The sequence below is a fragment of the Lactuca sativa genome, chromosome 1, assembly GCF_002870075.4.
Source record: "Lactuca sativa cultivar Salinas chromosome 1, Lsat_Salinas_v11, whole genome shotgun sequence".
In the NCBI taxonomy this organism is placed as follows: Eukaryota; Viridiplantae; Streptophyta; class Magnoliopsida; order Asterales; family Asteraceae; genus Lactuca; species Lactuca sativa.
In genome coordinates, this window is record NC_056623.2 from 160,938,732 (window position 1) to 161,010,820 (window position 72,089).

The 72,089-nt window shown below is 41.3% G+C and overlaps 2 protein-coding genes across 12 annotated transcripts; one reads left to right on the top strand and one right to left on the bottom strand.

The window, feature by feature from the left end:
* Positions 1-34,152: 34,152 nt before the first annotated feature.
* On the bottom strand, positions 34,153-43,655 carry LOC111892795 (uncharacterized). The gene is made up of 10 exons (XM_042897439.1): positions 43,226-43,655; positions 42,727-43,118; positions 37,130-37,240; positions 36,938-37,042; positions 36,677-36,832; positions 35,216-35,379; positions 34,994-35,141; positions 34,726-34,848; positions 34,543-34,630; positions 34,153-34,438 (listed from the first exon to the last, which is right to left on the bottom strand). The coding sequence occupies exons 1-10, from the start codon at positions 43,653-43,655 to the stop codon at positions 34,272-34,274; spliced, it is 1,884 nt and encodes a 627-aa protein (XP_042753373.1). The 3' UTR covers positions 34,153-34,271.
* LOC111892797 (uncharacterized) lies at positions 37,817-42,090 on the top strand. 11 transcript variants are annotated; one of them, XR_008224440.1, is made up of 8 exons: positions 37,817-38,775; positions 38,900-38,959; positions 39,134-39,180; positions 39,650-39,764; positions 39,907-39,984; positions 40,830-41,005; positions 41,561-41,784; positions 41,877-42,090. XR_008224440.1 is itself a non-coding variant. In XM_052764378.1 (7 exons), the coding sequence occupies exons 2-6, from the start codon at positions 39,165-39,167 to the stop codon at positions 41,569-41,571; spliced, it is 345 nt and encodes a 114-aa protein (XP_052620338.1). In that variant the 5' UTR covers positions 37,817-38,775; positions 39,134-39,164; the 3' UTR covers positions 41,572-41,784; positions 41,877-42,090. The 11 variants fall into 11 exon arrangements, 2 of the variants coding, with proteins under 2 accessions (XP_052620338.1, XP_052620339.1); XR_008224436.1 differs by having other exon boundaries at positions 37,817-38,959; XR_008224446.1 differs by lacking the exon at positions 38,900-38,959 and having other exon boundaries at positions 39,055-39,180.
* Positions 43,656-72,089: the final 28,434 nt, after the last annotated feature.

Sequence of the window (72,089 nt, forward strand, 5' to 3'; positions counted from 1 at the left end):
TCAAGTAAGTTTTCCCCAAGATACCCATACATGTTATGTTATGATATGATATGATGATGAGAACTGCATGCTAGATTAGGGCTAAGGATCTAGGAAGATGCCTTATATGTCTGTTGTATGTGCTTGTTAAGCTGTATGATAGTAATGATCAGTTAGTGATAGGATAGCCTGTTTAGGTTATGCCTGACTGTGTGAGCCTTAGAATCGCATGCTAGTATAGATCCCTGGTAAGAGGATAGACTGATTTGATTGGAATATGTTGGTTAGATTTTCCACTGTCTGAATGCTGCTTGCTTTGTGCTTTGAGGTACTCTTAGTAATGCAAGCTAGCTACTAAGTGAATATGCTAAGTCGTGAGTGGCTATATTCATGAGGTAGCTAGTTGACATTAGTGGGAAGTCCTTTAGCAGCTGAGGACTAGGTGAGTACGGGAACCTAGGAAAGCCTAGGATATGTTCAATGGGTTAATAGTGAGGTTCAGTGAGACTTGCGTGTACCAGTTAAGGAAGTGACTGGAGGATTCAGGAGGATTGCTGAGGAAAGTATGGATAGGTGTGGAAGGTAGTATTGGGCCCGTACTACTGAAAGCACAAGATTCATACTCGAATCAGTGAGTCTTGGAGAGTTTGAGAAGCTTTAGGGAAGGGTTTGTGACCCAATTTGGGGACAGAAGATGTTCCAGTTTTTGCATTTTAGCCATTGGCAAGAGAGTTAGTGAGCGTGGAAGGGTGTCAGACCCTGAAGGATATGATTTCCAAGAAGTTGTAGATGCGAGATCGATTGGGAGCACCCTGGATAGAGAGGGTTGTGCCAGGTGCGTTTAGTAGAGGGTCTTGGGTAGAGACCCATGACTTCTAATCATCGGGTGAAAGGCCAACAAGGCCTGAGTCAGTGCAACGCGTATGAGAAAGTACACGAGGGAGTTTGTCACTCCAAGGGTTTAGGCTGCTACAGGTGTGGCAAGGTTGATAATGTCAGCTGGAGGTGACTAGGATTCCTCCAGATGTGCGGGTATGTCATCTTTTACTGCTACTAGATAGATGTGGGAATACGTATCGTTTTGGAATTGTGAGCGAGTTTGGAAAAGTCGGATCTCGGGTCGGTTTTCTGCTAGTGTTTGGGTTATCAAGGATCATATATGCCATCCTGCATGCCGAAAGGTCCTTGATGAACCCACTGAGGGACGCATCTTGCGGAGTGGGTTCTGCGCATACCATTATCATTTCGGGTCCTTGTCGGGATCTATGCAGGAGTATTATTTAGAGGATACTCGATCAGTGTTGGAATGATTGTTCTCCAGTGAAGTCAGCATTCAGAGGTTCTATCATGGTTCAGATATGGTCGACAATTGTCTATGGATGAACTTTGGAGTTCAAGGCACTACCATTGATAGGACAGAACTGGTGATAGGAAAAGGGTAGTGTCAGTCGCGGGTGTTAGATGCATAAGTGGTTGGCCATTAGATGTTCAAGAGAATTGTGTTTTTGCACGGGCTGTGTTCGGTTAGAGTTCAGTAGTACTTGAAGATTGGGAGTGGGAACAAGGATTCGTTGGCTAGAGTGAAGATTAAGGTCTTCAAATGACAACATGTTAGATGGATCGAGGTGTTAGACTGGATCAGATCTCAAGAGTACTCGTCGAGGTTTTCGAGGATGGGAGATCTCAAGGTTTAATCGGTGATTAAATGCTAGCTTTGGCAGGCACAGGTTGTCATCAGTGGGATATTAGAAATCTAGGAAGATTGGGAATCCTTCAATTCTCATGTAATGTGAAGAATTAGTTGAATCTAAGTGGGGGAGAGACTTTTTATAATGTTCTCCAAATTTGAGTTTTGGTTGCGCGGGGTGCAATCTCTTGGGCACCTTGTCAACCAGAAGGGTATACTGGTCGATATAACCAAGATAAAGGCCTTGAGGCAGTGGGAGATTCCATGGTCTCCATCTGAGATTCGAAGTTTCCTGGGTCTAGATGGTTATTACCGGATATTTTTACGGGACTTCTCCGAGATTGCAGTTCCTTTGACCCGACTGAGTAAGAAGTCGGTGTCCTTTCGCTAGGGGCCCGATCAGCAGGTAGCCTTCGAGACTCTCAGACAGTGGTTGAGCGGGGCATCGATTCTCACCCTGCCAGAGGGTGTAGATGATTTCACGGGCATGGGTACGGTACTGATACAATGGGGTCATGTGATAGCAGGTTTCGGGAACCAGGTTAGAGTTCCGGTTAGGACTCAAGTTTAGTTGTATGTTAGGTCGAATGCATGTTCAACCTAGTTAGAAAGTGTTGTAAGACTATGCACTAGCAGTGAGATAGTTTGGAAAGTGTTGTAAGACTACGGGGGTAGCCGTAGCATCCACTTGCAGTGAGATAGTTTGGAAAGTGTTGTAAGACTACGGGGGTAGCCATAGCATTCACTAGTGGCCGGATAGTTTGGAAGGTGTTGTAAGACTACGGGGGTAGCCGTAGCATTCACTAGTGGTCAAATAGTTTGGAAGGTGTTGTAAGACTATGGGGGTAACCATAGCATTCACTAGTGGTCAGTTAGTTTGGGAGAGTGGTGTAAGTCTGCGGGTGTAGCCGTAGCATTCACTAGGTTGGTAGATAGCATGAGTGCGTTGTTAGGACGCGGAAGGAGCAATAGTATCCACCAGTTCGGGTGCAACAGTGAGGATATGGAAATCCACAGATTGGATTTCAGATTTACTCAAATGGATTAGATCTGGTTAAGTTAGTAATGAAACTGTAGGGACGTTACTACAGTTATGGGATCAGGAAAGCAATGAACTGTATGAGATTGCTTGTGATTTAAGGCTACCATCGATTAGTTGGAAATCACTGTTAGCCTTGGATTCAATGATGATAGGATTCGATGCATGGACCTGATCAGTTAGATCAGAAAGTTGTTAATGCCTTAATGGAATGATAACTAGTGGCAACTAGTTCCAGAGAAGGATTTCGTTCGAAAGTCGTGTGAGGCGACTAAGTGGGGGTCCATTGGCTCCACTGTCGAGCTGAAACCTGGTATTTTAGATGGTTGGTGAACAAATTGAGACCAGGCAGGTCTCGTTAGATTTTGGAAAGCAGCCATGTGGCAACACACTGCTTCAGGCAGTTTAGTGTTCGGGCAGTTGCAGTGTTTGGGTAGTCTTAGAATTTGTGTTTCAGGTTGCAAGTATGGACGGAATAGATGGTTGACTGGGAAGTGACAAGTCACTCCCAGTGGGATTAGCAGAGCCTTGACCAAGAATAAGTGATCTGCAGGGATAATAAGGTCTGTGAACCTGTTTTATAGTGGGAACCTTTAACTATCAGAAGTTGAGTAGACAGTTGAGGGACAAACAGACTGGAATCGTCGATAATGATTCAGTATGAGTGGTCTGTCAGGGAATCAGACCACCTCGAGATAGTAGATTCAGACGAAATAGATGTGATCCTGTTACGTGGAATTCGTTCATATGAGCATATTAGGGCTTTGCGAAGATTGGTCACAGCTACCCTGGGAAGGCTAGGGTGTGCCCAAGATGGTGATCATGTTACTAGAAGTGGTTTGGCATGTAAGAAATAGTAAGGAGTGATTTCGAGGACGAAATCTAATTTAAGTGGGGGAGAGTTGTAACACCTGTTTATTTATTAGTTAAATAAATAAATTAATGAACGAATAGTAGCCTAAAATAAATAATTATATATGCAGGGTGTTGAGGAGTTACCGCTCCTTCCCTAGCAACGATAGTGATTTGGACCCTCAACTGGCGACTGCCACCTTCATTATTATGAACTTCCCTTGGCACATATAATGACCAAACAACCCATGCGACTGCCACCTTCATTTCCTTGTTACCGCTCCTTCCCTAGCAACGATAGTGATTTGGACCCAGAGGTCCTGCCATACACGACTACCAATCCTACCAGAACAAATGCTAATACCCCTTAACTCTGACTCCACTAATGAACTAATCCAACTAATTCAACCATAGACTTCCAAACAATACCCCTCAACTGGCGCCAAAAAAGAACCTGAATAACAACCAAACAACTACATCCCGCTCTGCAAGATACGCCCTTCAAATAATTCTTGGCACACAAAATGAAATATAAACATTCTTGGTGATATAACCCAGGAAATATCAGGGAACTAAACAAAAGATAATGCTCACCTATACCAATGAAAGATCCCAAGGTAAATATAAATACTGATAACAAGCATGACGAAAGCAAAAGATAACATATCCGCAACAACACTTGACGAAACTCTGGCATCCACAGACTAACACTGCAATGCTCGACTCTTTGCTGTTGAGCTCCCGCCCTACCCTCATGACCGCAAATGATCCTCAAAGTAATGGGAGCAGGTGCACTCTGTAACGAACCAATTTTACGAAGAAAATTTTCATTTTTGATTATCCAAACACATTTCCATACACTAAGAAATCCAGCTATAATTGTTTTGAAAACATAAGTCAAATACAACTTTTATTCCAACATTAGAGTGTCCTATAAATCGCCTGTGAGAGAGTTCATACCGCGCCATCAAGCCTTGCCCTTGCCTTTAGGATTTGATGTACATGAAACAAATCCACAACCTGTAAGCTAATGCTCAGTGAGTCCCCCCATAGCATACCCCACACATAATCCACATATCACGATAACTATAAAAGCTACCTCTACCACATAGCACATATCGATTAGCTATAAAAGCTACCTCGACCACATATCACATAACGATTAACTATAAAAGCTACATCTACCACATATGACATATCAATTAGCTATCAAAGCTATCTCTACCCTTCGCCATGAAGGCTATCTCTACCATTAGCCATAAAGGCTATCTCTACCATTAGCCCTGAAGGCTATCTCTATCATCAACTGGAAAAGCTAACTCTACCACATAACATTGCATAAATATGCCACACACCTCTACACAACAAATAAACCAACTATCATAAAATGGGCCAGCCTTGGTGCCTTAGACCCATTGGTATGGTCGAAGACTCACCTCTCGAATGCTGAACTGGAAAGCTGAAATCAAATATACCCCACATGCTGCTCCTTCTCAACTACCTATAATCACCAAGTGATTATCTTAACACGATCCCATAAATATTCTCAGATCAACCCTGGTCAAAGTCAAAGTCAATAGTCAAGGTCAACAGTCCATGTTGACCTCGACTCATCGAGTATCACCATCCACTCGTTGAGTTCCTTGCTTAACTCGTCAACTCGCCGAGTCACTTGAGTGACTCGTCGATTTCCTTAATATTCGTGGCTTTAAACTCTCAAACGCAAACCCCTGGACGTAAACTCTTTGGCCATAAACTCTTTGGTCGAAAACTCTTTGGCCGACTCTTCGAGTCGATTAAAGGGCTCGGCGAGTTCCTTTAGTCCTTCTCGTTTGCGACCTTTCCAGTGGAATCCAGAGTTCTAAACTTCAGATCTAGCCTTCCCTAGTGTAGATGTCACGTAAAGTTGCAGACTTTAAGTGCATGCAAAGCCTCACATGGCCATATCACCAAAACTAGTCTTCATACAAGGTTCTTGTGCATGGAAAGGGGCTGAATTGCATAAAGGGAGCAACTTTATGCCATTGGGGACTTAAAGAGGTCCAGTTCTGGGACCTTAGTGATGGTTATTAGCATTCTAACACTTCCTAAGTGTACATGCAACCCTAATAACCTTGGATCTATGTTTGTCTACTAATCATGCAAAGTTGTTTTCTAAGGTTATGAACCTATCTAGCATACACGAGGTACAATTTTTCTTTGATAAAAGATAGAACTACATACCTTGATGTTGACAGTGTTCCTTGAAACCTTGTGAGCCTAGCACCTCAAATGTGATGCCTCAAATGCTTCACACAACACCAAATGTAAAGAATAAACTTGAGATAATACTCTAACACATGCAAAATTGGCCAAGCCCTCTTATTTCTTAGTGTAGCCGATTTTGGGGAGAGTTACATTGCTTATATATTGTGTTGCATTAGGTAAACCCTAATGTTCCATGACTCTTCATTTTTTGATCCATGGGTTAACTCCATGGAGCATCCTATGGGTGGAACCCAACTTGACAATCCATGGAGCCTATTAGCCCACTATATAAGATATGGAAGATTTACATAATCTACCCATATATCTAATTAGTTATCTTTTGATCACTTAATTAATTCTTGATCAAAACTAATTAAATAATATTATTAATATATTAGAACTTATAATATATTAATAAACCATATGTGTTATTTCTCTCATTTAGTTTGTCCAATTGCATGGTGCCATGCAACCCAAATGGACCATGCCGGGTCGGGTCAAGTACTTACCAGAAATAGTTATGGACATAGACACCTTATCCAACACTTAGGTCCAGATTCAAGTTTGACTCCATTTTCCCAAAAATGGTCATTCATTTCCAAGAAATGAGATCTAAACAACTAGAGGTCAAGGGCATGATTTTTTACCTTAAAATGGTGACCAATACAGTGTAGATGCCTGATCCACTGCTTCCCTTCTTGTTCCTTCTTCTAAATCCCTTCTTCAACACTCCAAGTTTGCTAAACCAAGCTCTTCTTCTCACTTAATGAGTGTTCATGGCTGCAAACTGCTTTCTGTAGGGAGATATGGTGCTAGGGGAGGCCACAAGGGCAGCTAATGATCTTTATATATGGGGAAAACCCTGAAATTAGGGTTTCTTCTCTACAAATCCAACTCATTGAGTCGGGACTTTCGACTCCCCGAATTGGTCCTGATCCGCATCCAAGCTTAAATGCCCCTACTTGACGAGTTGAACTCCCAACTCGTCGAGTCCACTCATCAGAACCTTAAAACTTCAAATAAAATAAGTAATACCTGGAACATGTGTTACACACTCACTACTCCACCCCTCAGCATCGGACAATCGGCCTTCTTGTGGCCCATCTGATTGTAGTGCAACCACATTGGAGCCAACCCACGGGGCAATTTCTACTAGATGACCCATATGAGCACGATTGAAACATCCTCGACCTGACTCCTGACCTCCTCCCACTTAGGTCCTCCCATACTTGGCAGAACAGTCCCGGCCCTGATGGCCTCCTAAAAATGAATCCTGAGTCCTGGGCCTCATCACCTGGCCCACCTAAATATGAGTCTACTCTGGCTTTCTCCTCGCAAAGTGCTCCAAATCAATCTCACGCTCTCAAGATCTAGCAATCATATCATTCAGGGTCTCGTACCCGATAACCCACAAACTCCATGAAGTCATCTATCATCATGTCATGATACCTTACCTTTATCATCTCCTAGTCCGCTGACCATCTCCTAATGGAAATGGGGTCCTCTTTCCCAAAGGACTCGGGAGCTCCATGAGCTCAGAACCCACGAAGGAAAAGAGAGCGAGCTCCAAAAATAACCATAATCTCAATGTGGAATGCACCCATATGCTCATCAAAAATCTCTATAATCCATTCCTTGACTGTACCAAAGATCATAGGAGTTTGCTCCAAAATGCCGCAAATGATCTCCGATGAGATAAACTCCCGCATCCGCTCATCAATCGACTTAGTACCCGCACTTGAGCCAGAACTAGAAACTAAATCTCCTCCTAGTGTGCTGATCGCCATACCGAGACAAACAACCATACCAATAATCAGAACATACCCAAGAATCCACATTCACAAGTTTCTTAGATTCTCCAAGACTCTCCTCAATTCGAGTATGAATCTTGTGCTTTCAGTAGTACGGGCCCAATACTACCTTCCACACCTATCCAAAATTTCCTCAAGAATCCTCCTGAATCCTGTAAATAACCTTATCAACTGATACTATAGATACCTGCTAAGCAGTGCAAACGAACCACTACAACACACCCTAGCCTCTTCCAGATTTTCGACCTCACCTTGCCATTAACTGTTGAAGAACCCCCAACAGTGTCAATTAAACACCTTATGAAGACAATCACATGCAACAAAGCTTAAATACTCTTTCGAGTAAAAGACTCATCCCTACAACGGTTAGACTCAGACAAGGGTTACGCAATAGGGTCAAATCCATCACTCTGAGATTATTTAACCTACGCAACATGTGACTTGACATATTCACATAGTAGGTAACCCACATCACTAGGAGTCCCACAAAGCATAAAGCAAGGATAATTCAGGCATAAAAAATCTAATCAGCATACCAACTAATCAAGCCATTCTATTCAATTATCTGAAAACCATACTAACATGCAACTCTAAGAGCTCAAACAATCAGGCATAAAAGGCACCTCTCCTAGCATGAAATCATGAGCAGTTCCTTAGCCCTAATCTAGCATGCAATTCTCATGCATATAACATAATAAACATGTATGGGTATTCTGGGAATGACTTACTTGGGCTTGACCGATTGCACGCATCACACCCCTCTTTTTTATTAGAAAGTCCTAAAATAAAACTTTTAGTTTTATGAAAATTTACCAAACCCTCAGTTTGCGTTCAGACACACCCAAGAGTATGCCCGAATCCCTCAAACTAAGGCTCTGATACCAACTTGTAATGTCTCCAAATGTATGAGGTAAAAATTTCATTTTTAATTCATCCAAGAAATTAATTATCTTTAAGCCAACACTCAATATCCTTCTTCCAAATATTCAAAAATGATTTATAAGAAAATTGTTATCAGGGTACAATCCCAAAATCATCATAATGTGGAAACGTTGGTGGATGTGCGGCGATCAAGCTGGGCCCTTCCTGTCCAAACCGGAAGTACCTGAAACCATAATCACAAAAACCATATGTGCAAATCTTAGTGAGTTCCCCAACATACCACATACCATACATAATAATCACATGATGGGCCCCCACCCTACATTAGGCCTCGCCCCACATCAAGTCGCACTCAGATTCAGGCCTCGCCTGGCATCGAGCCCTGCTCAAATTGCAGATCTATCATTCATTAGGCCCTGCCTGACATCGGGCCCTGCCTAGTATGTATATAAACATATAAACATACAATCATTCTAACAAATGTGATAATCACAAAGACAAAAGCATAATAACATACAATATAGTCGTCCGTCCTCACCTGACATCGAGGCCCGCTCGGCATACCAACACATAACACATGCAAGAGTCATGCATACATCTAGGATCCTAACATATAATCGTGGGCCAACATTGGTTCCTTCGACCTGCTAAACCCGGTGAAGAAACTCACCTTGACTATTGAACCGCTTAGATAAATCCCTTCCTTGTGGCCCGACTAATCCCCATGCTATCAACATAAAATAATACCAAATAAATGATTGCTCCTCAACCCATAGCTGAAAACTCAATCAACTGTCCAATACTCAGGGTAAAAGTCTATTTTACCATTTCCTCACTTGGCCTAAAATCCAAAACCCAAACCAAAAGCAACAAAAGCGTAATATGGCCCAATATCAAAATTGGGCCCAAAACCCATCATAGGCCTAATCCAAGAGGCCCAATCTCCTAAAAGGCCCAAAATATCCATTGGTCAACCCTGGTAAAACTTCTGGCAAAGGTCCAAGAGTCAACAAAGCCCAAACGGATTGCGTACGCCCTGCGTACTCAGTTGGTATGCCTAGCATACACCCGCTATATTTAGTACACACTGCGTACCAAGATATACACCCCGCGTACGCTACATGTTCCTAACCCATCGAGAAAAGGCCTTAAACCTTTAAGGCAAAACGTCTAATGATCAAAACTAGTTCCAAATCATGTCTCAACACATAAAGTTGTTAACTTTGAGCTTTTGCATGGCTCATTGGGTCCCAAATCCAAGCCCTAACTTCATAACTTCCTCAAAAGAGCTAAATACACATGCATGGGTAGATATTAACCATCAAGATTGCATTTTTATGCATTTGGGACCCCTAAAATGTCCAGATCTAGTGAACAAACTCACGGAGCAAACTTATTCTCGTAAAGGGAATCCAAAGAGACCAAAATGTGCCATAAACCACCCCAAAGTAGATTTACCTAAAGAGATGTCAGGATAAGAGATTTTTTTACCTTCGATAGGTTGCAAAAAATGAGTAACTTATGGATCTCCAAGCTCCACTGCAAGTGATGATTCCTTCAACAAACATCAATCTCTTCAAAAGGCTCAGTAACACACCAAGATTCTTCACAAGAGCTTAAGAACTCAAAGCTGGTGGCTAGCGGTCGAGACTAGGGTTTAGTAGATATAGAGGCTAATAAGAGGCGAATCCCCATGAATATAACGAGCTTAAATATGGGTTAGAACCTAAAAATTAGGGTTGCAAGTTGAAAGGAGTACGCCCCGCATACTCAGATGCCACCCGCGATCACTTCATCCTCTACGCGATGCGTACTCAATGAGTACGCCCTGTGTATTCGACCAAGCTCTAAAACGCTTCATCTTTAATCAACCACAACTCCTTCATTCTAAGTCAATTTTAGTTGTTCTTTATATCAAAGGAAAGGGAAATACAAGCTCCACCATTCTATTAACTCTCCTTTGCGTGAAAAATTCCCGAACTAAACCCAAAACTCATAAAGGCCGAAACTGCCAAATTTACGGTTATACCCTTGGGCTCAAAAACACAATCGTATAGTTGAATCACCTAGTTTATGATACCCACATGAAAAAGGGCTAATTCTATCTTCCCCCAAGGCCCAAAACCTTATGATAACTGATAAACGAGCCACGACCCCGAATAATGAAGTGATTCGAAACCCGTTGTTACGATGTATAAGACAAGTCAGTGAAATAAATCATAAGACAAGTGGGTATAAGGAACGACCTATAAAATGAATGTCACTGGGAGTCCACTCTCACCCACCGCTTCCTTATATGGTGGATGGTCGTTAGGCGAACAAATTTGATAGGACATAACCTCATTAAAAGTATGATACTATAAAGTACTTGAACTCACTTTAAAATCCCACTCTAGATAGTTTAGGAAAAATGTGAAGTGTATGCTAATGCATGAAAACGCAGATCACTCTTTATATGTCATTAGTGGAGTGTGTATGGTTAACCGACACACTAATTTGGGACTATTAAGTTGAGTGATGGACAGATAGAAAATTATCTTTATTGATGGAGCGTATGTGGTTTATCGGCACATCAATTTGAGATGATAAATGACCTTGAGGTTGCCGAGCGGGTTTGCAGGGTTATTCACATCTCATCTGTGATCCTCGGCATCCCAGTCATAAAAGGTGAGAGCATAATCCTAGATTAAACATGTCATTGATAAGATTCAATGAATCTCAAAAGATCTAGGAGTTTCATAAGATTGAAATTGGTAAATGACTTACCTACCTAAAATAGATTTGCATTTGATTACGACATCCCTCTTCAAAGATTGAATCTTAAATATGGATCCTAGCCTTAATTTAAATTTTGGGTTAATAAATAAGTACTAAAATCAACTAACTTGAATTCTCCCTTCTCCTAATATTATACGTCAAATTTAGAGAATGATGGTCTTCTTTGTTCTTTGGGAAATGTTTTTCCTCAATTATCTAGAGATGGTCTTCCATATTCTGATCAAGGTGCAAATTTCTTCCCTTTTTTGGCTAATGGTGGAATTAGACATAGACCTTTTTCAAATCGTCCATATCCTCCTGTGACTCTCCCAACATCACGAGTTGAAAGATATGAGAAAAATAAGCCCTTTTGGCATGTAAATAATAACATGGAAATTATGTGTGTGCGCATGTTTTGAAAATGAAATCACACATTGACAAATTAGAGAGAATGGGTGTCATATTCCCAAACAAGCAAGCCAATGATCTGGTTCTTCTTTCTTTTCCTGAGTCATATTGTCAGTTCGTTAAGAACTTTCATATGACGAATCTTGATGTAACCCTAATTGATCTGACCCATATTTTGATGGTTATTGAAGAAGAAATGCTTAAGAACACAACTAAAGTGGAAATCCTTATCAGGTCTAATCCTAAGGTTTCCATGGACATTGAGAAAAATAACATTTGTGCTCAAGAAAATATTTCTCTTCCCAATCGAAAGGGATCATCCAAGGTCAAACTGTTTGATCGTATGGTAAAGAGAAAGGCTCATTGTGAGATCATTCCACATTTTGACCCCAATGAGTCCATTTTTTTCTACTACTAATTGAAGGGACATTGGAAGCAAAGCTACCCAAAGTATCTGAAAGATCTTAATGATAGTAAAGTCAAGTCATGTGACTCTACTTTAGGTATATCCATTATCTAACTCCATAAGTTCCTATTCTTAGACATTAATACATAATGTGATGATCACATTTTGATGGTATTACATGATCTAAAAGAAAGAACGAAGCTTAAGCGTAGTGACCTAAATCTGATCGTGGGAAATGGACTTTGGTCACATGGTTCGATGGTCAGAATTTGGAGCTACTTCTTGGGAGTTAGTATAATTTAATATATTGATATTACTCTTTTCGAAGATATTTAGAAATATAATTTTCATTTCATGCATTGTAAGGACAGGTTCCAAATTTTAAGTTATTTCAATAAAAGCGAAGTTTTGGTTTAGTGAGTTACCTTATCTTATTTCCTTGCAATGGGATTAATGAAAGTGTTGGTTATGTTTCTAACAATAGCAATATTAATTGTGGATTTGATTCTTATGATATCACTTGTGATATTGTCATAATTGACGAAGTGAAAAGAAATCTCATCATCAATTGGCAGATACTTGGTGTTGTATAATTCGAATTGTATATTATGTAGGAATCTTTTTCATTGAAAAAATGTGACTTAATTCATTTTTCACACATTCATGTGAGGAAAATGAAGGACTAATGGATCTAGTACATATTTATATGGACTTTTTAGATCCACCATAAGGGACGATAACTCTATTCTTCATGATTTACTGTTATTTTAGTAAATATGGTTTTGTTTATAAGATTAAACAGAATTATAATACTTTTGAAAAGTTCATGAATAACAGAACGAATGGAAGAATCTTTTAGGCAGAAAGATAAAACATTCTCCAATCTGAAAAGAAAGGAGAGTGCTTTACTATTATGTTTTTATGATCATCTTAGTAATTGTGGAATTGTATCATAAATAATCCTCAAAGAACATCTTAATGCAATTGTATGATTAAGAAGAGGAATCGAACATTATTCAAAACGGTTCGATCATAGATGAGTCATGCTTCATTCCAAATCTAGTTTTAGAGCTATGCTCTAGTAACTATGAATTGTTTCTTGAATTTCATTCCAAAATAAGAAGGATGATAACACCTCATAATATGTGGAGTAAAGAATGATTTCCTTACTCTAGTACATTTAAAGTTGGAGTTTTAATGTTTTTGTTGATCAAGAAACAAAAGATAAACTGAGACCTATTCTATGAAGTGTTTTCTTGTCGGAAATCTGCACGATCTTTTGAATATTGGTTTTAGCACGTCAAGGAATGTTTCTTGAGAGAAAAATTATATATAAGGAAGTCAGTGGGAGTCGTATTGATCTTGAATGTTTCACGAATCAATTGACAATGATCCTTTTAGTTATCATAGCACGCGACCTGAGGTTGATAACCTATTGTGTTTATTGACACAATCTAATTTTTGTGCACTTGTAGTTGAGTTGGCAACACCTATGAGTTTTATGTTCTTCACTTAACTCCAAAAGGCTAAGCACGTTGGTCAGTGAAAGTAAAATGATCAATATGGGTGAGCTGCTAACAACATGGAAGCATTGGTACGCCTTTTGAGGTTCCATATGGCAAGAAATTTTGATTAAACGACGTTCGATCCACGAAGGAGAACTAAATATGATTTTGTTTTTTCCTAAACATTGTCTTATGATTGTAGGTTGGAATTTAAATATTCACATGGATAGGAATGTATGCACCTTGAAATCTAAATGGCAAAAGGTTTCGCTATAATTCATGAATATGGTTATAAGAAAATACTTTTGCTAATAGATTTTGAAGATCTGATCTGTATGGAATTTAGTTGTGTAAATTGCATTGTCAAATTCACAATATCATTACATCATCCCTCTTCATATTTCAAATTGTGAGGAATGACAAGGAATTGTTTAAGCTTTCAAGAGATATGTTTATCATGTCTTGAAAGAGTTTCAACATATACACTATCCGGATAATGTGCATAAGCTTAAGAAGCCTAATTAGAGGCTTGACGAAGCATCACAAAATAGGAATTTGCACTTCCATGAGAAAGTGAAAGGGTATTGATTTCTAGAAGTCCATTTGATTTCTGGGTACATGTTAAAGCTAATGGGAGCAAAATTGTTATGATGTTATTACATGTTTCAAATTGAAAAGTTTAAAAAAAGTTTCACTAAAATGGACTTAAGGGAGAGGGCACTCATATTTCGTTACGAATCTAAAGATTTAGATTGTATAGTTTAATAAAACTTAGTCAAAGGCATATATGAATTGCATGTTGAATTGTTTCAACATTGGATATTCTATCTATAGAAATATTATAGCAAGGAATTGGACAGATATTGGACCCTTGTAATATTGAGTCGAGTCCAATATGCTTAAGATATAGGATTGCTTACATATGCTATAATATTCGATTATTCTATTTTTTAAATGCTTTTAGCATTATGTGAAATGGACTATAATTTCATGTGACTAGAGTTATTAAACAAACTGTTAAGAGCATTATGAGGTTTTAGAAAAGATTGGTTGCTTGTGGATAGTTAGAAGTATGACATTATTTGGAAAGGACCATAGTGTCACGTTTTTGATTGAGATGATTCTTGTTCCGAATCAATGGTCATATGATAATATTGAAATGTTTCCATAATGGGAGATGTTTGCGAAATCTACATCTGAGTTGGAAAATTTAATGCAAAGAAGTGTTCAAAGAGTGTAACTTGAATTTGAGACTTCATAACAATTGGAATTGTTCTGAGTAACAATTTTCAGTGGAACATTCTTTAATATCGAAGGCTCAATATCTATGACTTTAGAACCTTGATATTACAGGAGGATAGTGCATGTAAAGATGAAATTCGACTACATCTCAAATAAGGAGAAAAATTTGGAATTATTAAATGAGCATCATTGGAGTAATGTCCAGTTGATATGTTCACAAAGGAAGGACCATCGAGATGCATAATATGCATGTTTAGAACATAGGCATGCCTAATGTTATTTAGTTCAAGTGGATTAGTTGATTACTCGAAGCATCTTACAATGAATAAATTTGTAATTTTTATGGTGATTAAATAATAAGCATTTATGTATAATCAATAGTTATGATGCCATAGTTAATTAATTTATTATTATGTTTCACTTTGCATCTTTTACTTCACTGAGTAATTTAAATATTATTTAAAATTTCCACATTCGTTCATACTTTTCGAAGTAAGTAGTGAATTAAGATTGTTATGAATTGATTGTAGTTTGTCGATTGAGGTTAAATGTAACGTCCCATTTCACAACCAAAAATTTTCATTTTTATTTTGAGTAAATCTTCCCAATTATAAATCCATTATGAAGAAAACATTTAATTCAGATACATTTAGTAAAATCAGAGTAATTATTTAAAACACAGAGTCTTCATTGATGTTGATGAATGTGTATAGTCACACCTTCGCCTTTCCGATAACCGATGATACCTAAAACAATAAACAACTGGGTAAGCACGAAGCTTAGTGAGTTTCCCCCAAAATACCTCATACTGAAACATCCCAAAAATTATGACCAAAAATTTCATTTTAAATCATTAAATAAAACCATAGTTATCAAAACATCCGTTAAAAACATAAGTCATAATATCTCAAAACATCATGATCAGAGTATCCATATCAAAATACATATGTCAATATATCAGAGTAAACATCCTAGGCTAAAACTCCGTGGTGTGTGCACTGCAGTCATTCCGAGCTCTTCCCTTTGCTACCAAAAGTACTTGAAACCAAAAATGAAAACTGTAATCACGAAGCTTAGTGAGTCTCCCCAAACTACCACATACCATATACATAAGCACGTAATCACACTTAAACATATCGTGGGCCCCGCCCGACATCAGACATAGTCCGGCATTGGGCCCCGCCCGACATCAAGCAAAGCTCGGTATACATAATAGCATAACAACAAATACACATAAAATATTATCATAACATAAACATATAAACATTCCTCGGGCCCCACCCGACATCGGACCGAAATCCGGAAGCATACTAACATTCCTCGGGCATTGCCCGACGTCGGACCATAATCCAAAAACATACAAATATAGACACATGCAAGAATCACGAAGACATCAAACATACAAAAATTCCTCAGGAATCACCCAACATCCGACCGTAGTCCAGAAATGATAGAAAGCATGAATTGGGGTTTTACTGGACAGAGGGAACGATGATGGAGGCCACAATGAAACATTAAGGCCTTTAAATAGGGTACAAAACCCTGAAAGTTAGGGTTTCATTTCTGCCAGCCTACTCATCAAGTTGAGGCCTCCCAACTCGTCGAGTAGGATTTTTAACCCGCGTCCCAAATCATCTCTATTCGAAGAGTCTGGGGCTCCCAACTCGTCGATTTTCTCATCAAAAGTGAATAAATTATGATTTTAAATACATACCAGGAACCAGCTGTTACAATTCTCCTCTACTTGTCTCAAACTTCGTCCTCGTAGTATTATGTCTCGAATAATCTTGGATAATGCTCCCTCATCTCCTCCTCGGGCTCCCATGTCCACTCTGACCCCTTGCGGTGTAGCCACTGCACCTTCACTAATTGCACAACCTTGTTCCTCAAGGTTTTCGTCTTTCGGTCTAAGATTGCCACTGGTTTCTCAATGTAGTTATGGCAGTCATCCACCTGAACATCCTCTAAAGGCACAACTGCGGAATCGTCCACTAAGCACTTCCACAGCTGAGAGACATGAATGGTGTTGTGGATCTGACTAAGCTCGACTGGCGGATCCAGTCGATATGCAACCAGGACCACCCGAGCCATAACCTTGAACGGACCGATTTACCTGGGAAACGGCTTGCCCCGCTTCCTGAACCAGATGACACCTTTCCAAGGTGACACCTTTAGGAGAACCATATCTCCCACTTGGGACTCTAAATCCGATCGGCGCTTGTTGGCTTAACTCTTCTGTCGACTCTGTGTTGTCTGGAGCCTGCTCCGAACCTGTTGTATCATCTCAGTAGTCTTGAGTACCACCTCAGTACTCCCCATGACTCTTTGACTGACCTCACCCCCACCAAATTGGGGTCCTACACTTCCTCCCATAGAGCATCTCGAAGGGAGGTAGATCTATGATAGCGTGATAACTGTGTTTATACGAAAATTCCGCTAACGAAATATACATATGCCAACTCCCACCAAAATCCAACACGCATGCACGTAGCATATCCTCCAGATTATGAATTGTCCTCTCACTCTGCCCATCCATCTGACGGTGAAAAGTTATACTGAAGTGAAGACGAGTACCCATCTCTTCATGGAACCGCTTCCAAATCTGGAAGTGAAGCGGACATCTCAGTCTGACACAACTGAAACCGGCACTCCATGGCATGCCACTACCTCGCGGACATAGATCTCGGTTAGCTTCTCAGCTGATATACTCTCCTGGATCGGGATGAAATCTTCACTCTTGGTCAACCGATCCACGATGACCCAAATAGAATCCACTCCACGTGCGGTCCTGGGAAGCTTTGTGATGGAATCCATAGTGATGTCTTTCCATTTCCACACGGGGATATCCAATGGTTGCATCTTGAAGTGAGGTCGCTGGAGCTCGGCCTTGACTTTCCTGCAAGTCAAGCACCGCTCCACATACCAGGCTATGTCCCGCTTCATGTAGGGCGACTAATAATCAGGGCGAAGATCCCGATACATCTTCGTCGCCTCGGGATGAATGGAGAATCTTGACTTATGAGCCTCATTCATCAGAACTTGGCGTACACCGCCCCAGTAAGGAACCCATACCCTATGATGCAGGGTCAACAACCCACGACTATCATAATCGAATGAAGCCACCTGCCCTATCATCCGCTCACACTTCCGACACTCCTCCTTCATACCGTCGACCTGAGCCTCCTGAATCCGTTAAGAAAATGGAGTAATCACTGTCATCCTCAGGCATATATCCCAAATCATAGCTGCAACCGCCTTACGGCTAAGAGCATCGGCCACTACATTGGCCTTCCCCGGGTGGTAGAGGATCTCACAATCATAGTCATTCACCACATCTAACCAACGAAACTGCCTAATGTTCAGATTCGACTGGTCCATCAAATACCTCAGGCTCTTGTGGTCTGTGTAAATGGTACAACGAACCCCATATAGGTAGTGTCTCCAAATCTTGAGGGCGAAAACCACAACCCCTAACTCCAGATCATGCGTCAGATAGTTCGCCTCATGAAGCTTCAGCTTCCTCGACGTGTACGCAATCACGCGGCCCAGCTGCCCATGATCAAAGCGTCATAGTAAACCATGAAATTTTCGACGCCGTCCGGCAAAGTTAGAATTGGTGCCTCGCACAACCACTGTCTGAGAGTCTCGAAAGTTGTCTTCTGCTCAGGTCCCCAGTGGAAAGTCACCGACTGCTTGGTCAGTCGGGTCAATGGAACAACAATCTTGGAGAAATCCTGGATGAATCTCCGATAGTAACCTGCCAGACTAAGAAAACTTTGAATCTCGGATGAAGACCTCGGAACCTCCCACTGCATCACAACCTCTACATTGGCCAGATCGACCAGAATACCCTTCTGGTTGACAAGGCGCCCTAGAAACAGCTCCTCGTGAAAAGTCTCTCCCTCCTTAGTTTCTCCAGCACCTCCCTCGGGTACTCCTCATGCTGCTCTTGAGTCTTGGTGTAAACCAAGATATCATCGATGAAGACTATCACAGACCGGTCCAACATGAGTATGCACATGCGGTTCATGAGATCCATGAATACTGTAGGAACATTGGTGAGCCCGAAAGGCATCACCATGAACTCATAGTGACCATAACGAGTCCAAAAGGTTGTGTTATGCACATCGTCGTCCCTGACTCACATCTGGTGATAACCCGATCGCAGATCAATCTAGGAGAACCAAGATGCACCTTGAAGATGGTGATATAATTCGTTAATCCTCGGGAGGGGATAACGGTTCTTCCTCATTACCGTATTCAACTCCCGGTAAGCTATACATATCCAATGTGACCCGCCCTTCTTCTTCACAAACAGAATCGGGGCTCCCCATGGCAAACAGCTCGGCCTGATGAATCCCTTGTCTAACAACTCCTGCAGTAGTGTAGACAAATCCTGCATCTCGGGAGGACCCAACATGGATATGGTGCCTTGGCTATTGGAGCCGCACCAGGAACTAGGTCAATCCTGAACTCTACCTGTCTCTCCGGAGGTATCCCAGGAAAATCCTCTTGGAACACGTCCGTATACTCCCGTACAATCTGTACATCATCCACGGTCGCCTTACCCGTATCCCGGGTGTCCATAACATAGGCGACATAACCTGTGCAACCTTGATGAAGGTAGCGCCTAGCTCTCGCTGCTGAACACAAAGTCGACCCTTGTTGCGGCCTCTCGCCCTGAATCAGCAACCCTCCTCCACTTGGGGTCCGAACTCGCACTAGCTGCTGCTCACAGTCAATCACTGCCCCGTTGGGGCTCAACCAATCCATACCCACAATAACCTTATTCCCTCACAGGGGAATAGGGACTAAACCATGGAAAACTGATCATCGAACAACCGCAGTGTCATCCCCGATGAAACCTCGCAACCCTAAGAGTCCTATTATCCGCTATCTCTACATCAAGTGGACAGTCCAACTCTCCTGGAGCTCCCATAAATTGCTTGCTGAGCACGAGTGATACAAAGGATCGGGTAGCCCCTAAATCGAATAATACCAGAGCAGATATACTATTCACATTGAACGATCCTATAATTAAACACATAAACTTAAGCAATAAATCAATATAAATGAAGACATAAGGAGAAGATACATACCCGTCACAACATCGGGAGCTGCACATGCCTAATCTGTTGTCAGCTGGAAGGCCCAGCTCTTACCCATAGGCGCCTCCACCCGACCCTGACGGTTTTCGATAATCCTCAATGTCGTAGGAGCGGGTGCCGCCACCTGTCCTACTGCTGCTAAACTCGGACACTGGGACCTCTTGTGGCCCCTTAGATTGCACTAAAAGAAAATCAGATCATATATTGTCGTGGTGGTGGTGGTAGCAGTACAGTCCCTACTGACATGACCAGTTCGGCCGCACTTAAAGCAGCCCAAACTACCCGCCCTACATGCCGCCCTCGTGCATCTTGCCGCACTTGGCACAGTGGTTGCGGGCCTGCTGGCTCCTCGATCTGTGATACGATACCTTAGGCTTTTTTCCCGAACTCCCTGTCTGAACCCCCTCTAGTTTCCTCTTCCTCTCCATCTCTAAATCTAGCTCCCTCTCTGCATCCCTAACAATCATATCTTCCAACATCTTGCAGTTGGATCGGCTCACAAACTGGTGGATATTACTCCGCAACATCTCATGGTATCTGGCCTTTTTCATCTCCTCACCCTCCACGTACCGCGGAACAAGAACGACCCTCTCCCTAAACATAGTGGTGATCTCGGCCACCATCTCAGTAGTCTGTTGGAGATCCTGGAACTCCCTCGCAAGCTATTGCACCTCGATCACCGGTGCAAAACCTGGCCGAGAAATCACTCCAAGTCACCGCATCAATAGCGGCATCATCTCCAATAGTTCGTCCAACCTCCTCCCACTAATCACGCACCCTGTCCTGCAGAAGGTAGGAAGCATGTCGGGCCTTGTCCCCCTCGGGACAATGAATGGTGCGAAAGGCATTGGGGACATCTACCCACCACCCGCTGCTAGCAATCGGGTCCCGTGCCCCGTGATGAAGAATCGTCATCCGATTCCGATGATTGATGATTTGTTTGACCATCTTCATGGTGCATCTTGGTTTTCCAAGAGTGATCTACGTTCGGGTTAACATTATATGAGTGTCAGAGAGGATGATGTGTAGAAGACGGCCTTACAGACTTGTTATGGTCATTACGAGTTCGTGGGGATGCCCTTTGGGCTCACCAATGCTCCAGCCGCTTTCATGGACCTCATGAACAGCGTATGCAAGCCGACGTTGGATCAGTATGTCATTGTATTCATTGATGACATCCTGTTTTATTCCAAGACCGAGGAGCTGCATGAAGAGGACTTGGGGGAGGTATTAGAGACTCTGAGGAGGGAGAGACTATATGCAGAGTTCTCCAAGTGTGAGTTTTGGTTGCGTGAGGTGTAGTTTCTGGGGGACCTTTTCAACCAGAACAATATTCCCGTTGATCCAGCCAAAGACGAGGCCATGATGAGATGGTAGGTTCTAAGGTTTCCATCTAAGATTCGGAGTTTCCTTGAGTTGGCAGGCTACTACCGGAGGCTCATTCAGGATCTCTCCAAGATAGCGGTTCCTCTAACTCCATTATATGATTTACACGGATCACAAGAGCCTGAGGTATTTGATGGATCATCCGAATAAGAACATGAGTCAGCGTCGGTGGTTGGATGTGGTGAATGATTATGATTATGAGATTCTTTACCATCTGGGAAAGGCCAATGTGGTGGTCGATGCTCTGAGTCGCAAGACGGTCACAACTTTGATTAGAGATATTTGTTTGAGGATGACAGTGATTATTCCACTCTTAGAGCAGATTAGAGAGGCTTATGTTGAGGCTAAGAAGGAAGAGCACCGGAGGAGTGAGTGCATAGTCGGTCAGGTGGCTGCCTTCGATTATGATAGCCGGGGGTTCATGAATCTCCATCGAAGGGTATGGGTTCCTTATTGGGGCGGTGCACGTCGGTTTTTGACAGAAGAGGCACACAAATCAAGTTTCTCCATTCATCCTGGGGCGACAAAGATGTATAGAGATCTCCGTCCTAATTATTGGTGGCCATGTATGAATCGGGATGTAGTTTGGTATGTACAAAGGTTCTTAACTTGTAGGAAAGTCAAGGTCGGGCATCAACGAGCTCACAACAAGATGCAACCGTTAGACATTCCCGTGTGGCAATGGGAAGAGATCACCATGGATTTCATTACGAAGTTGCCTCGTACAATGCACATAGTAGATTCGATTTGGGTCATCGTGGATCGTTTGACCAAGAGCGCGTATTTTATTCCGATTCAGGAGAGTATCTCTACAGAGAAGTTGGCCGACATTTACATTAGGGAGGTTGTGGAATGGCATGGGTGCCAGTTTCAGTGGTTTTAGACAGGGATGTCCCGTTTACTTCCAGGTTTTGGTAGTGCTTCCATCAGGAGTTGGGTACTTATCTGCACTTTAACACGAATTTCCACCCACAGACTGACGAACAGAGTGATCGGACTATCCAGACCTTAGAGGATATGTTTTGGGCATGTCTATTGGATTTTGGTGGGAGTTGGGATACGTATCTCCCTTTGCCGGAGTTTTCGTATAACAATTGTTATCACGCCAACATCGATTGACCTCCTTTTGAGATGCTCTATGGGAGGAAATGCAAGAACCCGATATGTTGGGGTGATTTCGTGGTCAGCAGTTCGTAGGGAGTACTGAGGTGGTACTCAAGACTACTGATTTGACTCAACAGGTTCAGGGTAGGCTTCAGATAGCACAAAGTTGGCAGAAAAGCTATGCTGACAAGCGCCGATCAGATCTAGAGTTCCAGGTTGGGGATATGGTTCTCCTGAACGTGTTACCTTGGAAAGGTGTCATCCGATTCATAAAGAAGGGCAAGTTGGGCCCAAGGTATATCGGTCCATTCAGGTTTTTGGCATGGGTGGTCCCTGTTGCTTATCGCTTGGATCTTCCCGAGGAGCTTAGTCAGATCCATAACACGTTTCACGTCTCTTAGTTACGAAAGTGTTTGGTGGGTGATTCTGCAGTGGTTCCATTGGAGGATATTCAGGTGGATGATCGCCTGAACTATATCGAGAGACCAGTGGTGATTCATGACAGGAAGACGAAAACCTTTAGGAAAAAGGTTTTTGAGTTTCTGAAAGTTCAGTGGCAGAACCATAAGGGATCTGAATAGATGTGGGAGCCAGAAGATGAGATGAGAAAGCACTACCCTGAGTTACTTGTGGAAGCAGACTTCGAGGACGAAGTCTGATTCAATTGGGGGATAATTGTAACATTCGAGATTTAGTTGTATGTTCCTTCTTAACCCTTATTGTGAGTTCTTTTCTGTGACAACCTGAAACTTTTTCCGTTATCTTTACCCGATTTTCATTAATAAAATTTGGATTTTATTAAATTCCGTCAAATTTCTTGGTTGGAGAAAGACTTTACGTTTTTAAATCATTAATATGTACTTTATACAAGTTGGAATAAACCGGAAATCACGCGAAAAACTCAAAACTTCACTCGAAAACACCGAGTTCACAGCCAGGACGAGTTTATGGCCGTAAACTCGTGTACGACCGTAAACTCGTTTACCGTCGGTGCCAAGTGGACCCCACCACCGACCACACCCCTAGCTTATAAATATAGGACCCTCACCCTCATTTGAACCTTCTTGGCCGAAAATAACCTCTTTCTCTCTCTACCGCCTCAGTTCGATCATGCTATGTTCCAGGAAACAGTTACTGCCGATGTGGCTGCCACGATGTCACAGATTAATCCTGGCGGATCTAGCAGGCCGGGATGTGGTACTCATCCCCAAAATCATGAAGGTAGTCAGGGACACCAGAAGGAGTGCTCCTATAAAGACTTCATGATCGCAAAACCCACATCTTTCGACGACAATGGAGGTGTTATTGCCCTAACTCGATGGTTCGAAAAGATCGAATCCATCTTCGAAATTTGTTCACGTTCCGAAACCAACAAAGTGAAATTCGCCGCTTGCACTTTCACCAACAGGGCACTGACCTGGTGGAATGGTCGTGTCAAATACCTAACTCTACCAGTAGCAAATGCTATGGGTTGCGAGAGCATGAAAGAGCTCATGCTTGCTGAATACTTCCGAAGGGGCGAGATTGAGAAACTAGAGCACGAGCTATGGCAATTGAAAATGAAGGGTTCCGACATTGCTTCCTACACAGCTAGATGATGTGATCTGTCACTTCTCTGTCTAGGAATGGTCACCCCGGAAAACACGAAAATAGAAAGGTACATTTCGGGATTGACGCCCCTAACGCAAGGAAAGGTCTTGGCCGCTAGGCCAACCACTTTTGACAGCGCCAAGTGCCTAGCGTAGACTCTCATAGATCACAGAGTTGATCTCGATGCAGCAGTAGCTGCTCTCGAACCAAAAAAGGTGAGTGGTGGGAAAAGAAAGTTGTGGAAGCAGCGAAAGGTCCAGCCTTCACAAGAGCCCTCAAAGAAACAACAAACGGTGGCAGTTCACGCTGCTACTACTCCTGCCACTCAAGCATCTACCAGTGGATATGCTGGTACCCTTACTCATTGTGACAAGTGCAATTACCATCATAATCCCGGCCCATGCTGCGAAATGCTCTGCAACAACTGTGGCAAGAAGGGTCACACAGCTCGAGGTTGCAAGACACAAGTCCAGCCAACCAATCAGGCGTCTGGGGCGGGTCTCGGTCTAGCCTGCTATGGTTGTGGAGAAGTCGGGCACTACAAGAGAAATTGCCCCAAGGCAACAAACGTTTGCAACACTGGGAGAGTATTAGCAATGGGTCAGGAGGAAGCAGTTGCAGACCCCACAGTTTTTATGGGTACGTTCCTCCTTGACAACTCTTACGCATGCATTCTTTTTGATTCTGGTGCAGAGAGAAGTTTTGTTAGTCATGCATTCAAGCATCTTCTTAAACATAAACCCCAACCTTTAACCGAAACATTTACTGTCAAGATGGCTAATGGAAAGAAAGAGGGCACTAACGACATATTCATCGGCTGTACTCTTAGCTTGAACAACCATTCCTTTTCCATCGACCTTATGCCTGTTTCCATAAAGAGTTTCGATGTTATCATCGACATGGATTGGTTGATCCCCAATCGTGCTGATATCCTTTGCTACGAAAAAGCTATTAGTCTCAATCTTTCCTCAGGTGAAACCCTCATGATCTATGGTGATAAGCTCAGCTCAAACCTCTGTATCATTTCATGCACCAAAGCCCAAAAATTTCTACAAAAGGAGTGCCATACATTCCTAACCCATGTGATTAACGAGAAATAGGAAATTAAAGACCTCGAGAGTATCCCCAAAGTCTGTAGTTTTCCTGATGTCTTTCCCAAAGAGCTCCCGGGAATCCCTCCCAAGTGCTAAGTCGAATTTTGCATTGAATTAATCCCTAGAGCTACCCCCGTAGCTAAATCCCCATATCATATAGCGCCGGCTAAAATGCAGGAGTCATCCAGCCAGCTCAATGAACTGCTCGGCAAAGTATTCATAAGACCGAGTTCCTCGCCCTGGGGAGCCCCGATCTTGTTCGTGAAAAAGAAGGATGGATCCTTTCGGATGTGCATTGATTATCGAGAACCGAACAAGCTCACTATAAAAAATCGTTATCGCATTCCCCAAATCGACGACCTCTTCGATAACTTTAAGGAGCCAACTACTTTTCAAAGATAGACCTAAGATCAGGGTACCATCAACTAAGAGTCCACGAGAGTGATGTTCCCAAGACAACATTTCGGACCCGATATGGTCACTACGAATTCGTAGTAATGCCCTTTGGTCTAACCAATGCACCGGGGGTATTCATGGATCTGATGAATCGGGTGTGCCGTTCTTTCCTAGACAAGTTTGTAATCGTGTTCATCGATGATATACTTGTCTATTCCAGGAGCGGGGAAGATCACAGACAACACTTGAGGTTTGTACTGGAAACTCTAAGGGCGGAGAAGTTGTACGCAAAATTCTCCAAGTGTGAATTCTGGATTCGAAAAGTAACTTTCCTAGGTCACGTGGTAAGCGATGAAGGCATACACGTGGACCCTTCCAAGATTAAGGCGATTGAGAATTGGTTAGCACCGAAGACGCCTACAGAAATCCATCGATTCCTGGGTCTCGCTAGCTATTATCGCAGGTTTATTCAAAATTTCTCCAGAATTGCTAGACCCTTAACCACTCTGAGTCAAAAAGGTGCACCCTTTTGTTGGAGTGAAAGACAAGACACGGTGTTCCAAACAGTGAAGTAGGCCCTATGCAGCGCACCTATCCTGTCTCTGCCCAAAGGGACGGAGGACTTCGTTGTCTACTGTGACGCATCCAATCAGGGCCTAGGCTGTGTGCTCATGCAGTGAGGAAGAGTTATTGCTTATGCCTCGAGACAGTTGAAAGCACACGAAGTCAACTATACAACTCACGATCTGGAATTGGGAGCAGTGGTCTTCTCTTTGAAGATATGGAGACTTTATCTCTATGGAACCAAGTGCACTATCTTCACTGACCATAAAAGCCTGCAGCACATCTTCGATTAGAAGGAGCTGAACATGAGACAATGGCGATGGGTAGAGCTACTCAGCGATTACGAGTGCGAAAAATGCTACCATCCCGGTAAGGCCAATGTGGTGGCAGATGCCCTTAGCCAGAGGGAATGCTCAGGTCGTAGAGTGAAGGCACTAACAATGACCATCCATTCCCACTTATCCGCACAAATCAGAGAGGCTCAGCTAGAAGCCTTAAAACTAGAAAACATGCCGGATGAAGCCTCGAGGGGAATGGAAAAGAACTTAGAGGTCAAGGGAGACGGAGTTTACTATTTCATGAACCGAATCTGGAACCGAGGTACGGCGGTTTCAGGGAGGTTGTCATGAACGAAGCTCACAAAACCAGATACTCCATTCATCCAGGATCGGACAAGATGTACCTTAATCTCAAGAAACTATACTGGTGGCCAAACATGAAAGCGGAGATTGCTACCTTCGTGAGCAAGTGTGTTACTTGCGCCAAGATGAAGGTCGAATATCAGAAGCCCTCAGGTTTGCTTCAGCAGCCAGAGATACCTGAATGGAAGTGGGAGAGGATTACTATGGATTTCATCACAATGTTACCCAAATCTCCTAGTGGGTACGATACCATCTGGGTAATAGTCGACCGATTGACAAAATCCGCTCACTTCCTACCAATCAAAGAAACATTCAAGATGGAACAGCTCATGCGGATCTACATTCACAAAATAGTTCGACTGCACGGTGTGCCTGTGTCCATTATCTCCGATCGAGATAGCAGGTTGACCTCGAGATTGTGGTAGTCCCTGCAGAAAGCTCTTGGAACAAAGCTGGACATGAGTACAGCTTGCCATCCTCAGACAGATGGGCAGAGTGAGAGAACCAATCAGACCTTGGAAGACATGCTGAGAGCATGTGTCATAGACTTTGGTAAGTCATGGGACACCTATTTACCTTTGGTTGAGTTTTCCTACAACAAAAATTATCATACCAGCATCAAGGCCGCACCGTTCGAAGCTCTCTATGACCGCAAGTGTAGATCCCCTCTGTGTTGGGCTGAGGTGGGCGACACACAGCTAGCCAAAGGGCAAGTCCCTGACAACACTCTAACTGGTCTAGAGATTATCTGTGAAACCACTAAAAAGATCGTACGAATCTGAGAACGAATGAAAGCCTCACAGGACAGACAAAAGAGCTATGCCGATAAACGACGAAAACCTTTGGAGTTCCAGGTTGGACACCGTGTTCTGCTGAAGGTCTCACCCTGGAAAGGCTTGGTATGCTTTGGAAAGCGTGGAAAGCTGAATCCGAGATACATAGGATCATTCGAGATCCTTGCTAGGATCGGTCCCGTAGCATACAAACTTCCTCTACCACAAGAGCTTAGAAACATTTATCCCGTCTTCCACGTCTCGAACCTTAAAAAGTGTTTATCTGAGGAGACCCTTATAATCCCTCCGGATGTGATTGAAATCAATGAGAATCTCAACATCGTGGAAGAACCGGTCGAAATCATGGACAGAGAGATCAAACGAACGAAACACAGTCGCATCCTGATAGTGAAGGTTCGCTGGAATGCCAAGCGGGGACCTGAATTCACTTGGGATCGAGAAGATTAGATGAAACAGAAGTATCCGCATCTCTTTCCAAACCCATGATTTGTGTTCTACACTCGAATTTCAGGAAGAAATTCCCTCTAACGGGGGGATGATGTGACAACCCGAAACTTTTTTCGTTATCTTTACCCGATTTCCGTTAATAAAATTTGGGTTTTATTAAATTCCGTCAAATTTCTTGGTTTGAGAAAGGCTTTACGTTTTTAAATGAATAATATGTACTTTATACAAGTCGGAATAAATCGGAAATCATGCGAAAAACTCGAAACTTCACTCAAAAACACTGAGTTCATGGCCAGGACGAGTTTACGGCCGTAAACTTGTGTACGACCGTAAACTCGTTTACGGTCGGTGCCATGTGGACCCCACCACCGACCAAACGTCCAACCTATAAATAAAGGACCCCCACCCTCATTTGAAACTTCTTGGCCGAAAACACCCTCTTTCTCTCTCTAACTTTCTTGACCGTAAACACCCAAACCCCTTCCTTTCTTCTGAAAAACACCTAAAATCGTCATTTGGGGCCGTTTGAAAGCATCCGAAGCACGTTTTCGTCAAAATCGAGCAAATTTGTTCATGAGTTTATGGCCATAAACCCTTCAAATCTTCAAAGGCTGTAAACCCTTCAAATCTTCAAAGGCCGTAAACTCACCATATCTTCAAAGGCCGTGAACTCAGTTTACGTCCGTAAACCCTATTCATGGCCGTAAACTGCCTGTCGTCCATAAACCCCTCTTCACGGCCGTAAACCCTTTCGAAGTGCTATAAACCATTCTCCTCGATACAATCAAGTCCCGGTAACATTCCTCAACCGAACACAAGTGTTTTTCTAACACTTTATCTAATGAAATCGCTAATTTAGATACATATATTTATTTATTTGATATTATGATTTCGTTAAGTGCCACGTACAAGAACACGAGGATCTTTGTTTCCAGTCGACGTTTTCATACATCAACAGTGAGTTCATACCCTACACATTTATGATTTTTAAACGGTTTTTTTTTTTTGTGGGAGGGGGGGATACAAGTCAAATACAAAGGTTTTTAAACAAGTCAAACTTATGCAATTTGTACAATCAACGGGTTTCACAAATCATTTAGATACTTGATCCCTCTTGTATTATGCGGAGCATAAGGGACGTTTTTCTAAACTAAATTGCATAATTTCTTAATAATTCACGAACTTAATATTGCAATCAAACTATAATAGGTATAGTTTGGGGATTTGATTATCAATTTTACAGATAGCAGCTATGTATACGAATGAATACGTGAACTATGACCAATTTAGTTTATGCCGTACATTTCTACAAGAGTACAACAAGAAATAATTATATTAGTATAATTATTTTACCTTACAAAATATACACCGGACTTTCATTTGGACGATCAGTAAACTTAAATATATTATTACTCGTAATGTCATCAACTTAATTGGGAGACACGTCCTTGGGCGCTTACAACATAACCTAAGTGGAGGACTATCCTTATGAACCAGAATTTCCTGGAGGGAAAGCGTGGCCTTTGTGTATAGCTCTATACGGGACTGACTACCCCGCACCTGGCTGCTAGCTACAGTCGGACCGGCAGGTCTATAGGTGACAAATGTCATAAAGGATTTCGGCGTCCGTTTCACGTCGTGTCAAGTTTAAGTATGGTCATACAACTCGCCAAATGTACGACTCTTTTACGGAATAATATACCTTTCATAAATAATTGCTTTAATAACATAAGTATGCTACTTATGCCTTACGATTTAGAAACCATCAAAGATACTATCGCCTATATCAAGGGAAAATAAGGGATTTTACCAGCCAAACAGAACGTACTTTACCTACTGGTGGTAGCCAGGGTTTTCAAACGAATTACATTTTTCATACTGGTGGTAACCAGGTTTTCGATACATACGATGTTTTACATATAATGAAAATGAATTAATTATGCAAATTCAGTGACTAGTTTTCATTATAAAAATATGCTTATGAACTCACCAGCTGTACGCTGATACGTTTTCAAAACCGCTTGTATTCTCAGGACAACGATAGACAGGTACCCTTGCCAGTTTTTGGAGAAGACGAAGCATTTTGGAGTCTTGTCTTTTACTTTTGTTTCATTTCGATGTATACAACTATGTTTTCAAACAGATGTAAATATTCAAATGCAATGTAGTGGTTGTGTTTACTTAGATTACTATGATGCAATTGTTATGATACTACGAATGACGTCACCAATCCCCGGACGTTTCCGCTGTTTTTTCCACGGTTCAGGGGTGTGACATTTTCATTTTAGTATCTATCCAAGTATGTTGGGCGTACTGGCTCGATAGATGGTCGCGTAGGCGCCCACGTACGTTACGCATCCATGGGAGTACGTAGGGTGTACGCTAAGCGCGCGTGCCGAAAGGGGAGGGGGTAGGGGTGGGGGTTCGGGGGGAGCCCTATTTTTTAGGGTTTGTGTTGTATTTAAACAACTTATGTTTCCTTGGTGGTATCTTTTGGTCAGCCTCCACTCCTTTAAAACCTAAGAACGAAACCCTAATTGCCATTTGTGAGTTTTGAGTTTGGAAGTGAGTTTTGGTGTTGTTCTTGGTGATTTGAAGGAAGAAGAACACTTGGAGGTTATTTTAGTATGGCTTGAGCTTGTAGATCCAGAACCATCATCAACTTTGCAATCCATTTGAGGTATAAAGGTCTCAACTTGATGACTTCTTATGCTAGATCTAGTATAGGACCATGTTTATGCATTTTTGGGTCCTTCAAGCCTTGTTTAGGAGTATCGGCTACTCCAACAACTTGAGATGATATATCTAGGATTTTCAGAGTCCCCTTGTACAAAAAATGATAACTTGATGGGTTTTGTTCGACCATGCAAGGTTGATCTTCCTCTTCATGGTGTTCAGATGCTAGAATTGGACCTTGGTGTGTTTTTAGCCATGAAAAGACTTAAGGTCTTCGACTTTATGGGTTAGGGGCATAATATGGTTTTATTTGGTCAGTTTTCTGATAAGTTCTTAAGTGGTTAAGTCGTTTGGCAAATAATTTGAAATCAGACCAGTACGTGGGGCATACACCTAGGTATGCTGAGTATACTGGGTGCGAGCCCCGTTTCCGGATCGATCGCGTATGCATGGCGTACGAGCCTGGTACGCCGAGCGTACACTGGTAAGTAGGTCCAAGGAGTGTGGTCTTGGTTTATTTTGGGTTATTTTTTGATTGGGCTTGGACCCTTAACTTTTATGGATCGTTTTTGTACTTTAGGCTATTGTTGGACATTGGGCCTTCTTGGATTGGCCCATAATGGGCTTTGGGTACCATTTTGGATTTTAGGCTGTATTAGTCTTTGGAGTTTTTGGGTTGGGCCTTGGTTATTGGGCCAAGTAAGGAAAGGGTAAAATGCTCTTTTACCATGGGAGTTGGACTAACGAATAAGATTCATAGCTTTGGTTTATGGCCCAACTTATTGATTCTTTTTTATTTGATTGGTTAGCGTGGGCTTTTTCCTGATCAACAGTCCGAGCTTTTATCTGAGATATTCAGCAGCTTAAGGTGAGTTTCCTAATTGTGTTTATCGGGTCGTAGGCACCAATGCTGCCTCATGGTTTATTATGATTAGGATGCTAGTTGTCTGCATGACTCTGGATGTACGATTTTTGATATGTATACCAGGCGGGGCCTGATGACTATCTTGTATGCTATTTAACTTTTTGATTCTTGCATGTGTTTATGTTTTTGTATGTATACCGGGTGGGGTTCATTATTTATTGACATATTTGTTCCGAGTAGGGCTCGATGTCGGGCGGGGACCATTATGTGTTCATATGTATGGTATGTGGTATTTTAGGGAACTCGCTAAGCTTTGTGCTTACGATTTTTAGTTTATGTTTCAGGTACTTCTAGATCCAAAGGGAAGAGCTCGGGGTGATCGCATCGTAGACACCACATTGTTCTGCATTTTCTTTGACTTTGATGTATATTGATGTTTTGATTACACTTTGATTCTATTATGGTTATGTGAAGATGTTTGAAAAATGGTTTTATTAGTCTAAAAATTAAAATTTTTGGTCTTAATTTTTGGGACGTTGCAGAAAAACTGAAGCACAATAATGGAGATGATAATAACAAGTATACAAGAACATAAGGAAATTTAAGGTGATTTAGTTGATTAGATTAAGAAAGCTAAACACACAAATAAATAAAAAAGATTCCATATTGATAATCAATGCTATATATAGTATATACAATCTATGTATTTGCTATACTAACAATTCCGTCTCACTATCACTTATTACATTCGGGTTATTATAAATGAGATGTATTTATAGTGTTGCCAGCCTAAATATTTGGGTTCCGCCAATAGGACTATGGATAGCATAAATGAAACTTGTTCTCCAAGGTTGAAAGATCAACACCGAAGTCTAATCCAAACCGTAGGGATCCCCCACACCCTTACTAGGTTCGTCGTGCCTCAGAAGGATCTTTGTGATTAATTCTCTTTTGTGCTTCTCACTTCAGTCCTTACTTCTACCTTTACATGGACTTAAACCACCAAACATAGGATGTAAAAGCTCAATTAGAATTCGGGTGTTTATGGTCTCAAGAAGTACCTCCTGCATGGTATCAATGTGTTGATGTCTATATGTCATCTCTTAGATTTCTTAACAGTAAATTTGATAGCTCTCACTTCACTTTTCATTGTAGGTCGAATACTATGTACATGATTTCTATATGTCGATCATATTATCCTTAATACATTTTCCTTATCTCTCATATCTACAATTATGTCTCATCTATTGTCTGATTGTCCCATATTTTATCTAGGGTCTCTATCTTTCTTTTTACGGGTGTTGCTGCCTCTTACATTGCCTCAAATATTTTACTCTCTCAAACTGCTTTTGCATTTGAGATTTTGTACGTGCTAATATGGTTACATGCAATCCTTGCCACACTAGGGCTGAAACTAAAACGAAGATCCCTACTGATGGTGAGCCTGAATATAATCCGACTCTCTAGCGAATCCTTGAAGGAGCCCTCCAATATCTTACTTTTACTTGTCAAGATATATTTTATTCCATCAACAAGCCTTCCTTTTTATGAATAACCTATATAAACCGCATTTCTTGGCTCTCAAACTTATTCTTCATCTTCTCAAAGGTACCTTTTGCATGGTATTCACTTTCATCTGTCAGTCGTTGATCGCTTGATCTCATATTCATATGTTGATTAGGCATGTAGTCCTACTAGTTGTCGGTCTACGTCTCGATTTTATGTTTATCTTGGCGATAATCTCGTCTCCAGGTCCTCAAAACGACAACATGTTGTGTCTTGATCTAGTGTCGAAGTTGACTACTGAGGGTGGCTAATATAGTTGTTGAAGTTGTTTGATTTCAAAATCTCCTTCTAGAGTTATCTTTCCTGCTATCAAGTGCCTATGTTGTCTTTTGTGATAACGGCAGTGCCATGAATCAAGCATCTAACCCAGTTCATCAGCAGAGGACCAAGAATGTGGAAATAGACTTAAATTTTTAGGGAGAGTGATGCATTTGGTCATGTGCATGTTTTGCATGTTCTATCTATGTATCAGTATGCATATATGTTCACGAAGGGTCTACCTATACACAAATGTTCCTTGATTTCATATATAGTTTGAACATTCGAGAACCCCTACTCAATCTACGGAGGTGTGTGTGTTAGATACTTTATATATTCTTGATTGTTTATATTATATTTATACAATATAGGGACCCTACTATAACATATATATGTATATAATGCAATCTATACAAGCAACCCTAATTGAGGGTTTTGCACACATTCCAACAAAATGAAAACAATTGAACACTTAATTGTCTCTTTAACTGTCTACTGGCACTTTGCTTAATCTGTATGGGACGAGATCTCCTCTTCTTGTCAAATGAACCACATCACAACAAATAGGTAAAACACATCTTAGCTTTCCTCAACAGATCTTTCGTGACGAAAAAATTAATTAAGGCAGTTTTAATATCCGTATGTTGATTTATTTAGAAAGGTACGGATGACAAAGTTTTTAACAATGTCACCCCAATGCACCACAAAATTATAGAGAAAATAAATGTGAATACATTTCATTGGATCATAAAGAGGGTGAAGCTTCTTAGTTTAGATTGGTGTACTTTGTGCATTTCACCTTTCTAATAGTTTATGTTTCTTTTTTTCACTACAATGCTCTTTGGGGCTTAGTCAAGGCAATTGCTAGTTTCCCATTTAATTAATACATATTCCTCGTTCAAAAAATAACATGACCCTTTGGCACGCATAAAAGAAGTGAAGAAGGGTTCATTTATGGAATAGAATATCATTTGACATTCATTGCTACAACCATCGTTCTTAGTTTTTGAGCAATTTCTGAAAATGGCAGTCTCTCTTGCGGATCAGAAGACCAACAACTCTCCATTAATGACTTCCATTCAGCATCACACCAAGTTGGTATTGCTGGTCGTAATGTGTTCTTAATGATTCCTTCTATCGAACCAAATACACCATAAAAATGTAAACATTTCATTTTATCATTGACAAAAAAATCATTTTTCAAAAATGTATTGTGATAAAATAACTAATGAACATACCAATAATGGACTTATGATGCATATTGTTGTAAGGTTCATCTCCGGTAAGCAATTCCCACATGACAAACCCAAACGAATAAACATCAACCTAAATTTTGGAAATAAAATGCCAAAGATAAACGATATTACGATAAATATGTACAAAGAAAAGTAATGATCATAAAGGTTATTATTGCAATATACCTTTTCTGTTACCAAGTGACTTTCATTATTAAGAAGCTCAGGTGCCATCCATTGCACGGTTCCACGATTATCACCATTCACTAAATTGTGTCGTTTTATCTTGGATAGGCGAAGATCTCCAATCTAGAACGCTCACAAAAGAAACATATGTAAGAATGAATGCACCCCTTTTAGTTCTGAAATAAGTACTGCAAAGTGCAAAAAATTTCATTTTTGGATGTAACAAAATGAATGTATTGTCTCTATAGTTGATAGTCCACATGTATACCTTGCAAATTGGTCTATGTGGATCTCTCATATTTACAAGAAGATTCTCACACCTTAGGTCGAAATGCACGACATTTTTTCCATGCAAATAATCCATTCCAGAAGCCGTATCCATGGCTATGATAAGTCTTTCACGTTGATCTATTGTTCTGTTCGTAAGAGTTTTTTAATCATTCAAAATATATAATTTAAATTTTCACAAAGCATTTGACAAAATAGGTACCTGTCTTTTTTCTTTAAAAATTGCTTTAAAGATCCATCAACCATGTACTCTGTTATAGTTGTCAAAGAGTCATCTGGCTCATCACGAACTATACCATAGAAGGTAACAACATTTGGGTGGTGCAAAGAACTTAAAACCAAGGCCTCCTTCCAGAAATCTTTAATCTATTTACTCAAAATAGAAGTATGGTCAAGGTTAGAGGACAACAAGTGGAGCAACCATCAAATAATGGAACAGTTAATTTTAAGCAAATTGCAAAACAAATGAATAAATGACATCTATGTTTACAATATTGGTACCTCTCTTTTTGTTATGATTACCCAAATCATCTAAACAAATATATGCTTAATTGGGTTATGTGATAAAAGAGCATTTTGTTATGAACAATCATTTGCTTGGAAAAATACACAAGTGAGAAACATGAGAAGAAAAAATAGAGTTATATTTGGCTTTATATCAATATAATTTACAGAAAAGAAAGAAAATCTAATATGAAAATAAGATAAATGTTTGAATCATATATTTAATTTAACACAAAACTAAAGATCAGACGCATATTTGATATATTGGGGCAGTGAGAGCATTTTCTAACATTGTGTCATGAATTTCTTGATATTTGTTGGTGATTTGTATTACAGATATATATTTAAGTGTAATGGATTAATGTGTTGACCAAATATAATCTTGATAAACATTAAACAAAATAAGGAAGGTAGGAAGTGCACACTTGTTTGACTTTGGTCAAGATTCAAAGTACACTGTCATTTAGGGGCAAAACCCCTGAATGAATGGGGGTCCAGGGGCAGCGCCCCTGGAAGCAGGGTCCAAGGGGAGGGGGGGCATCCCCTGGTGGGGTCGAGCTTTGGGTAATGTTGCTTTGTTAAAAATGCATAAGAGATTCGAAAATTAGAAAATTGATCCATATTTGACTTTTGTGTTGACCCTTGTCTAAAACCGGTTCTGTGACAGTTTAGAGACAGTTTGAAAATGCCTTGTGTCAGTTTCATGTCAGTATTCAAACATAAAATTGTCTTGTGACAGGTTTTAGATAAAAGATATATTTAACCAATTTTGGTCATAATGTACTAGCGAAATATTCTTAATAATCTCATTCTTTGTTCTTTCATTTCTTCTAAGTGTTATCCAATTGAAATTTCATAAGTACCACCCAACTAATTCAATTTAAAAGTGTTATCAGCATTCTCAAATTTCTAAAGTGCTTTTATATCCAAAAATCTAGCAATAACGATGTCACACTTACACAAAGAATCATTCTGTCGTCAGAATTAGGCATTTGTTTTGTAAAGATGGACGTATTATTATCACTCAAAGTTGCAGCAAGAAAAAAGATATCAAATATGACCACATAGCAATTTGACCATACCAAACATGGTAAAAAGAACAATTTGACCTTACAATATCAAAAGGAAAGAAACGAAAGAGGAAAAAGAACATCCATACCATACGCTCCGTTTCTGATGACTTCCTAGCAAAGCAACTGCCTTTAATTCTCTTAATTGCAAAATCCGTACCCTTCCACATTCCATGATAAACAACTCTATATGTACTACCGGATTCTAATTGGCTTATCTCCTCCAAATCATCCTTCTTTATGGTCTAAAGGCAAATAAACATTGAAATTACTAAAGACCATAAATCACAGATATTAAACATAATTCATTTTCCCACATTTTTGAAACTGACATCAACATAGAAACAAACCTGTAATCCCATCGCAATAGCCTCCCCCTCAATTGTTGTTGATTCCATTTTGGTATTGCTTTCGGTGCTAGTAGTAGAGTCCAATTCCAAATCCTCATGCGTATCCTACAAAAACGACAAGGATTTAATATTGACCACAAAGATAAGTTGCACTAAAAACTCAAAAGGTTAAAGAGTTATGAATTTACTTACCAAAATATGGAACTCATGTGTGGGTTCCTCTCTGACCTCGTCCGTTTTCTCAATGACATCATTAAAACTTTCTTGTGCTTCACCTTTAACCTCCTCAGCATATTCTAAAGACTGATTTCCATATATCAAAAGAGTATGTCGCTTTAATTGTCATTAATAATATTCATGACATGGTATATATGAGGACGCAACTATATATTGTTTCTAAATATGGAAGGCATTGTAAGACAAGGTTTAAGATAGTCTGCCTATTTATTTATGTATACTGTGTACATACATATACACAAACACATGTACTGATGTACATAAACATTTGTGTATATGCATGCAACTTACATATGGAGTAACGAATACATGCATATATACATACATACCGGAAAGACATGAATGATTATTAAAATTATGGTTACGCATATAAGAATATGCATTATTTTTTTGTAGATGAATTCTGATAATTATGAATGGATATTACAAATACGAATGTGATGTATGCATATGCATGAAATTTTTGAATATGAATGGATAATTATTAAAATGTGATCTATGGATAATTATACTATAGATTAAAATTATCTTCCGTTAGCTACAGTATACTTCCTAAGAGATTAGCAAATTTGGTCCTCTGATTATATATGTGTGTTCAAACGTTTCTATTTATTGAATTTTTGAAGACGTGTTGTATGTTGGTCCATCACCGCACCCTCAACCAATCTTTTTCTTCCAAATATCATCAATTTTGGACGTGATTCATGGCTCTTCTGCTACGTGTTCTTCTCCGCCTCTTCGAGAACACCACCACCGCCTCTGCTATCTCCACCTGTTTGCCTCTCGATTGAATCCTTTATCGTCTCTCTCTTTCGACTTTTTCTACCATTCTTCCAAAGGATCCCGCTTCCAACGATGCCCTTTACTACCTGTTCTTCATCGGGTTACCGTAACTCTACTTTGGTCACTGCCTCCGGATCCTTCCCCACGGTCGGCTCCGCCGCTTCTGACCATTCCATTCGTAATCGGTGGAGCAAAAACAGATCAGACAGGAAAACGAAGAAATCGCCAAGGCCTTTGTCGTGCAGTTGTGGCTTCTCGACTCTCATCCACGACCTGTAACAACCCTCCCTTATTTATTGTGTATCCAGTGGTCTTTGATTAAGCAGGAGACAACCAATGAACGATTATTTGTAATTACTGATGAAGTTATCGATTGGTGCCCTACCCCTCTAATCAGATAAGTTGCTATTATAGATTCTTCTTCAGTTTCAGTTTTTAGATGTACACAAATATGGCTGAACACGATGGCAAAGAAAGCGGACGGACGCCCATATGGGCTCTCTCTCACCGTTATTCTCTCTCCCACCGCCATTATCCTATTTCACTGCTTCTTACCGGAAAAGAACGACCTATAAAGCCGATTTTGACAAGGAACCAACAACAACCAGCAACACATATCAACACTATGCTGGTGGTGGTGCGACGACGTTGGCTGCCGATCGCAGTGGCTGGAGGTGATGTTCGGTTGAACTTTCCTTACCGGTTGAAAGGCTGCTGTGGCGACCCTTCAAGATGAGTCGTAAGAAATTGAGAGGATGAAACAAAACATCATTGTTCCTCAATTTCCTGACTACTTTCGACATTGAAATAATCAACAGGTATCCTCGCCTAATTTCTGGATGATTTCAAGATTTGGATCGAACTAAGTCTTTTCTTTCTCAGCGCTCATAGGAAATTGTTGGGTTTTCTAATTTGTGTTCCATTTTTTTACGAAAATCATAGGAGAGAGTTCTGAAGTGGAATTGTGGCTATGGTTAATTCTTCTGTTCAGAAATCTGAATAGTGTGTAAAAAAATACATTTGATTTCCTTTTCTGTATGTTCTTCAATAGATTTGTCAAGTGTTTAGCATCCTATATTCCTATATATTTCGTTCAGCTGTTTTCAGATGTTGGTGACTTAAAAAGGTACTTACTTAAAGAAGGATTGGATTGTTTTTGTTGTTCAAACTTTGCAGATTTGAGGATGCACATCAACTGTTTGATGAAATGCTTCAAAGAACCGGTAAGATTAGTTATATTCTATCATCCATTGCACTAGCTTCAGTCAATAACAACTACTTTTAAAACTGCATAAAAATAAAATTTACACTGTTGATATGATTTCATTCTCATCTATAGTTTTCTGGATTAAGTGTAGTATGACCATGCTATTTAACACCTTATCATTTTAGTATGACCATGCTATTTAACACCTTATCATTTTGTTTTGTTCAGGTAAACTTTAATGAATAAAGATTAAACAGTTATACACATCTATTATGCCATTTTTTTCTTATTGTTAAGTTCTATATGGCAAAGTGATATCCGTCCATTCTGACTTTTGACATGTTAAGATTTTTTACTTTTCACCTGAACCCAACATTGTTGAATTGTTTTTTAGAAACATACACATTTATTATTGTCAACTTTTGTTTGTTCCATGTAAATTTAATGCATTAAAATGTGAAAATAACAACATTTTTTTTTCATAGGTGAGGGCATTTTATATGAACAATATTCCAGAGAACACATCAATAGAGCATCTCAGGGCATTATTTCAATGGCAGTTGGCAAACAGAAGTTTAGATTTGTTCATTTTGCAAAAAGGTCAACTGCTTTAAAAGTTGTCAAAGATGGTGACAAATACTTTTTTAATTATTCTTTAATATTTATTGTTTAAAATCTTAAATCCAAACATGTTTCAGAGGTTTAAATTAACACTGAACACCATTTTCTTATACATATGCAGGTCTATTATTCTTCATTATATTGGATCTCATCTGAACCGCATCTCTCAAAATGTTTATGGTGGTTTTTCAGCAAATTCGTATGTATATTTTTGTTCTTTTTCATTAATGAATTTTAAACTATAAAATGTTATTACGAACCTGTACAATGAATCTTTGGGTATTTGGAGTTTACATAAAGTTCTTAAATTAGAAAGTGCTAATTTTGATAGTAATGACAATCTGATAATGTAAAATGGATAGTTTTGGTAATTTGTTGGATAAATTACGAACTATGTGTAATCAAACTTTTCACAGTTTCTTGAATTCATTCCTTCTTTCAATTTTTTCAAATCACAAACTTATTGTTGGTCAAATTTCTTTAAGATTTTGTATCATAAAGTGAAGTGGTTGATCGTTTTAATGACTAATTTATGTCATTTAACGGGTGTAATTTTTCAAGATTTGTAACTTTTGGCAATTCTTCATTTTGGAATTTACGAAAACATTATACTTTTATGTTTTTCAAGTGACATTCATGGTTATTTGATGAATGTAATGGATGTTGTAAGAAAAATTATAGTCGAATTTCGTCAACTACTGAAAGTCGTATTATCATATTCTCCCTTTTTTAAAAGCATCACAAATATCTCAAATAATTACCCCTTTCTGTTTTGTTATAAATAAAAGGGTAATATAGTCATTTTGCATAAAACATGAAAAAAAATATCACATATATCTCAAATAACGACCAAAACTGGAAAAATAATACTATTAATTTAAGCGCAACTTATATAATGATCCTATAACATTTTCTACCTTAAAATATTCTTATTTGCTGTTATTACTCTTTTGTTTTTAGGCATATTAAAGTTTTTTTATTTTTGAAATTTAAATTGCGTTGTTTATTATAATAATTGAAAAATATGTGATTTTTGGATGGCAGGTCTTCAAAAGAGTTTTCAGAGGCTATGCTACAAAGCTTTTCATGAAGATGCATTGCATATTAATATCATACAACCACATACAATTAACACAACACAAACCTCTCCAAGCCATAATCCGCAGTAAAACCTAATTCTTTGTGTGTCCCTATTAGGCATCCAATCACTGAGCAAAAAAGTAGGTTGCTATTAAACAAATTAAGAAAATTTAGTTACAATCAAGATTCAGCTATTTTTTCTTCTACTTTCTTTCACCAACAGTTCCATTCCAGATTTCTAAAAACCGAAATGCAATGTTGAATTTCACGTTGTAGTTGAACTTGTGGCTGACAAATATCAACTTTCTTATTGCGAGAGTGATTGTTTTAAATTGCATCAAAAACAAATTAAGGGCAGGTTAAACAACGATTGCAGCAGCTTACCCAATTCCACACTTTTTTTTTTAATATTATCTACGTCTTTTGCATCTTTTGCTTATTATCTACGAACGTATGTAATATTTATTTTTAAATGCAATCCATTTGCGCATATAACTGTAATTGATGTTGGTCGAATGTGTTTGTTGTAGTAAACTGAAGGGTAATTGCAACTATAAATATATCACTACTAGGGACATCCTTTTGAAATAGTTTTGCAGTGCTTTATTGTTTTTCTATTATCTGTCAGAAATTATGGAAGATCTTAATTTGTAAATTATTAACTATTTTAACAGGGCTGCAATTTAATTGTGCAGGGGGAGAATAAAAGATTGATATTCTTTAACATGCTTATGTTGGATTGTTGAGGTCAGATTATCACTTAAAATTCCGTTTTCTGCATGCTAATATTGTGATTGCAGTTCAAAATTTGGACTAGGTTTCACCTAATTCGAATAAGAATATATCCGGAACAAAATCTGCCTTTTACAACACACCTGCTCTTATTACATTCTGTTTCCCCACAAAGGCTGCACTACAGGTTAGAGTCACGAAAATATGAAGTTATTTAGTGTTATAAGAATAGTAATTTTTTTTTTTTTTTTAATTTTACAATCTTTTTGACTGTTGCAGGAGGTGTATTAAACCCCACTTATGTCCTTTGAAATCCTATCAGATAAGCCACACAAAAGTACACTTGGTCTTCTAAGTTATTAACCATAGAAAAGAACTTGATAAATCAACTTTTGGCTAAATGCAATACATACCATTGTACTTTTATTTATTGGTGTATTATAGCATCCTACTTTCATTTATTTTCCTTATTAAGGCATTTTACGTTAACAAATCTCTACCCAAATGCAACATTTTACCTTTTTTTTCTTATTACCTTTTTGTTTTTTTTCTTATTACTTAATTGCATTTTACCTTTTTTTCCTTATCACTTTATCTTATACGTTTTTGGAATAATACCACAAATTTTGTTTATTTCATTTTGGAAAAAATATAACATTAATGGGTATTAAATGACTATTTTCCAGGAAAAAACCACAAGGCCTTTCAGTTTCTAAGTTGCACTATAAGCTAGAGTATCCCAAAACAGAAAGCATTTGAAGAGTCAATCTCCAAATATCCGCGTGACTGATTCGATTATGAAAAAACGAAAGCTATGCTCAAAACTGAACCCCGCGGAGCGGGGTTTATCACCTAGTTACAATTATGAATGGATAATTATTAAAATGTGATCTATGCATATGCATTAGAAATAAATGAAAGCAATTGGTCATCTAAAAAAATTCACCGCCTTAGTTTTGTACTCTAAAAATGGAATCGAGATATGCTACTCGACCTTCCGAAAAAGGAATGTTGTAGAAAAACGCAATGGACAAAATTTATTCTGATGTTATCTCGACATAAAATGATTAATAATTTGCATATAACTAATTAAAGAACATTCATCACATAATTAAATGAAAATACTTACTTGAATGGCCAATGCTTCTTCAATTCTCGCAATGACTGTGTCCATCCCAGGGCGTTCCTTTAAATTGAAACTAATGCACTGATATGCAATTTCTTTAAACATATCCAAAGAACGACTACTAATCTGATCTCTCATATGGGGATCAATTAACTTATGTAGTTGGTTGTCATCATATCGCCTAACCAAATTCATTAGAAACTTTGGCCCATTGTCTTCAATGCTCCTTTCACTATAAACCAGCATCCCACTAAGCATTTCAAATAGTACTACACCAAATGAGTATGTATCTGATTCTTTTCGAAGGATGTGACTTTCATGGTAAGTGGGATCCAAGTAAAACTGGGTACCCGCAACCTTTGTGTCGAGGTGGGTATTTGGCAGATTTTTGGGACCTAATTTTGACAAACCAAAATCACAAATTTTTGCAACAAAATTATATCTAACAATATATTAGCACTCTTCACGTCTCTATGTATTACTCTGTTGTGCTCCCCAAGACCTGAGTGAAGGTAATTAAGTCCTCTTGCTGCCCCAATGCAAATCTTTAGGCGATGTGTCCATGTTATGTCGCGCCTCTTATTGGGGTCTTGAAGATGATGATCTAGGCTTCCATTGATAGCATACTCATAGACTACAATCATCTCGTTGACTTCATCACAATAACCAATAAAAGAGACAATGTTTTCATGGTGGAATCTGGATATTATACTAATCTCATTACGGAACTCGTGCTCTCCTTGGTAGCTATTCTGAGCTAGGCGTTTGAAAGCGGCTGTGCGGTTTTGCCATCTTTCAGAAAGTTCTCCTTTGTAGACCTTGCCAAATCCACCACCTCCAATATATCTTTCCGGACTGAAATTTTTGGTTGCAAGATTGACCTCCTCCAGTGGAATTAGATAAGTTTCGAGGTTTACTTCTGAAGAAGACATTGCCTTTTGATTTTTCTGATGATGTATGTTAATGTAGAAGCACCAAATTGGCTGTGAATAGACGCAGAACGAAGTTTGCTTAGGCACCTACCTCATTTGACCATGGCCTAAAAGATATATAAACTCATTTAAAATTATGGTCCAATTATTTACATTAAACTATTATATATACACGTTTTTCAGTAATGTATTTTATATATACTTCGAAAAGTTACACTTCAATTATTAAACTATCATGCAAGTTGTTTGGTTAATGTTCATACTGCCGTCTGATCTTCATTTTTGTTATTTATTATTAATTTTTTATAAATAGTTTTCCGTCATTCACGTGGACATGTTCTCTCTGGCCAATTTATTGAACAAAATATACATGATTTGTTAATGTTTGATATTATTGATTTTTTCTTGAATTATTGATTAACAGACAAGCAATAGATGTGAGCTAGCTGTAAACACTATGACATGCATGACTCCAAAACACTATGTCATGCATGATTCCAAACCGCTTCAAGATCTCATAAGCCACCGCCTGCAAGCGTTGTACATGCATGTTTAACCGGAAGCACATCAACGAGATAGATCAAGTAACGTTTAACTCATCTCAAACCGTTATAAAAAAATATTATTCTACCTTTAAATGTTGGCACAAAGGATGCTGAATAAAATTACATCCAAGTCATAACTGATTTTTAAACCACTCTCACTAGTACAAAAATCATTAATTGATGTAGTTAAAATGATTAATTGATGAGTATTGAACAACACCAACAAACATCGCAGAAAAAAACACCCCTATTTAATATATAATGCGGTTATATAACCGCTCCAAAAAATGATGAAAACCACTTAAAAAAATACCCACATTTAATGTTGAAAACCGCACCAAAAGATTATAAGCACACCAATTCATGAAGTCACAATTAATTTCTTGGTTGTTTTTAATAGTACAGATATATTATGGTATGGCCTCTATGTTAATATATTAGGGTATGGCCTCAATATTAGTTTATGATTGTAATGAGATTCATATTTAAATATTATTTGCCCCAACCTATCTAATGCCATGTTGATCCTTAAAACACAGCCTTCTCTTTTTTATATTTCTTCTTGGTTCGATAGTGGTGTAAGTATCATGTGGCGATGGTTGTCGAAAGTGGCAGCTCACTACAAGAAATATACCCTTTACCGGCGATACTATATTACCGACGACATTATCACCGGCAATCAAAATCATTAATTAAAAAAAATAAAAAAAATTGAAAAAAAATTACCGGCGACAGAAGTTATTACCGGCGACACTTTTACCGGCGAACAGAAGTCATTACGGGCGACTAGCTTATTAGCGGCGTCAATACTCATTAGCGGCGATAGAGTCAATAGCGGCAAACTGATCAATAGCGACGAAGCAGTAGCGGCGACTCGGTGACGCGTCGCCGCTATTAGTATTACCGGTGACTTTTGGGACTTTTACCGGCGACTTTTGTCGCCGGTAATGGTCTTTTTCCTTGTAGTGGCTGGGGTGTAGTTTGTTCGAAGCTGGAACAAGTAAGAGGGTGGAGGTTCCGATGGTTAGAGGTTGTTTACGGTGATGGGTTTGAGTTTAGAAGGTGTGAGGATGAAACTAATGGTGCGTGAGGCTGTGATGGGTGACTTGAAGGTTAACCGGTTCAGTCGGTTTTGAGACAAAGGTTGGTGGTTCGTGGAGGGTGTGATGGGTGCCATCTGTGGTTGGATATCTTCGGCTGTAACATGTGGCGATGGAGGGTGATGGCAGGTGGTTTGTAGTGGTGAAGGTCTCCGGTTCTGTCAGTGATGGTTGAGAGTGGTCTCGGTGGTGCATGTGGTTGACTGATGGTTCGAGATGAAGATGATGTAGGGAAGGTTTACAAAAAAATCCTATCTACTACTCTACATAAATAAAAATGCCAATGAGTTATGGTTTTCATGGGTGTGTGCTTAGATTTATATTAAAAACAGAGGGAATATTTGGGAGGGATATTGTAAATTTGAAGGATCCAACGCGAAATGAAAATTTTGAATAAAAGGAAAATTTTGAACGAAATTTTCAAAAGGAAGATCAAATGAGGCGGTTCCACATGATTAAATGTGGCGGTTTCTATTGATTTAATGGTACGGTTTTAAAAATCGCACCAATAAATACGTTTTTAATGCCATTTAGGGAAACCGCACCAACAAATACCTTAAATGATACAGTTCATTGATTTATTGATGCGGACGTGTTTTAATGATGCAGTTTTAGGCTACCACCGCTCCAAAAATATAAAAATCAATCGCACCAAAAAAATAGGTTCTATACTAGTGTCCTACTCTAATCCTAAACTACAAGCGAACCTAAACCCTAAAGTCTTTGGGGAAGAAACATATTTTCCAACTACTATTATGCAATAAGCCATTTTGTGAGTCTAATTACTTAACAATCCATTTGGTGTGTCTATTTAGTTATGATTATATGAATACAATAATAAAAGGAAGTCGTATAACATCTCTTTTTATTAGATATGAAGCCATAATCCCACACACAAATTCGATGAAGCCAAATTAATTCTTTTTCGGCTGGGGCATTTTACTTTGATTAAATATGTTCCTGGTTCCATGCCTTCTTATTTTATGTCGCTCTTTAAGGCTCCAGTTGGCATTCTTTATAGACTTGAGTCCTTGAGAAGTGCGTTTTTTAGAGGAGTGGATATTCATGACAAAAAAATTGTTTGGACTTATTGGAATAAGGTGCTAGCGGGGAATGAAAATAGGGGTTTGGGTGGTGGTAGTTTCTTTGCCCTAAACAGAGCGCTTCTATTTAAGTGGATTCAGAGGTTTTTGTCTAATCTAGATGCGTTATGGGTTCGTGTTATTCAGGCAATTTATGGAAATATTGGATGTTTAGGCCATATGATTCTTCCTAAACAATCCTCTGTTTGGGTTGTTATTTTATATGCTATGCTTGATTTGCAGAAAAAAGGGATAGATTTATTTGCAAATTGTAAGAAGTTTATTGGAAATGGTGTTGATTATTTGTTTTGGACGGATGTGTGGATTGGTGATAGTACTCTTAAGGATCGGTTCCCTCGTTTATATGCTTTAGAGCTAAACAAGAATGATTCGGTAGTTGTCAAGTTTGGTGTTATCTTGTGCTTTGATTCTTTCCGTCGTCCTTGCTTGGGTGGCGCTGAAATTGAGCAAGCTGCTAGTCTTAGTTCTTTCTTGGAGTTAATTAACCTTAACTCTTTTCGTGATAGATGGGTTTGGGATCTTGAAGTTTCAGGTGGGTTCATAGTCTATTCAACTAGTCACTGGATAGACTTGATTTATCTTGGATCACTTCTTCGGCTTCTATATGGGTGGGTGGTTCCTATTAAAGTTAACATGTTTTGTTGGAGAATGTTTTTGGATAGTTACCTACTTGGGTAAACTTGACTAAAAAGGGTATGGATATTCCTTCGATTTTGTGTCTCATTTCTGATCTTATGGTTGAAGATGTCAATCATCTTTTCTTCTCTTGCCCTTTCGCTAAGGTAGTGATCGAAAAGATTTTGGCTTGGTGAGATTAGAAGGCTTATTTTTTTCAATCCATTGAAGACTGAAAAGGTGTGGTTTGATTTTGTCAAATTGAAGAAGTTGAGGAGGTTCTTGAAGGTGTTTTTTAGTTACTTGGTGGTACATCTGGATGTTTAGAAATAAAACCATTTTTGGTAATGAGGTTCCAGAAAGAAGTCTTATTTTTTGATGACATAGTTTCTAATTCATTTATTTGGTGTTCTAGTAGGTCTAAGTTTCATCTCAATTGGGTGTTGTGGCTTAAAAACTCAATTTTAACCTTATTGTAATGTTGGTTGAACCTTCATCTCTAACTTCTTGCTAGTTTTTTTTTTTTTTTTTTTTTTTTTTTTTTTTTTTTTTTTTTTGTGTGTGTGTGTGTTTATATATTTCTACCGTTCTAAAAAAAACTAAAAAATTAGACGAAGCCAATACGTGGACATAATATTTTTTAATATGTGTACATAATATTTTAATACGTGGATATAATATTTTAATATATTTTTACATACAAATTGACTTAACATTTTAATTCCATTCTATGTTATATTCCGATTAATAACAAACTAATATATATATATATATATATATATATATATATATATATATATATATATATATATATATATATATATATATATAACATATTTCGTCAGATGATGAATTTTAAGTCGTACAAACCATATTGCGATATTTACAATCAGTTTATTCATTGGAAAAAGCTAAATCTTATTTTGTCAACAAAATTCAAAATATCTATTACCCTTATAAAACTATAACATCGTCCAAATGATAGAGCCTTGGGTATAACTTAATATTGCGATATTTACAATCAGTTTATGCATTGGAAAAAGCTAAATCTTATTTTGTCAACAAAATTCAAAATATTTATTACCCTTATAAAACTATAACATCGTCCAAATGATAGAGCCTTGGGTATAACTTAATATTGCAATCTCATATCTCATATTATAATAACTAACATAGATACTTTATGTTGGTGATTTGTTATCATCAAAGTTATTTAAGTGTAATAGGATTAACTGTTGACCAAAAGTGATCTTGATGAATATTAAACAAGTAAGAGAAGTGTGGAGTACACACTTGTTTAAGTTTGATCAAGTTTCAAAGTACACTGTCATTTAAGGGCGAAACGCCTGAACTAACGGGCGTCCAGGGGCAGCGCCCGTAGGAGTGGGATCCAAGGGGCGACAACCCCTGGCTGGGGTCGAGCTGCTAGGTCAACGCAAGAATTTTTTATATAGGTTATGTTGCTATATTAAACATGCATTAGAAATACGGTTATTTTTAGAGAATTGACCCTTGGTTTGACCATTATCTAAATACTCATTTTTAGGTCAATTTTGGTAGTTTTATGACAGTTTGAAACTGCCATATGAAAGTTTTCAGACAGATATCATAAATTGGTTTTTGGTCTCATTTTATGGTTCATTCGAAATTCATAACAATCAGATTCTATGTTCTTGCTCTCATATTTTGAGTCTTATCCGATTAAAGACTGGGAGTACCACCCAAATATTTTAATCTGTAAGTGATATCATAATTCTCAAAATTTCCAAGCCTTTCTATACCTAAATTTCTAACAAACATTAAAGTATTTCTGTGATCATGACAATTGGCGATTCTGTGAAGGACATGACAATCAAGTTTGATAAGTTGGTGAAGTTTGAAGGCCAAGACTTTCATAGATGGCAGAAGAATATGAAGTTCCTCTTGATCACCCTTAAAGTGGTGTATGTTCTGAGTACACCCATGCCATAACTTGCTAAAGATGAAACTCTAAAGGCAACAATGAGAAGATCAAAGTAGGACAATGACGACTACATTTATCGTGGTCATATTCTCAATGGTATGTCTGACTCTCTTTCTGATATCTATTTAATTGTTGAATCTGCAAATGAAATGTGGGATTCTCTTGAATCCAAGTAAATAACTTAAGATGCTTCTAGTAAGAAGTTTATGGTTGGAAACTTTGTGGGTTACAGGATGGTTGACTCAAGGCCTGTTATGGAACAATTTCATGAAATATTAATGATCATGGGACAGTTTGCTTAACACAATTTGAAAATGGATGAAGCCATTTATGTGGTTGTGATCATTGACAAACTGCCCCTTTCCTGGAAGGATTATAAACACAATCTGAAACATAACAAGGAGGAATTGAAATTGACTCAACTTGGAAGCCATTTACGGATTGAGGAGTACTTAAGGACTTTAGAACTTGATAACAATCCCAAAGTAAAGAACCAAGTTGGTTTCTCTTTTGTGAACATGGTGGATGTAGAAGGATCAAAGAATCAAAAGAAGTCGGAGGGAAAAAGGAAGTTTACAGACAAGGATGACAAGTCTTCCAACAAAAAGGCTAAATTGGTTTGTTGGAATTGTAACAAACTAGGTCACTTTAAGAAAAATTGTCTTTTTTGTAAAGTGAACAAGGATGGTGCTGGACCAAGTGGATCCAAGGATCCAGAAAAGCAACAAGGTCTGATTTCTGTTTTCATGCAGAATTCTAAATATATTCCGAATTATATTTCTACGTGTTCCAAAGCATTTTGTCACACCCCAAAACCGGAACGGCGGAAATGTTCTAGGGTGGAGGACGTCATTTTTAGTATCACAAGACATGCATCATAGTAAGAAAGTAATAAACAACCATTTCATTAGAAAGAAAATGTTTACAAAGTATGCGATTCACATAATATAGAATACATAGGAAATAACAAAAAGACATGAAGCTATACTGCTCCATCTTCAGAGTTTCAGGCATGTTCAGTATTGCAGGCAGTTCAGTGTTTGGATAGTTTCAGAGTTTTGGACAGTATTAGTATTTGTGTTGGAATGCAAATGCTGGCAGGATAGTTGGTCGAGGGGTGCTAGGCACCAAGTTCTATCAGAGAGCAGTGTCAGTGGTGACAGACGGTGATGACCCGCTCTGGGAATAGCGGGGGTGATGGAGTTAGTGAAGGATAGGGCCTTCACAGTGTCAGAGGAAAAGTCGGTTATGAGGCTTTGCCTTGGGGAAGGCAAGGAAATTGCGCAAGGAAAGTAGTGGAGAACCTCTGCGGGTTCAGTGCAGTACTCGGTGAGTACCAGAAGGATTATCGGTTGAGTAAGTTCTGTTTCTATGTTGTTCAGGATCAGGTTCGACCCGAGGTTTACCCGCGAGGTTGATGTTAGTCAGAATGACCAGGTGGAAGACCAGCGCAGGTAGGCAGCTGGTGTTGGGTATTGGAGGCAGATCGCAAGCGGTGGGCAATGGTAAACTTTGAGGACGAAGTTCAGTTTAAGTGGGGGAGAGTTGTAACACCCAAGATTTTGAAATCCAAGAAAGTAAAGGAAACCCTAAATTTAGGAGGGACTCGGCGAGTCCAAGGAAGGACTCGGCGAGTCGGAGCGGGATCCGGGTCGAGGAGTAAGTGACCAACTCGGCGAGTCGGCCAAGTGGACTCGGCGAGTCTGGTTTGTGCGAGGAAAACCCTAAATCCGGGGCTTGGAGCCTATTTAAACGTCTCAATCTTCTTCCTAGGGCTCCTTTACTGCCCCTCACACCCAGAACGCCGCACACTAAGCCTCCATTGTGATGATTCATGCTTTTGGCCATTTTTGAGTGATTTAGAAGAAGAAGAAGAAGTGGGAATCTTTAAAGCATCAAGGAGTGGCTTTGGATCTGAAGTTTGGGGAACATTTCAGAGCATTTGAAGGTATCAATTCGTTTCCCTCCTTTAGATCTTCTTTGGTTATGAGTTTTGGGGCTTTTAAGCCATGCCTAAGATCAATCTTGAGCTTGAGGTCCAGATCTGAGGTTGCTACCTCAGATCCATGCTTGTTTTGGTTTAGAATCCCGTAAAGTATCAATCATTGGGTGGATTTTGGAGCCTCTTGGTCTTAAACCCTAGTTATTGGTGCATTTTGCCTAGATCTCCCTCTCTACACGTAAAGTTTGCAACTTTATGTGGGAAATAGGCTTGGGAAGGGTAGATCTACAGTTTGGAGTTCATGCATTACTCGGAAGTCCTCTGCATGTAAGTGGATCTTATTGGACTCGGCGAGTCCTTCGAGTGGACTCGGCGAGTAGCTTGAAGATGAGGAGGAACTCGACGAGTGGGATGAACAGCTCGTCGAGTTGGATGAAGATAGGCATGAACTCGGCGAGTTGGATGAACAACTCGGCGAGTTGGATGAAGATTGCCGTTTGCTCGGCGAGTCTGTTCTTAAACTCGGCGAGTCAGGTCGCGTGGTCCCAAACCCTTCGAGTTAAGTCTCGAGTCAGCGAGTCGAGCCAGGACTCAGTGAGTTGGACAGGACAGGAATCGGGAATCAGTAGACTCGGCGAGTCAGGGGATGACTCGGCGAGTAGAGTCGCGAGTGGAAGGACTCTGGAATTATGAACTCGGCGAGTCAGTAGGGTGACTCGACGAGTAGGGTTGACCTGGAAGGTTGACTTTGACCAGGACGTTGACTTTGACCAGAGTTGGCTTGGTTGACCTTTGAGGGTCAGTTAGACTAAGTGTTATGTTGATATTGGTAGCTCGGGGAGCTAGCGGAGCAGCAGTTCGGAGTCAGTGGTCAGGTAGCGGATAAGGAGGTTAGCAGCAGCAGTTCAGCAGTATCAGGTGAGTTTCCTTTCCAATAGGAACGAGTCTAAGGCACCAAGGTCGACCCGTGTAGACGAGATGCTAGTACTAGAGTGTGGGCCGAGCCCGTATCTCTGGGTTTAGTCAAGTATGATATATGTGTTAATATGATAGAGTTGCTTATACTTGTTGTCTGCGTGATACTTGTATGTTATGGGTTAGCGGTTGAGTGTGGGCAGGGCCCGTATCTCTCCAAGGTTGGAGTGTGGGCTAGGCCCGTATCTCCCAGATAGCGAAGTGTGGACAGGGCCCGTATCTTCACAAGTGTGGGCGAGGCCCGTATCTCCCGGCTAGCGAAGTGTGGGCAGGGCCCGTATCTTCCCGAGTGTGGGCAAGGCCCGTAACTCCTAGCTGAACATTGGTTGTTATATGTTTGCATGGTATGGGGTATTATGGGGGAACTCACTAAGCTTTGTGCTTACGGTTTTCAGTTTTGCTTTCAGGTACTTCCAGTAGCGGAGGGAGGAGCTCGGGGTGATCGCATGGCACACACACCATAGATTAGTCAGCCTGGGAATGTTTACTTTGATAATAAACATGTGTTTTGAAAACTAATACTCTGTTTATGTTTTGAAATGAAGATTTTACTTTAAGTGGTACTTTATTAAAAGAAATTTTTAGTCTTGAATTTTGGGACGTTACAAGTTGGTATCAGAGCCTTGGTTTGAGGGATTCGGGCGCACTTTCGAGTGTGCCTGAACTCAAAATAAGGAAGTGGTATAGAGTTTTCAAAAGAAAAATCGTAGTCACAAAAGAATTTTGAGAAAAGAAAACAATTTTAAAAAAAAAGTGTAAAGAAAAGAGTTTTAGAAAAAGCAAAAAAAAAAGAGTTTTGAAAAGAGAAAAGGGTGTGGTGCATGCAATCAGCCGAGCTCAAGTAAGTACTCCCAATTTACCCATACAAGTTATGTTATGATTATTTCAGTATCAGTTTCAGTATCAGTTTCAGTTTCAGTTTCAGTTTCAGCTTTAGTAGAACAACATGCTAGAATAGGACTAAGGATCTTGGATGATGCCTTATGTGCCTGCTTTATGTGTTCCAGCTTGATGAGAATTGCATGCTAGTATTGAGTAGACAGTAGTAGGATCGCCTGTGTAGGTGATGCCTGATAGTGTGAGCTTAGCATTGTGTGCTAGTGCAGTTTTGTCACACCCCAAAACCAAGAACGGCGGAAACGTTCTGGGGCGGAGGACGTCATGTAAGGTAATCACAACACAGTAAATGTAAATAGGCAAACAACATCGTCCATTGCATTAAATATATAAATTTAATACATGTGTGTTCTGTAAAATTTTAGACACCAAAAATATAATCAAAATAACAAAATGATGAGTCTTGAGTACGCTCCATCATCTCAAAAGCTGGCATCGGTACCTGTCTACTGATGACCTGAGAATACAAGTTATTTTGAAAGAGTTTATCAGCATTAAGCTGGTGAGTTCATAAGTATTTTAGTGTCAATGTTCATTGTCAAAAACGTTTGAACTTCTCCCAATGTATAAGTTTGTAAAAATGTAAATAAATGTTTAAAAGTATTTGCAAAAGTTTGAATCTCTCAGAAAATCCTATATTTTCTATAATAGTAACCTTCTACCAAGGCTTAACTGTTTTGTAAACTCGTCTGTTGTAAAAGTGTGTGATTTCCCAAGTATAACTATCATTTGATAAAATATAGTTTGTACATTAATGCTTAAGTGAGATTATCACCAAAATATGTAATGGGTAAATCATTGTAGTACTGTAGTTTTGTATAATAAGAACTATTGTTGTACTGATTACTACTACCTTAAACCGGATTTATATTAAGGTATAATGTGATAATTGCACCATACTATCGACTTATAACAACGACATAAAGAACGGTCGTAATAACGGAATGACGTTTGGCACCCGCAGACCTGCAGGTCCGGCTGTAGCTAGCAGCAAGGTGTAGGATAGTCAATCCAGTATAGATCTATACGCAAACTCAACGCTCTCCCTCCAAGAGAATTCTGGCTACAACTCGGGCCATGACATTTAAGACATGCTCCGATACAGTGGATCACATTTGTTATCGTATTCTTGCATGTGTGATGGAATGTTTCTTGTTCTAGTATAGTTGTATATGTTCTCGTAGTATAGTTGTATATATTCTCTTCCTAGTATAGACTCATGAATGAACTGACTCATTGATCTAGTAGTTGTAATAGTATGATTCTGTGTTACCCCGATGGTAACTTGTTAACAGTACGTTTAGTACATATGATTATGGAAGTATTTTTATGTCTATATATGTATATTTGATATATAATTAATATGGAAACGACCTTCGGATGGTCACCCAAAATCCTATCAGACCACATCCAAATCGAGGAAAAGGAAACAAGGTGGATAGCCTTCCTAAGCCCTTTAAACATTATTTATACGTCTATACATATATGGGCATGCAATTTGTAATATAAAAGCATAAATAAGTATTTATAAGGCATTTGAAACATAAGTATTATTTTTATAGAAAGATTGACTTGATGTCAATCTATAAAACCATTTGAAGGTGTAGATTTGATTAAAACAGTTTAAGTATAAGGAACATTTGCTTAAATCACAGTTGTAGTGTAAATTCGAAAAGTAAATGGGTTTGGAAAACATTTAGAAGTAAAACAGTTTGATAGATAGTTTGAATAGTGATAAAACCACTGATTTCCCTAGTTATTAATCACATGTGATTAGTACAATCACATGTGATTGAAACAATAACTATAAGTATTTAACTTGTATTCCCCCCCTTTTTGAAAGCATAAAAAGCATTTAGAATATTTAACAGGTTGATTAAGGGGTATGAAACTCACTTGATTGATTGAAGAAAGCGAGATGGAAAACCGGGCAGAGTTTCGTCTCGGAAAACGGACTTTTCTCGGGATTCTCGGGAATCTCGGGAGTAAAATCGACCCTCGGGACTTGAGCAAAAAGACCAGAGCTTCGGGTTATAACGGGCACGGAAAACGAGACAAAGTTGTGAGAGAGAGGAGAGAAATGAGCAACATTTTCGGAAAGCCTCGCATCCTATTTATAGGAAGGCTGAACCGCCTCCGAACGCGGGGCGTACGCTCGTACGCAGCGCGTACGCGTACGTCATGCATGACCGAAGCCTCGACTGCCTCGGTTCGGATGGGACGGGTTGCTGGGTACGCGGGTCGGATGGGACGGCGGGTCGGACGGGACAGCGGGTCGGACGGGTCGGAGCTTCGGACGGGTCGGACGGGTTAGAACTCTTCGGATAGTGCGACGTGGACGATCCGAGACCCTCGATCTCAGTACGCGGGGCGTACGAAGGTACGCGGGGCGTACTTCGGTCCAATCCGATGACTCCCCTTCGGATATTACCGGGAATTTATAATTAAATTCTTATTTATTTTAAATAAACTTCAAAAATTCATATCTCTCTCATACGAACTCCGTTTTTGACGTTCTTTATATCCACGCGAAGGTGAGACCATGATCTACGACTTTCGTTTAGATTCCGTTGGCAAATTTCGAAATTATTTTTATTATTTATTTATTAAAATGACGTGATTAAGGAATTTTTCAAAATTTTATAACTTCCTCATCCGAGGTCAGATTTGGACGTTCTTTTCATGTACGCAAACCTTGATATGATTCCTACTACTTTCTTTAATCCGAACAAGATTTTAGGAAGGTTACATTTTGACCTAAATTTGATCGGTTTTACATTACATTGACTCGAAATATCGGGTTGTCACATCATCCCCCCGTTAGAAGGAATTTCGTCCCGAAATTAGAATTTTAAGCAAGTTAGAAATTACGAATAACTAAGCAAAAAGGTGAGGGTATTTCAGTTTCATCTGATCCTCACGTTCCCAAGTGAATTCCGGTCCTCGCTTGGCATTCCAGCGAACCTTCACGATAGGGATACGGCTTTGCTTTGTCTGCTTGACCTCACGGTCCATGATCTTTACAGGTTCTTCCACGAAGTTGAGGCTCTCGTTGATTTCGATCTCGTCGAGTGGGATTACAAGAGTCTCGTCGGATAGACACTTTTTCAAGTTAGATACGTGGAATGTAGAATGTACGTTACGAAGTGCGTCTGGTAGTTCGAGTTTGTAAGCTACGGGGCCGACTCTTGCAAGAATCTCGAAAGGCCCTATGTACCTCGGATTAAGCTTTCCACGCTTGCCGAAGCGTATCAAGCCCTTCCAGGGTGAGACTTTGAGGAGGACTCGGTCTCCCACCTGAAATTCCAAAGGTTTCCTTCGTTTATCAGCGTAGCTCTTCTGTCGGTCTCTAGAGGCTTTCAATCGTTCACAGATCTGAACGATTTTCTCTGTTGTTTCCCGAATGATCTCCGGACCGGTGAGAGTACTGTCGGAAGTTTGCCCCCTGGCTAATTGGGTATCACCCACCTCAGCCCAGCACAGAGGGGATCTGCACTTACGGCCGTAGAGAGCTTCAAATGGAGCAGCCTTGATGCTCGTGTGATAACTGTTATTATAGGAAAACTCGACAAGGGGTAAATGAGTATCCCATGCCTTCCCAAAGTCAATCACGCAGGCTCGCAACATATCTTCCAGAGTTTGGATGGTCCTCTCACTTTGTCTGTAACATCCCAAAATTCTAGACCAAAAATTTCTTTTTAATAAAACATTACTTTAAACAAACACATCATTCCAAAACATCATCTGAGTATAAGTTTTCACAACACTTGTTTATTATCAGAGTAAACATTCCCAGGTTGACTAATCTATGGTGTGTGCCATGCGATCACCCCGAGCTCCTCCCTCCGCTACCGGAAGTACCTGAAAGCAAAACTGAAAGCCGTAAGCACGAAGCTTAGTGAGTTCCCCACCTTACCACATACCATGCAAAATCACATACAGCACATACTGGGCCACGCCCGCTATCCTGGGCCTCGCCCTCTACTTCGGGCCTCGCCCGATACAACGGCCTCGCCACTCCAGGCCCCGCCTGGCTTCGAGCCTCGCTCGGATACAGATCTGTTTCACTTAGGCCTCGCCTGTCACAGGGCCTCGCCCTCTAACATATAATAGCACATAAGTATATCACATAACATTACATAAACTAAACTTATACTAACAATTCTTGCTCTAAGGCCTCGCCTATCTCTGGGCCCCGCCCGAGTTCTGCTACTGATGAGTCATGGAACCTCGTCCATACTCCTGCTGATAGTGAGGTTCGGGCCCAGCCCACCCTCACTCCTTTCCTAACTTGGGCCTCGCCCCTGCTCTGCTGCTACTGAGATGTGGAACACCATCCATACTCTGCTATTGGTGAGATACGGGACCTCGCCCTCTCTCACCTCCCTACCAGGCACATACAAGTATCACACAGACCACAAGTATAGACTATCACATGAACCGCTCCTTAGGCACCCGCCCTCTGTCATTGGACCTCGTCCAAAAAAATCATACTAGCATACTGTGCCTAGGGCTAACCCCCGGGTCTTCTACTCATAACTACATGGGCCGGCATTGTGGCTGTAGACCCATTCATACAAAGGGAAACTCACCTGATATTGCTGAACTGCTGCTGCTAACCCCTTTGACCGCTACCTGACCGCTAACTCCGAATTGCTGCTCCGCTAGCTCCCCGAGCTACCAACAACAACCCAACACTTAGTCTAACTGACCTTCAAAGGTCAACCAAGTCAACTCTGGTCAAAGTCGATGTCCTGGTCAAAGTCAACCTTCCAGGTCAACCCTACTCGCCGAGTCACCCTACTGACTCGCCGAGTCCATAAATCCAGAGTCCTTCCACTCGCGACTCTACTCGCCGAGTCAGCCCCTGACTCGCCGAGTTTACTGATTCTCGATTCCAGTCCTGACCAACTCACTGAGTCCTGGCTCGACTCGCTGACTCGAGTCTTAACTCGAAGGGTTTGGGACCACTCGACCTGACTCGCCGAGTTCTAAGAACAGACTCGCCGAGCACACGACAAACTTCATCCAACTCGACGAGTTTGTTCATCCAACTCGCCGAGTTCATGCCCATCTTCATCCGACTCGACGAGCTGTTCATCCCACTCGTCGAGTTCCTCCTCATCTTCATAGTACTCGCCGAGTCCACTCAAAGGACTCGCCGAGTCCATTCAGATCTCCCAACATGCAGAGGGCTTTTGAGTCATGCAGGGACTCCAATCCATAGATCCATACTTCCAAAGCTCAAACCCTACGTAAAGTTGCAAACTTTACGTATAACTAAAGAGATCTAGGCTCAAAACACATTAGGGTTTGGTTTAAGGACACAAGGGCTTCACCAACTACTCAACTCCTGATGCTTTATGACATAATAGACCAGCCCAACAATAGATCTGAAGTGGCAACAACATATCTAAGCCCCTAACCCGATTTGGGTCTCAAACAACCATAAAACCCCCAAATCTCATGACAAAATAGATCTAGATGCAAAGAAGGGAAAATGGCAGCTTAATACCTCCAAGATGAACACAATACTGAAGTAGATCTCGAGCACACACCTCTCCCTTGAAGCAACCTTCTTGATCTTCAAGTTTCCTCTCCAAAGTATCCTTCCTCCAAAGCTATTTCTCTCAATAATGGAAGCTCACACGTATAATAGGGTTTACAGGTCCTCTGGAGTGATATGGGGGCTGAGGGAGGGACATAACACCCTTTAAATAGGATACAACTCCCAGAATTAGGGTTTTCCTCGCACAGACCAGACTCGCCGAGTCACCTTGGCCGACTCGTCGAGTTGGTCACTTCCTTGTCGACCCGGATCCCGTTTCGACTCGCCGAGTCCTTCCTTGACTCGTCGAGTCCCTCTTAAATTTAGGGTTTCCTTTACTTCTTGGCTTTCAAAATCTTGGGCGTTACAACTCTCCCCCACTTAAACTGAACTTCGTCCTCGAAGTTAACCATGGCCCACCACCAACAGTCTGCCTCCAATCCCCAACACCAGCCGCCTACCTGCGCTGGTCTTCACCAATACTGCACTGAACCCGCAGAGGTTCTCCACTTCTTTCCTTGCGCAAATCCCTTGCATTCCCAAGGCAAAGCCTCATAACTGACTTTTCCTTTGACCCTGTGAAGGTCCTATCCTTCACTAACTCCATCACCTCCCTGCTATTTCCAGGACGGTCATCGCCGTCAGCACTCACTGACACTCCTTCCTGCCAACACTTGGTGTCGAGCACCCCTCGACTCAACTAACTGAACTCCACCATACGCTGCATACTCATACTGCCACCGACTGGCAATTCAATTATTCCTCGACTGACTTCCTGATAACCCGGGACCGCCCTGGTCCCTACCAGCCTATCAATGATTGAATTACCGGTTCCCACCGATAGCTAGCCCCAACACCAACCCTGGTCGCTCTCAGCGACTACCGAGGAAACCTCGACCATCTGCAACTGCTCAAACAATCCTGCCATCCAGGCACTACCAACTCGGGATTCCCGATCCCCTAACTTGACACTAAGGTCCTTACCAGGTCCCACCTACGCTGCTAAACTCACGGGCCTCGCCCTCGGGTCTCACCCAACCATACTACTGAGCAACCCTGCTCCCAGGTCTCACCTGCACCGCTAATCTCATACGGGCCTCGCCCACGGGTCTCACCCAACTATATCCTGGAGCGGTCTCTCCCAAGGTCTCACCTCTCTAGAGCTATACAGGCAACTCCCTACTACTCTCGTCCACTACCCATTCCTGATCCCTACCTGATCACTAGGAGATAAGGGCCTCGCCCCGACTCCTGCTAACGAAACTACTAAGGAATGCTACGGCTTACTCGTAGTCTTACATCCCTACCGCTGACTGCTAAAACGAAGGCACCCACGTGCCATCGACTTCTCAAGATCCTTATTCCGACTCCCGTGGGTCCTACAGGCGATCCACAATCTGAATTCTCAATCATAACCAACCATACCATCCCACGCGCTAGCTGATATGGAGTTTCTCAAGCTCCCAACCCTGGAATCCTCAATCCATCAAACGTTGAACTACTTCTCTTCCCTCTCGGAGGTCACGTACTCGTTCTGGGTCTGCGTGCCCTTCTCCGGGCACACCCGGAGGATTCTCCCCCACTTCGATCCTGCTTATCCCTTGCTGCTCATCACTCAAAGAAATCCCGATCCTTGCTACCATTCCATAACCCATCCACTGAGGAACCCAAGCCCGCCATAGCTAGGGCTTTAACCAATCCATCACAATCACTGCACCATTCTGAACTAACGAAACAACTCAAATCCCTCCCGAGCATGCTACAGTTACTGCATCCTTCGAAACCTTCTTCGATAGAGCACATTTCCCCCTAACTCCCATACAAATATCCAAGGTATGCAAATGGCATATAACTCGATCACAATCAACCAATCAAAATAAAACACTCAAACCGATAATGATGCAGAACCATAACAATGAAATCATGCACAAAATAAGAGAACTGAGAATGGAAAATGCATACCTGCAACATCCGGCGATGCTCGCGTCTCCAAAGTCGTCATCTGAAAAGCCCTGCTCCCTGCTGCAGGTGCCTCTACCCAGCCCTGACGGCCATCTGCGATCCTCAAAGTTGCAGGGGCGGGTGCCATCACCCGTCCCGCTGAAGACAAACTGGGGCACTGGGCCTTCTTGTGGCCCCGCTGGTTGCAATGAAAACATATCATGTCCGATCCCTGCGCGGCGGTAACAGTACAATCCCTGCTAAAATGACCAGTCCGACCGCACTTGAAGCAGCCAGACTCACCACCGCTACCACTCCTGCACGCGCCCCCGTGCGCCCTGCCACACTTTCCGCATCGACTGCGGTCCTGACGATCCCTCGATCTCGAATCCGATCCCTTGGGCCTTTTGCCCGAACCCGCTGATACCTGAACCTCATCCGGCTTCCTCTTCCGGATCTGCTCCAAATCAATTTCCCTTTCCCTAGCCCGAGAAATCATATCCTCCAGCGTCTTACAGCTGGACCTGCTCACGAACTCCCTGATGTCGTCCCTCAACATCTCATGGTACCGAGCCTTCTTCATCTCCTCATCCGCTACATACTGCGGAACAAGAAGAGCCCTTTCCCTGAACTTGGCGGTGATCTCCGCCACAGTCTCAGTAGTCTGCGTTAAATCCTGAAACTCTCGTGCCAGCTGCTGCACCTCAATAATCGGCGAAAACTCCGCCCTGAACCTGGCCGAGAAATCGCTCCAAGTCATCGCGTCCAACGCGGCATCATCCCCCAATGCATGACCAATCTCCTCCCACCAATCCCTCGCTCTGTCCTTCAGAAGACAGGAGGCGAGTCTAACCTTGTCCCCCTCGGGACACTTGCTTGTACGAAAAGCATTAGCAACATCAGCCAACCATCTGCTGCTAGCAATGGGGTCCCTAGCCCCATGATAGTCTGGTGCCCCGCAGGCTCTGAACTCTCGAAATGTCAAGGTGCGCGCCCCCATCAATGCCATCATCTCAGTACGGAAGGCTCCCAGCCTCTCCTCCAAGATCTCCAGTATGCCCTCCTTGACCGTGCCAAAGATCACAGGAGTCTGAGCTAGAATACTGTGCGCAACCTCAGCTGATATCAACTCCCTCATCCGCTCCTCGAGCTGCTCGGACCCAGAACCCGAGGCTGATCCCTCTCCGGTGCCTGATCCGCCCGCTGGTCTCTCTCGCAATGTCACCATGCTGAAAATATACCACAACCATAATCAGAATACCCATCATTGATACAAGATCGAACATGCTCTACCAGGTTCCCGGTCTTGCCTCTGCCCTTCCTGAATCGAGTACGGATCCTCTGCTTTCAGTAGTACGGGCCCATACTACCTTCCACATCTATCCGTACTTTCCTCAGGAATTGCTTTGACTCCACCAGGTCCCTTAACCACTCATACTGCTCCCAACTCTATCTCATTCTAGGCTTACCCTAGGGAAACCTCTGACTCAACTCCAACCAGTCCTCAGCTGCTGAAGGTCTCCTCATGATGCCAATCAGCCATCACCTGGATACCATCACATGCGACGAGGCTTAGATAATCCTTCAAGTAAAAGACTCGTCCCTACAACGGTTGGACTCAAACGAGAGCTGCGCAATAGGGCCAAATCCAGCACTCTGAGATTATTCAACCCTGATCACATGTGACGTGACGTATCCACCTAATGGCTAACTCCCATCACTTAAAATCCCATAATGCACAAAGCAAGCAGCATTCGGACAAGGGGAAAATCTAACCACAACATACTCAACAATCATATCCACATAGCAAGAATCTGAGCTAGCATGCAACACAAACTCATAAACTCAGGCATAACCTAAACAGGCTATCCTACTACTGTCTAATCAGCACTATCATGCAACTCAGAAGCACAAATGACAGGCACATAAGGCATCATTCCTAGATCCTTAGTCCTATTCTAGCATGCTGTTCTATCAACTGATAATCATAACATAAACTTGTATGGGTATTTTGGGGTACTTACTTGAGCTCGGTTGATTGCATGTACCACACCTCTTTTCTCTTTTCAAAGTTCTTTTCTTTGGAATTCTTTTTGTTTTTCTAAAACTGTTTTTCGTTCTCAAAATTCTTTTTACAAAACTGTCTTTTCACATTTTTGAAAACTTTTCATCCGACCCCTCAGTTTGAGTTCAGGCACACCCGAGAGTATACCTGAATCCCTCAAACCAAGGCTCTGATACCAACTTGTAACATCCCAAAATTCTAGACCAAAAATTTCTTTTTAATAAAACATTACTTTAAACAAAGACATCATTCCAAAACATCATCTGAGTATAAGTTTTCACAACACTTGTTTATTATCAGAGTAAACATTCCCAGGTTGACTAATCTATGGTGTGTGCCATGCGATCACCCCGAGCTCCTCCCTCCGCTACCGGAAGTACCTGAAAGCAAAACTGAAAGCCGTAAGCACGAAGCTTAGTGAGTTCCCCACCTTACCACATACCATGCAAAATCACATACAGCACATACTGGGCCACGCCCGCTATCCTGGGCCTCGCCCTCTACTTCGGGCCTCGCCCGATACAACGGCCTCGCCACTCCAGGCCCCGCCTGGCTTCGAGCCTCGCTCGGATACAGATCTGTTTCACTTAGGCCTCGCCTGTCACAGGGCCTCGCCCTCTAACATATAATAGCACATAAGTATATCACATAACATTACATAAACTAAACTTATACTAACAATTCTTGCTCTAAGGCCTCGCCTATCTCTGGGCCCCGCCCGAGTTCTGCTACTGATGAGTCATGGAACCTCGTCCATACTCCTGCTGATAGTGAGGTTCGGGCCCAGCCCACCCTCACTCCTTTCCTAACTTGGGCCTCGCCCCTGCTTTGCTGCTACTGAGATGTGGAACACCATCCATACTCTGCTATTGGTGAGATACGGGACCTCGCCCTCTCTCACCTCCCTACCAGGCACATACAAGTATCACACAGACCACAAGTATAGACTATCACATGAACCGCTCCTTAGGCACCCGCCCTCTGTCATTGGACCTCGTCCAAAAAAATCATACTAGCATACTGTGCCTAGGGCTAACCCCCGGGTCTTCTACTCATAACTACATGGGCCGGCATTGTGGCCGTAGACCCATTCATACAAAGGGAAACTCACCTGATATTGCTGAACTGCTGCTGCTAACCCCTTTGACCGCTACCTGACCGCTAACTCCGAATTGCTGCTCCGCTAGCTCCCCGAGCTACCAACAACAACCCAACACTTAGTCTAACTGACCTTCAAAGGTCAACCAAGTCAACTCTGGTCAAAGTCGATGTCCTGGTCAAAGTCAACCTTCCAGGTCAACCCTACTCGCCGAGTCACCCTACTGACTCGCCGAGTCCATAAATCCAGAGTCCTTCCACTCGCGACTCTACTCGCCGAGTCAGCCCCTGACTCGCCGAGTTTACTGATTCTCGATTCCAGTCCTGACCAACTCACTGAGTCCTGGCTCGACTCGCTGACTCGAGTCTTAACTCGAAGGGTTTGGGACCACTCGACCTGACTCGCCGAGTTCTAAGAACAGACTCGCCGAGCACACGACAAACTTCATCCAACTCGACGAGTTTGTTCATCCAACTCGCCGAGTTCATGCCCATCTTCATCCGACTCGACGAGCTGTTCATCCCACTCGTCGAGTTCCTCCTCATCTTCATAGTACTCGCCGAGTCCACTCAAAGGACTCGCCGAGTCCATTCAGATCTCCCAACATGCAGAGGGCTTTTGAGTCATGCAGGGACTCCAATCCATAGATCCATACTTCCAAAGCTCAAACCCTACGTAAAGTTGCAAACTTTACGTATAACTAAAGAGATCTAGGCTCAAAACACATTAGGGTTTGGTTTAAGGACACAAGGGCTTCACCAACTACTCAACTCCTGATGCTTTATGACATAATAGACCAGCCCAACAATAGATCTGAAGTGGCAACAACATATCTAAGCCCCTAACCCGATTTGGGTCTCAAACAACCATAAAACCCCCAAATCTCATGACAAAATAGATCTAGATGCAAAGAAGGGAAAATGGCAGCTTAATACCTCCAAGATGAACACAATACTGAAGTAGATCTCGAGCACACACCTCTCCCTTGAAGCAACCTTCTTGATCTTCAAGTTTCCTCTCCAAAGTATCCTTCCTCCAAAGCTATTTCTCTCAATAATGGAAGCTCACACGTATAATAGGGTTTACAGGTCCTCTGGAGTGATATGGGGGCTGAGGGAGGGACATAACACCCTTTAAATAGGATACAACTCCCAGAATTAGGGTTTTCCTCGCACAGACCAGACTCGCCGAGTCACCTTGGCCGACTCGTCGAGTTGGTCACTTCCTTGTCGACCCGGATCCCGTTTCGACTCGCCGAGTCCTTCCTTGACTCGTCGAGTCCCTCTTAAATTTAGGGTTTCCTTTACTTCTTGGCTTTCAAAATCTTGGGCGTTACATTGTCCGTCGGTCTGAGGATGGTAGGCTGTGCTCATGTCCAGCCTTGTTCCTAGAGAATGTTGTAGTGATTGCCAAAATCTTGAGGTGAACCTACTATCTCTATCGGAGATAATGGACATAGGTACACCATGTAGCCGTACGATTTCCCTAATGTATGTTCTCGTAAGCTTCTCCATCTTGTCGGTTTCTTTGATAGGCAGGAAGTGTGCAGACTTGGTCAATCTATCAACGATGACCCATATGGTGTCAAGTCCACCCGTTGTCTTGGGCAACTTGGTTATGAAATCCATAGTGATCCGCTCCCACTTCCATTCCGGGATCTCTGGTTGCTGCAATAAACCAGAGGGCTTCTGGTACTCGACCTTAACCTTTGCGCAAGTAAGGCATTTACTTACGAAGGTAGCAATCTCTGCTTTCATATTAGGCCACCAGTATAGCTTTTTAAGATCCAGATACATCTTATCTGAACCTGGGTGGACGGAATACCGAGTGCTGTGCGCCTCGGTCATGACCAAGTCTCGGAAACCACCATGTTTCGGTGTCCAGATCCGGTTCATGAAATATAAAGCTCCGTCACCCTTGGCTTCTAAATTCTTGTCCATTCCTCTAAGGGATTCACTTGACACATTTTCAGATTTCATGGCCTCAAGTTGAGCCGCCTGAATTTGCTTAGTCAGGTGTGAATGGATGGTTATCGATAATGACTTGACTTTGCGACCAGAATATTCCTTCCGACTTAGGGCGTCTGCTACTACGTTGGCTTTACCCGGATGATAACGAATATCGCATTCGTAATCACTGAGTAGCTCGACCCATCGTCGTTGTCTCATGTTGAGCTCCTTCTGATCGAAAATGTGTTGTAAACTCTTGTGGTCGGTAAAGATAGTGCTCTTCGTTCCATACAAGTAATGTCTCCAGATCTTCAGAGCAAACACTACTGCTCCTAGCTCAAGATTGTGGGTCGTGTAGTTAACCTCGTGTATCTTCAATTGTCTTGAGGCGTAGGCGATGACCTTTCCTCGCTGCATCAGAACACATCCGAGTCCTTGGTTTGATGCATCGCAATAAACTACGAAGTCTTCTATTCCTTCGGGAAGGGATAGTATTGGTGCGGTGCACAAGGCTCGTTTGAGCGTTTGGAACGCTCTTTCTTGTTTCTCTTCCCAGTCAAAGGCCACGCCTTTCTGGGTTAGTATTGTAAGAGGCTTCGCTATTCATGAGAAGTTCTGAATGAACCTGCGGTAGTAGCCAGCGAGACCTAGAAATTGACGAATTTCTGTAGGAGTCTTCGGTGCTGACCAGTTCTCAATGGCCTTAATTTTGGATGGGTCCACGTGGATTCCCTCTTCGCTTACCACGTGTCCTAAGAATTCGACTCTTCGGATCCAAAATTCACATTTCGAGAACTTCGCATAAAGTTTCTCTTTTCGTAATGTCCCTAGAACTTGTCGCAGATGATCGCCATGTTCTTTCTTACTTCGGGAGTAGATTAGGATGTCGTCAATGAAAACGATGACGAACTGATCCAATTAGGGTCGGCATACTCTATTCATCAGATCCATGAATACTGTGGGCGCATTGGTCAATCCGAATGGCATCACCACGAACTCGTAATGTCCGTAACGAGTTCGGAAGGCGGTCTTCGGCACATCCTCCTCTAGCACTCGTAACTGGTGATATCCGGATCTCAGATCAATCTTAGAAAAATAGTTCGCCCCTTGCAGTTGGTCGAATAGATCATCTATGCGTGGTAGAGGATAACGATTCTTGACCGTCAGTTTGTTGAGTTCTCTGTAGTCAATACACATACGGAAGGATCCGTCCTTCTTCTTAACAAACAAGACCGGTGCTCCCCAAGGTGAGAAACTTGGCCTTATAAAGCCCTTGCTGAGCAGTTCGTTAAGTTGACCAGAGAGTTCTTGCATCTCGGCTGGTGCTAAACGGTAGGGCGACTTGGCTACTGGGGTAGCTCCTGGGACTAAGTCGATTCTGAACTCGACTTGTCGTTGCGGAGGTAATCCGGGTAGTTCTTCTGGGAAAATGTCGGGGAAGCCGCTCACTACTGGGAGGTTCTTTAGTTCTTTCGTTTCTAGGTTCGTGTCGACGACGTGAGCAAGGAATGCGTGGTATTCCTTACGCAGGTATTTCTGTGCTTGAATACTTGATATGATGCGAAGACTTGCACCGGGTTTGTCGCCATAGACTATAAGAGTTTCGTTAGACGGAAGGTTTAGACGGACTGCTTTCTCGAAGCACATGATGTCGGCACGATGAAGGCTTAACCAGTCCATGCCAATGATGACGTCGAAACTTTTTATTGAGACTGGCATGAGGTCGATTGGAAATGAATGGTTGTCTAGGGTTAGGGTACAACCTAAGTATATGCTACTCGTATTTTCAGTTTTTCCATTAGCCATTTCTACTGTAAATAGTTCTTTGAGTGCGTGCGGTGGTTGATTAAGCATGCGAGCAAATTTATGGTTTACGAAGCTTCGCTCCGCTCCACTATCGAATAGAATGCATGCATAGGAGTTATCGAGGAGGAACGTACCGGTTACTACTGTAGGGTCAGCAACTGCTTCCCCGTGGCCTATAGCCAGTACCCTCCCTGCTCCTCCAGCATTCCTCGCTTTGGGGCAGTCCCTCTTAAAGTGGCCTGCTTCGCCACATCCATAGCAGGTTGGGCTCGCGCCAGAGCTAGGGACTTGGTTGATAGGTTGTGCCGGGAACTTACAGAATCGGACGGTGTGTCCTTTCCTGTTGCAGTTAGAGCACTGCAATTCACGGCAGGGGCCGTTGTGGTGGTAGCTGCATTTGTTGCACTTGGGCGAACTTCCAGCATACCGACTAACCGGGGCAGTAGTAGCAGCAGTAGGGGTCACTGCGGCATGAATTGCCACCAGTTGCTGCTTTTTGGCAGCCTGCTGCTTCTTCCTTTCATCCCAGAATTTCCGCTTAGTATCGGCGGGTTTGGAGGGTTCCGGGATGGCTAGGGTGGTTGTGGTTGCAGGGGTTTTGACTCCATGGTCAATGAGTCGTTGTGCCAATCGTTTGGCACTGTCGAAGGTAGCGGGGTTTGACGCTAGCACATTCCCCTGATACGGAGGCACTAATCCCCATATGTACCTCTCGATCTTCTTCCCCTCGGTGGGAACCATATTGGGGCAGAGGGCCACCAGCTCGCTGAATCGGGCAGTATAAGCGACCACATTGGTGCCCTTCATCGACAGGTTCCAGAGTTCCTGCTCCAGTTTCTGGATCTCGCCCCTCGGGCAATATTCCTCAGTCATGAGGTCTTTCATTGTTTCCCAGCCCATGTCGTTGGCTACGACGAGAGTTAGGGCTTTGACGTGGCCGTTCCACCACGTTAGGGCTTTACCCTCAAAGGTGCAGGCGGCATATTTCACCTTGCACGCAACAGGGCATGAACAGATTTCGAAGACTGATTCAGTCTTCTCGAACCACTGCGAGAGAGCAATGACTCCGCCGGTGCCATAGAAAGGCTTCGGCTTGCAGTTTGTAAAATCCTTGTAAGAGCACTCCCTTGAGCGCACAGGGATTTCGATCGGAGTAGATTCCACAGGGGTTCCACCTCTGCTGGCATCAGAAGAGTGATACTGAGCCATGGCAGTTGCCACTGCTGCAGCTACAACAGCATTCAGGGCTACAGTATCGATGACCGGAGGCGGAGGAGGTGGTGGAGGTGCAGGATTATTCCTATTCCTGGGAGACTTGCGAGGAGGCATCCTTTAGCTGAAAGTTTAAAAAGATAAGAAGGATGGTAAGAATCAATTTGTAAGCAACTTGAGAGTGACACAAGGACTAACTAACCATAGTCCAACAGTTGAAAGAGTGTTTGAAACCTTAATAAGAAATATTTGAAGGAAAGTATAAGTGTATAGACTTTTCCCAGATAGTTAGATCTCAAAAATACTGGTATTACCGATGTAATAAGTTCAGTGAAAATCGACCTAACAGTAGGTCATACATCATACCATATAGAAAAGTTTGACAGTTCTTAGATTTCAAATTTGAGTACGGAAGTTAGAAACATTTTACACACAAGCGCTACTTGGAGCACAGATGTTAAAGGCTATTCTTTAATTAAAAGACGGAGCTGTACTAGACATTAACCAACGGCGATGGGAAAAATCCCGGGCGAGTACTGCGGTCGGACACTTGACGAAACACCTCTTGAATGGGTCGATCCTGAGTCCTCTGACGAGCTCGAAGTTCCAATATTTCAGCTCGTGAGGCAGCCAACTGCTATTGCAGGGTTTTATTTGTCCTCCGGGTCCGTTCCATGTCTTCTTCAAGACGGCGGATGCTGACTGTGTTGACACCTGAGTCGGCATCAATCTCTATGACCCGGTCGACGGCTGCTCCACCTTGCTCGACAATACGAGCTATTCTGCGGATAATGACAGGCAGAGCTCGGTCAGTAGAGCCACCATCGCTGACGTTGTAAAAGGTTCGGTCCCCAAAGTATGGTAAGGGTTGACCCTGATCATCGCGCCAGCGGTTCAGGTTGTTTGCCCACATGGGTGTAGGACCTGGAAACGCTGGTCGAGGGTTGTTGTTCGGGGCTTGACCTACAATCAGTAGGTTGTTGACTTCAGGCTCGGAGTCGGATCCATCTGAAAAGCCTTCTGCGAGGTGATCATCCAAAGGGATTGGATGATCAACTTCGGCTCTTCATCGATCCACCCGGCATTGCCTTTATTGGGAAAGTACGGGTCGCCATGATGGATATCTAGCCATCAAGATCTACGCGAGAATAGAGGTATAAGAATATAGTATACGTGTAACTAGCAGCGCAAAATACTCCTATAGTATTTTAAGTTTATGTTCTATTGATCTTCTTGTGGTATTGTTGGTAAGTTTTTAGACTTGTTAACCTATCACAACCATTCTAAGGCATGTGCTAATCACTCCTAGGATCAGCATAGTTGATCAGGCTATGCCATTCCCAGGACTGACCATACATCCCCGAGCTCACTTGTGATATTTAACAATCGTAATACTTTTGTTCTTGTCATTGTGACACTTATTTTAGTATGAATGCAGACTAGTATACTTAGTTAAATATTTTATTATTTAAAGTATAGACTCTTGGTCAGAGTTTAATCCCTAATGGGTTTATAGTTTAGTATATCTTTTATGGGTTGATATACTCAATTCACTATAAACAATGCTCTGATACCAATCTGTCACACCCCAAAACCAAGAACGGCGGAAACGTTCTGGGGCGGAGGACGTCATGTAAGGTAATCACAACACAGTAAATGTAAATAGGCAAACAACATCGTCCATTGCATTAAATATATAAATTTAATACATGTGTGTTCTGTAAAATTTTAGACACCAAAAATATAACGTAAATCAAAATAACAAAATGATGAGTCTTGAGTACGCTCCATCATCTCAAAAGCTGGCATCGGTACCTGTCTACTGATGACCTGAGAATACAAGTTATTTTGAAAGAGTTTATCAGCATTAAGCTGGTGAGTTCATAAGTATTTTAGTGTCAATGTTCATTGTCAAAAACGTTTGAACTTGTCCCAATGTATAAGTTTGTAAAAATGTAAATAAATGTTTAAAAGTATTTGCAAAAGTTTGAATCTCTCAGAAAATCCTATATTTTCTATAATAGTAACCTTCTACCAAGGCTTAACTGTTTTGTAAACTCGTCTGTTGTAAAAGTGTGTGATTTCCCAAGTATAACTATCATTTGATAAAATATAGTTTGTACATTAATGCTTAAGTGAGATTATCACCAAAATATGTAATGGGTAAATCATTGTAGTACTGTAGTTTTGTATAATAAGAACTACTGTTGTACTGATTACTACTACCTTAAACCGGATTTATATTAAGGTATAATCTGATAATTGCACCATACTATCGACTTATAACAACGACATAAAGAACGGTCGTAATAACGGAATGACGTTTGGCACCCGCAGACCTGCAGGTCCGGCTGTAGCTAGCAGCAAGGTGTAGGATAGTCAATCCAGTATAGATCTATACGCAAACTCAACGCTCTCCCTCCAAGAGAATTCTGGCTACAACTCGGGCCATGACATTTAAGGCATGCTCCGATACAGTGGATCACATTTGTTATCGTATTCTTGCATGTGTGATGGAATGTTTCTTGTTCTAGTATAGTTGTATATGTTCTCGTAGTATAGTTGTATATATTCTCTTCCTAGTATAGACTCATGAATGAACTGACTCATTGATCTAGTAGTTGTAATAGTATGATTCTGTGTTACCCCGATGGTAACTTGTTAACAGTGCGTTTAGTACATATGATTGTGGAAGTATTTTTATGTCTATATATGTATATTTGATATATAATTAATATGGAAACGACCTTCGGATGGTCACCCAAAATCCTATCAGACCACATCCAAATCGAGGAAAAGGAAACAAGGTGGATAGCCTTCCTAAGCCCTTTAAACATTATTTATACGTCTATACATATATGGGCATGCAATTTGTAATATAAAAGCATAAATAAGTATTTATAAGGCATTTGAAACATAAGTATTATTTTTATAGAAAGATTGACTTGATGTCAATCTATAAAACCATTTGAATGTGTAGATTTGATTAAAACAGTTTAAGTATAAGGAACATTTGCTTAAATCACAGTTGTAGTGTAAATTCGAAAAGTAAATGGGTTTGGAAAACATTTAGAAGTAAAACAGTTTGATAGATAGTTTGAATAGTGATAAAACCACTGATTTCCCTAGTTATTAATCACATGTGATTAGTACAATCACATGTGATTGAAACAATAACTATAAGTATTTAACTTGTATTCCCCCCCTTTTTGAAAGCATAAAAAGCATTTAGAATATTTAACAGGTTGATTAAGGGGTATGAAACTCACTTGATTGATTGAAGAAAGCGAGATGGAAAACCGGGCAGAGTTTCGTCTCGGAAAACGGATTTTTCTCGGGATTCTCGGGAATCTCGGGAGTAAAATCGACCCTCGGGACTTGAGCAAAAAGACCAGAGCTTCGGGTTATAACGGGCACGGAAAACGAGACAAAGTTGTGAGAGAGAGGAGAGAAATGAGCAACATTTTCGGAAAGCCTCGCATCCTATTTATAGGAAGGCTGAACCGCCTCCGAACGCGGGGCGTACGCTCGTACGCAGCGCGTACGCGTACGTCATGCATGACCGAAGCCTCGACTGCCTCGGTTCGGATGGGACGGGTTGCTGGGTACGCGGGTCGGATGGGACGGCGGGTCGGACGGGACAGCGGGTCGGACGGGTCGGAGCTTCGGACGGG

Excerpts from the sequence above, each read along its gene's own strand:
- LOC111892797 (XM_052764378.1), top strand. Across the intron at positions 39,765-39,906 it reads TTTGTTCATTTTGCAAAAAG|GTCTATTATTCTTCATTATA; the intron begins GTCAACTGCTTT and ends ATACATATGCAG. Across the intron at positions 39,989-40,829 it reads GTTTTTCAGCAAATTCGTAT|GTCTTCAAAAGAGTTTTCAG; the intron begins GTATATTTTTGT and ends TTTGGATGGCAG.
- LOC111892795 (XM_042897439.1), bottom strand. The coding sequence starts at position 43,655 with ATGTCTTCTTCAGAAGTAAACCTCGAAACTTATCTAATTCCACTGGAG. Across the intron at positions 35,380-36,676 it reads CATCAGAAACGGAGCGTATG|ATTAAAGATTTCTGGAAGGA; the intron begins GTATGGATGTTC and ends TTGAGTAAATAG. Across the intron at positions 34,849-34,993 it reads CACATAGACCAATTTGCAAG|ATTGGAGATCTTCGCCTATC; the intron begins GTATACATGTGG and ends TGAGCGTTCTAG.